The sequence below is a fragment of the Lytechinus variegatus genome, chromosome 1 (genome assembly GCF_018143015.1).
Source record: "Lytechinus variegatus isolate NC3 chromosome 1, Lvar_3.0, whole genome shotgun sequence".
NCBI lineage: Eukaryota > Metazoa > Echinodermata > Echinoidea > Temnopleuroida > Toxopneustidae > Lytechinus > Lytechinus variegatus.
Window position 1 is genome coordinate 70,134,323 of NC_054740.1, and position 72,089 is coordinate 70,206,411.

Below are 72,089 nucleotides of genomic sequence, written 5' to 3' on the forward strand. Positions count from 1 at the left end.
GAGCAAGAAGATTTGAATTATTAATTGTGAAAACTTGTGATTATTCAAATCCTTTTATTATGTGAAACAAATTATGTAACTTTAAAAGACATGAATTTTTTTTCAAGGGGTCATTGATTCCTTGACCAAGTTTTATTGCTTGACAGGACACACAGGAACAGAAGGGATGCATGTCTTTCAAAGACAATGGTGTATTGAGTCAATTTTGAAGGAGCTAGATATGGCAGATCGGGTAAAATGTATTAAAAAGTTGTGAGCGAGCGAAGTGAGCACGCAAATATTCCCACTTTTTTATTACAATATCACATTTTCTGATAGATTTTGACATAATATTCAGAAAATAATGTCATATTTTATTTCCTATCTTTCCTTTTATTTCCTGTCTACTTTTTTTCTTGGTCATGATTTTTTTTTTGGGGGGGGGGCATCCTGAGCACCCGCCCATCTGTGTGGCCCTGTTCAAAAGGCACCATAAACTTTGTAGCACACAATGAAAGGATTTGAAAAAAAAATCCACGCTCTCCCATAATTCGGTTGAAACAAAATTGTTTTAGCTTGAAGAAGGAATATTCAAAGCTCACAGAGAGCATATTAAAAAGAAACAGAATAATTTCAAGCAAATAAATAGATTTAAAAGTGAATTTTTACCGCATGATTTGAAAATTATGGCAAAGATAACGAAAAGGTTGAGAGGAAGTCTGCTAATTAGCAAGAAGTCCGATCATCAATTTATAATTTTATGCCATTTTGGCGCAAGCCTCCTTTTTAACCCCAGACAAAAACATTCCGTGTTCGCTCAAGCATGAACGAAACTAAAAAATTTTAATAGCATTTGAAAGATTACACCTTAGAGCACATACTGTATTAACACCAAAATATAGACATCATAATTTGAAACAAAAATTTTATAGACTTTTCAAATCTGTCCCGTTTTTTTGATACGCACTGTAGTTACATGTATATCAATCTTTATAAAATGGGCCATACATGCTGTAGGACTTGCTCGGGAGGGAACAAAAAAAAAAGATAGAGTAGGGGCAAACTGGTATAGGGAACTAATGGATAAAGGCTCTGGTATTGGTGGGAAGTATGTACATGTATACATGTACATGTAGGAAAGGGGCACTCATATTATAAGAGGGGTACCTACATTTACATTACTATCAAAGGTAAAGGTTGGTGATGGGTGAAGGCATAACCTGGTATCATGTGATGGAGGTTACGTAGAGGACATATTCAGGAAGAATATAATCATTATAAATAAAAATTTAATAATATCAATAATAACAATCCTCTTTACATAGCACTTAAGAAGGACATCTCTAATCTGGATAAACTCTGGTTGTCAGATCCTGGCATGCCCGCACGCAATAAATACCCTTTCCCCACTCCTTGGGGAGCATTCCAACCCAACAAGAGTTCTATGGCTCAATTGCTCAGTACATATAGGCTTTCGCGTATTAGCGGGTACCCATTTAACACTCGGGTGGAGAGTTACAAATTGTGGATTGAATGGGGACATTTAGAACTATTATTGATCTGATGGAAACCAGACTAAACAGGGACAATTATACCCCTTTCATAAACCCAATTATGCGTCTAACAGCAGCATAATTTGGTCGTAAAATCTGAGGAGGACCAGAGTTATCTGCATTATTTTGATGCTGCAATTATCCGCATAATAGCAGCATCGGGACCAGATTTTGACTTTATGAACGCATTTCGAAAGTAATGCGGATAATTGCCATGGTTTGGTCACAAGGTCACCCTTTTCCAACACAACCACATCGGAGGGGGTGTGTGTGGTTGCCATGACGATTATCCGCCTTTTTCAGGACGGGCGCTCCTAAAAATAGTGTGGATCATTTTCGGAGTTTGTGAACGCAATTTTTATTGAATTATCCTCATTACTCTTAGGCGGCTAATTGGAGGATAGGTTTATGAAAGGGGTATTAAATGAATGGATGAATGGTGCATTAATAGAAGACATATGGGAGAGGAACAAAATAAGGAGGCACAAGCATCTCTTTTCGCATCTAGGGACAAACCTCAAACTGTCCCCCCCCCCCCAGCCAGCAGCCCATAAGTTCATTATCTTTGATTCGCTTCATCATAAGCACCAATAAAATGTTAACTTTTATTACCTAGCAGCTCATCAACCATGTCACAGAAGTCTAGATCATTTTGGGTGTGGCAACAACCGACTGACTACAAACTACAACCTCTCTGGAAGAAAACACACACCTAGATATAGAGAGAATGTGGAACCCCCCATCCCCTCCACTGCATTACAATCTCTCTCCTCTTTGACTCACTCAGTCTCAGTCTCAGCAGCATCTGTGATCTGACGTTTATGGGTGACCCAACAGCATCATAATACATTTGATCACCATGATCATTTGTCAATGGTTTCCTATAGATCCTTTTTTTACCAAAACCAGCTTTTGTTGTACAAGTAGGTCTAGATGCATTCTTTTATTAAAGTTTAATTATTATTGTTTTGACTGTAACTTAAAGTTGGTATAGAGTCTATTTTGTTTTAATTGTTATACCTTGAACCAAACAGCAGACTCCAGACCAGTAATGGCAGCTTCAACAACATCTTTAACCTTCCTCCCATTCCTGACAGTTGTACGTTCCATCTCGATTTGAGGCACGCTTCCATCTCTGAGAACAATCTTTCCAAAAACCTTCCATCTTTCGCATCCACCTTGCCCGTCACTTATGCCCGACGAGCTGCGGGAACATGGCAGTTGCAGACCCAGAGCACAGCCGGAGCCTCGGCCACGGATATACATATACATCGTTGGGTGTCACTGTCAGCTCTGCTGATCTCAATGACTTTTCGAACAAAATGTCAAACTTCTAGAAGAGATATTATATCCAGAATACATAGTCACCTCCCTGATGAAGCACATTTGAAGCTCCCATCTTTCAAAGTAAAGTTCACTGCCTGTTTATAGGTAATTCGCTGGGAACTTCGACGTAAGAGATTCATCTTGCAGAGTCATCGGGACAAATGAGAATCGTCGATGAACTAATCGAACCACAATACACGTCTTGCATATGTGCACGTCGCATACACAGTGCAGTGCCAGTGCATATTTCTCTACTTCCTCTTCCGCAAACTTTTTCCCATGCATTAATATTGGTCCTACAGAATTTTTGGCGTGCATGGATTTGAACTCTGGAAGAACCTTAATAGCACATTCCTAAGTTCAGGATGAGCACTTAAAAAACAGGGGCGGCAGGGAGCGACCACCCCTCCTTATGTTTTTTTTATGGAGGGAAACAAAGGGGGGAGGGGAGAGGAAGAAGAAAATGAAGAGATGAGAAACCGAAAAAAAAATGCATAAAAAAAAAATGGATATCCCCTACCCTCTGGCAGCTTCCGTGTATAGACCTTGGAGCTATATTCAGATGTAATGCATAACAAGGCGGTAACAAAGCCATCATCCAAAATTCTTGGTTGACAGTATTTTTTTATAAGAAAGGGGAATCTCATTGGCAGTTGATGTGTGTACACTAAGAAAAAATGGTTCAAATTTGAATCCTAGGGGCCAGTGGTACAGTAGCAGCACCCCAAGTGGTGCAAATGAGTGCAATTATAATAATTTGTGCACGGCTTTAAGGGCAGTATTTAAGCATCATAATGTTAGAGGGTGCAGAGTTTTTTAATATTAAGTATTGTGCACCTTAAAAGGTGAAAAGTTGTATCTTTTAGGGTGCAAATGATAATAACAAAAATGTGCAATTTGACACCTTTTTCAACTTTAGGGTACAATTACTTGAGGCCTCAAAAGGTCACTGTTAATGTTTCATTTATGGTTCCAAATGATTTTTAGTGTCTTAGTTTTTTATCAGTTTTTGCAAGTTATTCAATTAAAGCTTATGTGTTTTTTTTTATAGTTCAAAGAAAATCTCTCTCTTTTAATTTGGGGGGCGACTTAATTATTATTGGTTTTAGGGTGGCAAGTGACAGGTGGAATAATGTTCAATATATTTCGCAATACATGCATCGAGACCATTTTATAAGAATTCGTAATATTATCATTTTATGCATTTATCATGAACATTTTAAATTCATCGTCTGCAAAATGTAAACAATAAAGCACTCCTATAATCATCAGTCTCTTTCGTTACACTTTTCTTTATCTGTTTTAGTGGGAATCTGGTTTTGGTGGTCAATAAAATAATGACAAATAGATTCATATAAGCCTAGAGTAGACTAATGTACTGGTTCAAAAGTTGGTATGATGAAGAAGGTAAAACAAAGCCTATATATTCAAAACCGAAACAACTGAATGTTCTTTATTTTGACAATCATATAGAGACATATGATCGAGTCTTGTAAGTATACAGTGTTGTTCTTGAATGACCTTCCTAGATAATATGCGACTTTCTCCTTCTTTGGATGTATTTAAGAAACATCTCAAAACTGGCCTTTAATCAATAATCTTTACATGTATTAGTTATTATAATTTTCTATTCCATCATTGTGTAAAGCGCTGTGAAACGATGATTGTAAAAGCGCTATGTAAATGAACATATTGTTATCTTTATTATTCCAATTTCTTTTCTTTTTTATTCTCTGAATGACCAGAATAAATACGCACTGGCGTAAATCTAATTGGCGGGGGGGGGGTACAACCTATTTTCTTCACCCCCTCCCCCCACTTGAATAGTAATTAGTATGACGTGGCGGATTTACGCCAATGCATGTCCGTACTACCATGGACCTGACTGAAACTACAACGAACATGACGAAGCGCAGATTTATTCTCACTTTATCCACTTTAAAGAGAAATTCCAGTAGTTGCAGTTAACACTGATTTCATGAGAAAGTCTGTAAAACAAGGCTTAATTGCAAGTATATCATCGAGGATCTAGATCTGGTACAGTTACATTAACTGGACTTTGTGAAATCTTGAAATCTACGCTGAAAAATGTTCACACCGAAAATCCCCAACACAGATAAGCGCACGTGGGACAATGTATAATTATTGCTCAGGGCGTCGGGCCCGACGCCCTACCCGAATCCCGTGCTTATTTGCTGATTTCTCAGCAATTACACAATTTCTTCCAGAATCCTTTGGCACATGCGTTTTATTTATACAAACATACACTTTAGTGGTCATTTCATTGGATTCTGTACGAACTCATTTTGATATCGTCACCAAAACTAGCATTTACCTTTAAAATGTGTCATTATTTGGGGGATATCTGAAGATGATACATGTATTTATTGTGGGGGGGGGGGTCGGGGGGTCTTCGAAGCATCACTGAGATCTAAAGCCGTTATAAAGACTTGCTCTTTAGGCATAAATATTAGGTCGATATCTCTACATCATGGGCAGCGATCGGGGTGGGGGTGAGGGGAGTCCCTCCGTCGAATATTTTTCAACTTTCTATGGGTGAGAGGGTCGTCGTTTCCCCCTCCCCTTTCCCTTGCCATTCCCGGACCCCTCCCCCCAAAAAATGAATGAATAAATAAAATATAATAATAATAATTATTATTATTAATGCTAACATTCAGTATTTTCAACATGTTTTTAGAGGAGTTATCAATTTTTCTTTCAACTGAAGGATTTAACTTTTCAAACGCAATGTCCATTGTTTTCAGCATTTTGTAAATTATAGATTTTACACCTTCCTCGATTCGTTCTCTCCCCAAATAATCCCAAATAATCCAAAGTATAGTGCATCGCGTGCAGCACTGAACATTATGCCTTCTCATACGCCACTCAGTGTTTATGGAGGAATAATGGGTCATTAACGTACAGAACAAGGACATAAATTAAATTGATAACATTTGCCCATTAAGAGTGGAAGAATATCGATACTTTTAAGAGCACACTCAAGTCACTATAAACTCTAAATTTGTTGTGTATATAATTGAGGTTGATATGAGAAGAGCCAAACTTGGTTGAATACTTTTGCAGTTTGACTGCACATGTTATATAGGCACAATGACATTTCCACAATGTTTTACAGAACTATACCTGCACTCTAAAAAAAAGGTTGGATGTGATACTTGTTCAATTTCGTTATCATTTTGAAATGATCGAGACAAATTTATAATTAGGCTTACTATCATTATTGCTATTAAATATGAAAACCACTGGCCGATACAAAAGGGGGCTGGGGCTCCCCCACCCAATCTTTCACGACCATAAAAAGGGAAAGAGAGAAGAGTGAATATTATGTCAAAATCTGTAATGAAATTTGATTTTTATCTGATAAATATGTCAAAATTTTTGCTGCTCGCTACTCGCAGCTTTTTATAAATTATACGCGATACATTATAGCCCACTCAATTTTTTGGTTCATTAAGCCACTGATGAAAACTAGGCTCGTATGGATATTTAGAGAAAATTTTTTCCTTTAGCAGTTAAGGGTCCCATTTGCAAACAAAATATGGACAGGCGTACTATGTATACCTACGTCTATTGCATTGTTAAAAACCGGCGGTTGTTTTAAGTGCATTTCAGGCGCATAATATAGGATCACTTATTAATATCAGGTTTCAATGATATAGAGCTTAAATGGCACTAATAAAAAGTAGAAATGGTATCATAACAAAGTAACCACAATGCAAAATAAGCCACTTATGGAATAACTTATCAAGGTTGAAATGGCTGCTTACCGGAAAGGACATTATTTTGGTCTGGTCTAAATGAGAAGAATGATAGATGAAGCGGAGCCTTTGATATGCCAGATCAAAAAAAAAAAGAATGTCAGAACATCATGAAGACATTTATAAGAAAGGGCAAGTGGTATATATACGACGAAACTGGACATTTATTTTGTCAATAACAGTAAATGTTGAAAGGGACACTAATCAAAAGAGAAAAATAATAAACAATCAAAGCGGGAAATATATACGCCTCTATATACGAAAATCAGGGACTTTTCAATTTTCAAAATGCTTTAAAGATGAATTTCATTGTATCACACATTGTGGGAACACTTCGGATATTATTTTGAAAGATAAACGAAATCATACCAATATATCTGGTAAACGAGGGGCACTTTTCACTCGTGAAAAAACGAGGGTTTCCAATCGTGATGAAAAAGTGATGGGGTAACTCTACACCGCCTCCCTACACTGTAAAAACTGCGGTATTAAAACTGACACCAATTGGTGTTAATAGAGGACCACACCCTGAGGTGTTAAAATTACACCCTAGAGATTAAACGTAAGACCAAAGTGTGTAAATGTAACAACAAAAGGTGTTCTAATAACACCTAATAGGGCGATTCCACACTAGAACGTCAAAAATATCAAAAATTTCAACATGCTTTCAATAATTCATAAGTAGTGTAATATTTTACTATGATACCTAAATTTCATGAAAATTATGAGTTTTAACCAAAAGTGAAGACATATATAGTCTTAATTGGGGGGAACAATGGAATTTTAAATTTTCAATAATGTTGCTCATTGAATAGTCACGTACAAACACCGCCTGAAACAATTATTTGCAAAGTAAGAGAAGATTGAAAATATTGCAGGTCAATAGAATAATATATCATTGATGGTTCCAAATAATATCTACAACGTTTTCATGATCCATAATAGGGGCAGCCCTGATTTTTCCGAACCTATTTTTGGCTATGTCCCGTACGACACATGACAATGCAAAAGTTTTTCCTACAATTTTTTTTGATGATGCAATTTCATAAAATCAGTTTCTCTTTCTTTGACCCATGGGTGATCGATTTATCCCATAAGGATCTTATTACTGCCCTTCATTTTTCAATTATTGTCCTATTAAAGGTTGTCCCGTACGACACACGCTGTGTCATACGGGACATGTCCCGTACGACACACAATATGATAATGCATTTAATTGCAGGATTTGGATTCAGAAACCATTTATAGTAGGCATATTTAAATTCACTTAATTGATTCAACATTAAGTGAACTGAAAAAGAACTTTGTTTATCTCCATAGAACATGAAATTGGTGATTCTAAACATTTTAATTGATTTCGTGTATGCTTATTCCTTTGTGAATCCCTTCAGCTAAACTGGTGATTTTCACTGATCAGAGCAGGTTAATTTCTTTTCATTGAGCATGAAAAGAAAACTTTTATAATTATTTGAACCTAACCTGGAAGATGACTTCCTCTTGCATGCTAATGTGGAATTATTATAAGATAAAAATATATCAATCATCATGATCATATCTATTTGGACTTTCCTTGATGATCACTATTTTTTATATACAGTATTGAAACTCTTTACTTTTTTCAAGTTGTAAAAAAAAATCTGGAAAATAAGACAAACCATATGGTTTCATGAAATGCAGATGGGTTTGAAAAAGTAGAACCGCATTTCTTTAGAAAAAAATAATTGTGAAATTACAAGTGACAGTTGTGACATATATCATGTAGATATACATTTTATATAAAAAAAAATTATAACATTTTAGCCCCATAATTTATGCAAAGTTTCATTCATTCATTGTTTAAATAGTGTTTGGAAATCATCAATTTATCCACTAAAATATAACTTCACACAAAACCTCAAGTTTTTCAGCTCGTAAAAATGCTGTGAACACTTGTACGTTTCCCATCATGAAAAAAATTATAACATATTGCTCCCAATTGTATATTGAGGTTACTTAATTATATTGTCCTGAATGACTGCTTATTAAAGGATTTTTCATAAAGAATGAAAATGTAGGGGCAATGCTCCTTCTGATTGATAAAAAGTTCATTTTTTTATTCAGGCTGCCCAGTACAACACGCAAGTGCCTGTACAACACACAAGTGTCCCATACGACACACAAGTGTCCAGTACGACACAGAAGTGTCCTGTACGACACACAATTGTCCCGTACGACACATTATTTTGTTTATGATACATTGACAGAAATATTCAGCTAATAGCGGTTTCTAACCTAATGAATGTCTTATTTTGATAGGATTATCATTATCATCAGCCAAATAATGTGATTGAAGAAGTCAAAGTGACATAAAGTAAGAAAGTTTGGCTTCAGTTTAGACATGTCCCGTACGACACATTTTGAATGTCCCGTACGCCACAATGTTCTCGAAAATTATAATTTGCTTTATTTATTCTTGAATGTTTATTTTGCTTTCTTTTATGTGTTTGTTCTTGGGTAATTGAGTGTCAATCTGAGTTCAGTTTCTATGAAATTTATCTGCCCAACTCACAGACTTTTGAGTACAAACTTGAGGTTTCTAAAAAAGCCACTTTTTCTGCGTCCGTACGACACATATACTATTATAAATCTGTATTATACAGGATGTGAATTCAAGTCGTGTTCAGTCTTCGTTTTTCTAACACTCTGGTAGTACTTGATGATCACCTATAGTTACTGGAATATTTTTTGTTTTTTCTTGTCAAAAACTGTCAAATGTTCTCTAAATGTCCCGTACGATACGTATGGAATCACCCTCTAGGTGTAAAATTAACATCCGGGCTAACATCACCAATTTAACACCGGTGTAAAATAACTGGTGTGGTCCTCTCAGTGGCACCGGTTATTCGGTTAACACCACAGTTTTTGCTGTGTACTTCTTGCGTGTCTGCTAGTTGTGAGATTGCTTGTTTTGTTTGTTTGGTTGGTTGCAATGGAGAAGGGGTCATCACTGTTAATTCCCTATATCTTCATCATTATTGTCTATCCCTCCATTATTAATCTCTCTTCTTTGATAACAACTAAATCCTTGACACTCCCGACACAACGGACAGCTGTTTCGGTTAGCATCCTTCAAGTAGCAATATAAGCATTTAATAAACTGATCACATGATTACTTTTAGTCCTCCATGATTTGTAATCTCCCACATCCTGTCATATTTTATTCCTGAACACTATCTTACATAATCGTTCCGTATAATTATTATTTATGTCAATGTAAACTGTAAGGGTGGTCTATGCATAATTATGTATGGAACTCTTACTCCTGCTCTTACTATCGAAGCCCCAGTTAGAAATTCAATTCAATTCAATTCTGTATTTAATTTGCATTCAAACAGAATGCAAAGTAATAAAAGGGAAAAATGAAAAAGAAAAACTTTGAATCGATCTGAGTTCCACCGGAAAAAGTGGATTATTATGAAAGTATGAAGTGTAATTAATTTTTAATTAATTTTTGCTTGATATTTATTTCTAACGTTACATGTCACCTCAACAATTCGTGGTGTTTGCGGGGGTGATTATTTTATATAAGAGGTATAAAAGAGAAATTCATTTCTTCCTGAGATTATCTTTTTGTTAAAGTGTGAATTGCACATAAAACTCATTAAGGATAGCAAAAAAATAAAATGAGGAAGAAAATGTATGAAAAAGGAAAGAAAGAAAGCAATGTCAGTCAGAAAGGCCTTAAAGTCGTACTATAACTCTTTATATATGAATAAAAACTCGCTTCAGGTCGTTTCATAGGCCCTATATACCATGATGACGTAACTAGTTTCTAGGCCTGCTGCAAATGTGAAATATTGTACAGAACATTATATAAATATTCTTTTTTGTGTTAATTCCATGTTGAAAATTTTATCCTGTTTGTGAGTTCTCTGATCTTGTGAAGTCTAGAGTGGAAATACTGTACCATCACAAGATTAACGTGTTTTCGCAATTGCAACGAGGACTGATTCTAAGCGTAGCAATCTATTGAAAATGCCTGTCAAATCACAATGGACAGGTTACAGGAGGTCTTTGTCGAAAATTGGTGAACCGAGACAGCAGACCGTCCTAAGATTTGGAGCTGACCAGAAATTGCAAATAAATTGATGCCGTTTGTCCAGAGTCCAGGGCGACATTGCTGTTTTCATTCACCGATTTGCGACAATACACAGCAAAAACTATGGTGTTAACCGGTGTACATAGAGGACCACACCAGTTATTTTACACCGGTGTTAAATTGGTGATGTTAGTTTTACACCTATAGGTGTTATTACAACACCATTTGTTGTTACATTTACACTCTTTGGTGCTATGTTTAATCTCTAGGGTGTAAACTCTAAATTACAGGGATTTAAAATAAGTCCACATGGACTGTAATTAGGGACCAATCGAATTCCGGATTTAGTTTGCATCCTTAAGATTCATTTTTAAATCTCGAAAGATTTAGATTTAAATCATTTGAGATTTAAATTTAAGTCTTTAGGATTAAAACTAAATCCAGAAATCGATTGGTCCCTAATTACAGCCCATCTGGACTTATTTTAAATCCCTGTAATTTAGAGTGTAATTTTAACACCTCAGGGTGTGGTCCTCTATTAACACCAATTGGTGTCAGTTTTAACACCGCAGTTTTACAGTGTAGATTCTCTACGATCTAGAAAGCGTCTGGTATAGAGATGTTGCAAAAACTCTCTATTATTATTACAACACAATGAGAACAATTTCTGTCACCAATGTCATCAAAAGAAGCATTAAGGGCTTCCCTTTGGATCTGATGCAGTCAAATTAGCAGACAACGTTTAATACACAATCCAAGGATATCTCTCAGATAGACCAAGAAGCAGGGATGTGAATCGGAAATGTAATTTATCGTTTTTTTACGCTACTCCCCTTTCACACTCCAACATTTGTTCTTGACAGAACAAAATGTTGTTTGTTTGAAGAGAAATAAAAATCTCATCATTAAAGGTCGAGTCCACCCAAGAAAAAAATGTTGATTTCAATAAATAGAGAAAAATTAAACTAGCATATAACGCTGAAAATTTCATCAAAATCGGATGTAAAATAGGAAAGTTATGACATATTAAGGTTTCGCTTAATTTTCACAAAACAGTGATATGCACAACTCAGTAACATGCAAAGAGACAGTCGAATATGTCCCTCACTAATTATTTCTTTTGTTTTATATTTTTTGAATTATACAATATTTCATTTTTTACAGATATGACAATCATAAGGACCAACTTGACTTAACCATAATCAAACAATGCTAATTCCACATGTTCAGTGAGGAATTAATCGTTGTTTCACTTGACAATGAGGAGAAAATTGTAATATTTCACATTTTAAGATTAAAAAACAAAAGAAATAATGAGTAGATGACGTCATCAGTCTCCTCATTTGCATATCGACCAGGATGTGCATATCTGTTTTGTGAAATTTAGCGAAACTTTAAAATTTCATAACTTTCTTATTTTACATCCGAATTTCATGATTTTGTTTCTTTTTATTCAAATCAAATTTATTATTGTTGGGGTGGACTTATCCTTTAAGCAAACATTTTGAAATGTGTTTAGTCAAACGAATCCAAATGTGCATATGCAGCAAAAGGGGTAATAAATGCAGGGAACTTTAGTAAAATCATAAAATTAAAAACTCTGAGTAGAAGCACAGACCCTACTCCTAGCTTCAGTACATGTATTATCCATGATTTATAACAGTAAAAGAAAACACTTTTATATTAGCCCTACAATGTCATTATATTTTTCTGAATCGAATTTCTGTAAATTAAAGTTTGTAATCGTGAATGACACCGCAGTCACAATATTCTCCCAAATAACAATTACAGGTATTTATAATGAGACTTTGTCCACCTCTTTTGCGGTAACACATGTGACAGTACAACGTTCCGAAATCCTCCATTCGGACTTTAAGTTTAAGAAGAAAAAAAATCAATACATGAAAAAATACAAGTGAAATTACTACTTAATAAGAATTATGGAAAAAATGTCATGTTTATTTACTTTTTATCAATTTTGGTTCACTTTATCCATCTATTTAAATCTATTATTATTTTTCATTTCTATTTTTTGATTGATTTACCTATTTAATAATTCAAAAAATAATTTGTGAAGGTCGGGGGCTTCATACAGAGTTCATTTGTTTCCTATATCATCAAGTTCAAATTCATCAACATTCCCCTGGATACCACACCAACCTCATATATAGTCAGGACTAAATTAGGGTTGGCAAAATTTTGGCTTGACCACATTTGCATTCCAAAAGAGAAGTATCTGCATATCCTTATGACAGATCATAGTTAACCACTTGTCTTTATACTACGGTTTGACTATTTTTGGAGAGTTGAAAACCACGGTGGGTTTGAAGCTTGCCAACTTGTACTACCATGCGGCCCCCAATGACGGGATGATCTCAGCATGACTTGTGATTGATTTTTTTTCTCAGCGACAAGAAGGAGAGATAAAGAGCTACCTTATAGTTTGATTACACTCTAGAGTCTAGAGAATATTGGGTAAAGGAGCCCCATGGGATATGTGTCCAATCAACATTGGGCATTTCTTTGGGGCATTTTTATTTATCCAGTGTGATGAAAATTTTGCCCATTCTGAAGTGATTGCTGCTTACTTTTTAACCTTACTGGACAATATGCTTTCCGCATTGGGTAAAATACTGCCACAAATTGTGGAGAAAATTTTACCAAATATATTTCTACAGTGTATTTTGATTATTGCATTCAGTGGATTAGCAAACTCAGATTCCAAAAGTTTAAAATTATATTTTTTGACAAGGATTAACTACATCCATTAGATAAACTTACAGGTAATGTCTGTACCCTTCTGACCCGAAAGGTGCAAAGTTGCACCTATGAAGGTGCTCCAGGACTTGCACCATTTTATATTTCAGCAAGTTTGAAATAGGGTATACTTTTTAAAGGTACAAAATTGAACCTTTTTTCTTAGAGTCCAGATATGTACAAAGGTGTCATATCTCCCGCTTGAAATGAATGTATCAAAGAAAGGGAAATATCAGAAAATGGGTATACTGATGCGAAAAGGTTGAATAAAGATAACACTGCAATGTCCGGTGAGCACCTGAGAAACAAGCTTTTTTAATGTAATATTTTGTCACCTGACTTCACAGTTACATAATAACATGGCAGAACTTAAACGCTTTTAAAGGACAAGTCGACCCCGACAAAAAGTTGATCTGAATAAAAGAGAAAAATCCAACGAGCATAACACTGAAAGTTTCTTCAAAATTTGATGTAAAATAATAAAGTTATGACATTTTTAAGTTTCGCTTAATTTCACATAACATCTATGCACATCTGGTCGGTATGCAAATGAGGGAACTGATGACATCACTCACTATTTCCTTTGTATTTCATTATATGAAATATGATTTATTCCCATTTTCTCATCATTGTTCTTGAAACAAAGTTCCATTCCTCCCTATAAACACATGTAATTACCATTGCCTTAACATTTTATGGTTCAGTAAAGTTGGTCCTTATTGTCAAATCTGTAAAAATTGAAGTATTTCAAACAATAAATAACAAAAGAAATAGTGAGTGAGGCACATCATCGACTCTCTCATTTGGATGTCAATGAGTTGTGCATATCACTGTTTTGTGAAAAAAATAAGCGTTACTTTAAAGTGTCATAACTTCCTTATTTTACATCCGATTTTGATGAAGTTTTCAGCACTGCTAGTTTGATTTTCTCTATTTATCAAAATCAACATTTTTCTGAGGTGGACTTGACCTTTAAATATTATGTTCATTTAAGTTTGGTGCATGGGGTTCACTAACTTTTTTTTAGCACCACTGTATCTTTAAGCAGGAGTAGATGTCCACAACTGCTTCCGTGACTGTCTTTATGTTCTCATTGAAAAAGAAAAAAAAACATCGTTTGCTCATTTGAGTCGTCAGTCTTTGACGTAAAGTTTTGACGAGAGTTGGAGGATTCGAAGAGGGCAAAACGCATCAGATGTTTTAACCACAACAGCAAGAAGGGGGCTGGGCGGGTTTACTGCAATGTCAGATAAGAATCGAACTTGACTTATACCGATCATGCAAGATAACAAGTGCTTGGATACATCTCTAAGGAGACCTTGTTAGTGCATGGAAACTGATGTTTGCGAAGAGGCACGTGGTTATTGTTTGTTTCATCGGATTTCTAAAGATGGAGTTTGAGTTTGGTTGGTGTATGGAGTAGGGTCCGTGGTATAACCTAAAGGAGGGTTGCTCCTCGGGTTAACGGATGGTGAGTCAGTATGGGAAGCAGACAGAGGAAGAACAATACACCAAACACCCCGCCAAACACCCTCCCATTTACTCTTATCTAGCTCTCATCTCCTTCTTTTAACCTCTCTTTCCTCTCCTTCTTTTAATCTATCTTTTCTCCTTCTTTTAAACTCTCTCCCCTCCCCTCGTCTTCTTTTATTCTCTCTCACTATCTCTCTGTCCAGCAACCCCCCAATACTACTTTCTCTCCTTTTCTCTCTACCCCTCCCCGCATTATCCGTCCCCTCTACCACCTCTCTACCCCCCATTATCCGTCCCCTCCTTTTTTCTTTCTCTCTTTATACTCTCCCCTTTCTCTTCCCCCTCCCAAATGCCTCTGTCATCTGTCTGTCTCTTTCTCGCTCCCTTTCTCTGTCACGTTTTTAACTCCTCATCTCCCCCGGCCATTCCACAGTTTCCCCTTAATTCCACCCCTTTCCATTTCATTTTTCTTTTCATTTACGTCCCGCGTATATTATAACGATCCATCCAGGGACTTGAAGCGGACCTCGTTTGGAATTGGAAAATGTGATGAAAAATTTGCTCTCCGCTAATAAGATAGCTTTATTACATTTATACTGTGATTTTTTTTTATCATTAAAGATTGAAAGAAAAAAAGATAGCTTTATTACATCATCACTTATTTTGCATCAATTATTATTCTGTACTTTGAAATAGATAATGCAAATTTACACATATTTTTTAGATTTCATTATCAAAAAATTAAAATAGATATTACTTTCACCATGTTGTATTGTATTAAGGCGAGAACCCTAAAAAAAAATTTAATTGAACAGTTCATTATTGAGGTCCCCATGGGCACCATGTGGTTTAAATATTGAAAGGAGGGGTATAAAATTATGATACACCTCAACCACTTCGAAATTTCCTGAGAAAATCGACCCGCTCCTCGATCCTCCTAAAAATTCTACGAAAATGCATCTGAACTCATTTTTCTTGAGATAATTACAAGCCGTCTGCACAGGTGTCTGTTGATAACATAGTCTGATGTACGAAACTCACGTACTAAGAGGTGCACCCTGACAGATGACATATCAAAAACCAACTAGAAAGCCCCATATTGGCTTCAGATAAATACCTATATATAGCATCAGTGAAATATCGAAGGTTATTGATGATTTCCTCTTCGCAACATGCATGGTCCCTTTTTCTACCAACTATTTTGCAACTCTCGAGACATAGATTTACTTATATTATAGGCTATCTCTCCTTGTGTTTATCTGGAAAAGGGGTATAGGAACCATGGCTGGGCTTGAGTAGTTTATACTGTAGGGCTTTATATAATTATTGTGATAAATTATCGGAATGAAATCAATGTTTATGTTCATTCTTTTATACTTTGAAGTGTATATTTATTCAGTTATTCACATTTTACTGATCTATCCATCCATTCATAACAATAAACTCAATTTTTCAATTAAAATGCTAATATTATTATTTATATACCGTGATCAAGTGCTCTTGAATTCAAGGATATTTTTCTACCGAATTTGGATACCCTTAAACTTCACCTTGGTGTAGAGTGGCAAACGTATAGAAGCGCCTTCCCGAAGAACCTGAGTGCCACTTTGGGCTTTTTATGAATTAATGGTTCAGATTCCATAGACTTATTCCTTTATCCGCAACACCTCTATCTTTTTGTTTATTAACTTATGAATTCATAATCATATTTCATTCATCTGTAGTTAGCTATATCAAAATCATTGATTCATTCATTTATTCGTTCATTGACTATTAACTTTTTGTTCATTAATGCGTTCCTTCAGTAAAAATGGTTCATTTCCTAATTCATTATCATCAATCAGTTATTCAATATTATTAGCGTTTATTATCATCTATTCATTCGGTATACATTGAATTTCTTTCTTTATGTATTCGTTCATTCATTCATTCATTGAATTTAAAGGGGGGGGGGGGGATGAGGAAGAAAAAAGAACGAACAGCCGGTGAACAGCACATCAAAACAGATATAGGTTATTTGACTCTAGTTACCCCTGTAATTCAATTGAGAAAATAGTGGTCTTACCCCCCCCCCCTCAAATGACACTGGCGCCGCCAATGGCCATGACAACAACAACAACAAAATCCCGGATAACAATCTTCAACCGAAATAGCAACAGGCTGTTTATACGGGGCACACTAAAAATCAGAATCCCATTCACCCACCTGTTAAATCAGTACAACTCAAATCAAACCTCTCAGATTTCCATTTGATTTACTGAGAGGAAATTACAGGGTGGTATCTTAACCCGGTATACGTTGTCCAGCTGAAATAAATGCCAGACCTGACAGAATGGTCAGTTTGCAGCGAGAAAAACGGAAATAAATGGCCGACAACAATAATTATTAAAAATACAATAATATAATAATAAAAAAATACCGCATAGCTTCTCCAAAAGGCCTAAATGACGAAAGAGCATAAACAGACATCACACTGATCATTTACATTTTTATACGAACTTATTGCGCGACTTTCTTTTAAATATTATTTTCAATAAAGTCATGTGGTTCAAATGACCAATTTTATTCTGATTTAGGTTTCGGAAAAAAAATAATTTTAGTCATTCGACTGGAGAAAAAAGACCCTTCTCCAAATTACAGTGACACTGGGCAGGCACAGATCGGCGGATGGGATGGGGGTAGTGCGGAAGGTGCCAGTAGAATTACACAAATGCGTTCATTTGTCTCTTTTTGAGGGTGATTATCCTTATGTAAGAGTGGTAAGAGTGAGCATCCCTTCAATTCATTTATTTTTTTTCAAGTTTTGAATTACATATCATTTTAGTTTTATCTACTTTTATTAAAATCTTTAATTCAATGGATTAATTCATTAATCATAATCATATTGAAAATTACGAGAATAATAAATAGATGGTCATGATGCAATTTGATAGATTTTTACTACCAATATTATCATGATCATGATTTTGTAATCCTTATAATAATTAGCCTTCAGTCGTGTAAAAATGGGGGCTGCCCCCGAAAATTTTTGAAAACCAAGAAAAACGATGAAGAGAAAGGGGAAGAAAGGATAGATGGAAGGGTGAAATGGGATATTTTTTTCTGAATAATAATTATGTCAAAATTTATCACAAAATTTAATTTCTTTTAATGAATAAAAATGTCGAAATTTTTGCTCGCCCCGGCTCGCAAACTTTTATAGAATTTACGCAATACGAAATATATTTAGATAGCCCCGTCAATACTTTTGGCTCGTTACGCCACTGACAGTTAGTCCTCGGCCCTCGGCGCTCCTACCACGCCCATATCCAATTCGAGAAGATTGCAGCTGAGCGAATCCAAGGAAAGGGGATTTCCCTATTTTCCAAGATTGCCACTTATTTCAAAATCTAAATAGTGATGATGCATAGATTTAATTACGTTATCGAATAACATAGCTTAAAAATATAAATATTAGGATTAAAAAATTTAGAAAATTCTTAATTATTCATGATCATTGATTTTGTGAAAACAAAATTTGCTGTGAAAATTTAAAAGAATCGAACAAGTCAAATGGTTAACTGCATGCAATGCAATGGTACCGCTGTAGTGATTTAGTCTTTTAGAACGATCGTAAAGTCTCTAACGTGTATGTTCAGTTCAGAAGTACCGTATTGGCAAAGATGGGTTTGTCAGAAACCATACAAGCTTTGAGAAAAGGAGAAGGATTTGGCGACATTGCATTTGTCAAGGAAATTTTGAGCTACAATGAGTTCTTCCAGTCATATTTGTTGCCGAACAGACCTTGTTTGCTTGACAAGCACGCCACAGAAAATTGGCGAAGTGTCCAAGAATGGGTGCGAGAAGACGGTACACCAAACTTTGAATATATTGAGGCAACATTTGGTAAGCAAAAAAGTCATTCCTGTTTAGTGTTAGTGTGAATGTGGTAGAATGTTGTCATGGCTACTATGGGGGTAGACAGCTGGCAGCCGTCTGTTTCGAGGAGTTTTTTTTTAACATTAAATATTTTTATATAATCTGTAAAGAACTGTATTTGGTGAATGGAGCCATTCATTGATGAACAAGGTTATAATATAACCTTGTTCTCAGTTATATCTGTGGCAAAATAAGGGTGGCAATGTTTGGCTTATTTTCTCTTTTTCTTTGGGGCAAATGCTTGATTTTTTTAAACTGACAGTTTCCATTACACCTATTCTTCATATAACTTGGCTCTTATTTAAATTTGATTCTTTTAATAATTTTTTCTTGATTAAAAATAGAGATAAAAAAATGAAAATTTTCTTGCCATGTTACTTTCCACCAATAGAGGGCGTACCCAAAAATATGCCCAAAATTCAAGTTTTTGAGCGCTCTGGTGAATACAAAAATTATTCCCAAGTTACTACTACACTAGTGAAAAAAAAATTGCAACTGTATGGAAATCAGTAATTTTGGTCACAAAAGTTATATTTTAATGATTTTTTAAAGTGTGTGCCCTGTACAACATTGGCATACCATAGTCCTACCTGTAGGTTCCCCACAGGCAGGGTGGTAGCAGTGAACAAGTGAGTGGAGCCAACACCAACGGAGTTCAGCGGAACAACCGAAATAACAGACGTGGTCAAAGCTTTTGGTCTACTATGGGGGTTGGTTGTCCGGCATGTCCGCCCGAGGTTTTTTCAAGAAAATCCCACATTTTCTTTCATTTTGTTATGAGAAATTTTGTACACTTACTCTTAATAATATAAGGAACACTATTAACCAAAAGATTTTGTGAAATTAGAAGAATTTCATTTTAAATTTTAACTCAAATTGTTAGGTGCGCAGACTTGGGGCCCACCGTCATATCATTCTATGTACATGTATTCCTTGTGTAAAGTTTGTGGTCGTTTTGCATCTTTTTCCAAGAATCATGCATGCAGATACACACGTGTACAGACAAGGGGGACTGCACAGACTTGGGGGAACTTACCATACTAAAAATTGATGAAACTTTGCGTGTTAACTTTTCCAAAATGGCTGTCCGGACAGACAGCAACTGGGTCTACATTGTGTATGCCCAGTAATCCATAATTGGCACGAATCCCATGTAGCATGGTTAGGCCTAGCCTTGGCTAGGGTTTATATCAAGCAGAGGTAAGCCTCGCCCTAGGCTTAGACAAAAACTCAAAAAGGTTCAATATGTGTGCATTGGTTGTTATGCAGAAATTGGATCTAACACTCACCAATACACCAATCAGGGGATGATAGTAAAATGTCAGAAATTGTCAAATAAATCCCCAGAAAGACACAGCATGTACAGCCTAGGCTTTGCCTTTAATAGTTTTCGCTTTAGAACAACTCGGTTATCAAAGGCAATGTACTTGTTGACAGGTGATTGTGTGGCCGTAATAGCATCATAAATCCATCCTCCTCCTCATTTCATCACCAATTCACCCCCATCATCATCACCACCAATTACTACATTTGTCACTCTCCCTTTTCTTTGCTAGGCAATGCCACTGTTCCTGTTGCTAATTGTGGTAAAGAGAAATATTATGCCCAACCCAAGGAAGACTATAAGATGTCAGACTACATCAACTACTGGAAGAAGCATATTGAGATGGACTATAGGTCTTCAGAAGGAAGCCTCTATCTCAAAGACTGGCATTTTACTAAGTACTTCTATTTTTAATTTAATATATACATTGTTCGCAAGATTCTCAAAATCTGTTAGAGATGAGTACAGAGAGAATTAAAGAATTAAGAGAGAAAATAAAATGATCTATCAAAGGTATTTGAAAAAAAAAGAAAAAGAAAGTTTAGAGTTCTGAGTTAAAAGTGTGAAAATGCTTTTAGTACACATCCATTAGGACAAGGTAATAGTATCATCCTGTTCATAGAATGAGGTCATAACAAGTAAAACATTGGTTGGGATACAAACAACACTACACACTTCTATATCTTATTAGAGGTTTGTGATGTTATTTCACTTGACAATAAGCAGGTTCATAAAAAAAACCTTATAAAATAATTGGTTTGGTTGTGATCTATCCACCTCAAATTAATGTCATGTCTTAATGTTTTGACTATTCATTCAGAGCATTTCCAGATTATGGGGCCTATTTCACACCCATTTACTTCAAATCTGACTGGCTGAATGAATTCTGGGATTACAGAGATGACCAACAAGGGGATGACTATCGTTTTGTCTACATGGGACCTAAAGGTTCATGGTAAGAAAACTATACTAGCACTGCAGAAGCTATTTACTTATGCTCTTTAACCCATTGGAGAGTGAATGCTTTCACTACGGTTCATCCCAGAAAAAAAGGAAACCGGGATTCCCATGTCTTTTTTTTTCAAAGGCAAATAAATTATATTTCATTTACATAATCATATAATTCAATTATTTCTCTTTATTTTGATACCTAACATGACACGGACACTTCACCCATTAATGAGCAAGACGAGTTTGAAATTTTTATGTTAAAACCAGGTTGCGCAGAAAAATTGGACAATATTGGCATACGACGACCGTGCTTATTCGACGATGAGCATTTCTTTGTACTCTTTGTTAATTTTCTCTCACTGATCCCTAAAATGTGAGTGGATTCAGATTCCCACATTAGTTTCTGCGCAAATTGATTCTGATATGCTTAAATATTTATTGTTTGTAATCTGTCATGCGTAAACAATTTGCTTAGCTGTTGGCTTAAAAAATCGAGATGAGATTCCACTCTTGCCACGAGTATCAAATTCATAGTAAAAAACATATTTGATAGATGTGAAATCTATCTCTGAAAACGGTTTTCCTTTTTTGTGGGATGCACCGTATAACACATATTTTTTATAGACTCCTTCCCGGCACATTTGCGAGCTTGGTCTCCAACAGGTTGGGGGGGGGGGGAATTGTGAATGAACTTAAACTTGTATTCTGCTGCCCTGCATACAAATATCAGGGGGGGGGGTGTTTCACAAAGATTTAAGTATGACTTACTTACATGCAGATGCATACAACATATGTAACGTGCAATCTTATTGATTGATATGCAGTTTGTACACATCCTCTTGTAGATCTTTTGTGAACCCCCCCCCTCATTGGGTTTACTTCCACAGATTCTTGATTTAGTTATAAGTGAGTCTGGGTGTGGCCTAAATTATCAATTTTCCATTGATTAAAAGAAATGGATTGAATTTTTTTTTAGTTGTTCAGTAACATGATAGAATTAATATACATGTAATATACTTGGCCCTCTTTTGTTCAATACACTTTTATTCTTTCTTCCATTTATTCATCCTTTTCCCCTTTCTTTCTTCATCATTTGAAAATTCATAGCCCACCCGTGCCATCATGTGATGCTTCCCCTGATTTAACTAATGTATTTCCATTTTTTTTGTCTACTGGTATTTGAAAAATTAGAAGAGTGAGGGTGCCTCCCCTGGTTTAAAATGACGTAATCTCTCCTACACAGGACACCATTCCACGCAGACGTGTTCCGCTCTTACAGCTGGTCAGCCAACATCTGTGGCAAGAAAAGATGGCTCTTCTATCCTCCTGGTGCTGAAGACAATCTCAGGGATACCCTGGGCAACCTTGCTTATGACCTCACCTCCCCAGAAATGGACGATCCCAAGAAATACCCCCACCGTCACAAGGTGGGGGAGCCCTTAGAGGTCATCCAGGAGGCGGGGCAGGTCATCTTTGTTCCTAGTGGCTGGCATCACCAAGTTTTTAATCTTGTGAGTACTGAGACACTGCAGAAGGGACCTGACCAAAATCCCACAAGTGTCTTGCTAATCTTCATTTGTTATCATAGGCAAAACAATGAAGCTGCAGGAAAGACATGGCAAAGGCCTTTTTAAGGAGTCCCACAATATAAAAAACATGCGGCTTTTTCGAAGCCCTGTTGGTCTCAACTTTGATAGAAAAGAGGCTTGGAAGATTCCTGCAGGAAATACCTGTTCTGATTTTAGGTTTTGATTGTGTTAAATGGAATCTCATTGGACCATATGCTTAGGGTTGGGGTTGAAAAAGAGTTCACCATGTGAGGATATGGTTCAGGGGTGATAATTGTAAGTTTTAGATGAAAGTCCCTTTTCCTTAAAAAATAATCAGATAGTCAATCCATACATACATCCATTCATCAGTCAATCATTCAGTCATATTTCCCTCTCTCATTCACTTCTTTTCCTAGGAGGATACTATATCCATCAATCACAATTGGCTGAACGGTTGCAATCTAGACATCACGTGGAGGTTCTTGCAGTCTGAACTCCAGGCTGTCAAGAAATCAATTGAAGACTGCAAAGACATGGAGGGATGGGCAGAACAATGTCAGGTATATTCAGTGATTGACACAAGGGGATGCCTAATTAATGGCTTTAATTTTTTTGGAAAATATATACCTCCGTGTCAATATATCGAATGAGTTAGAATAAAACTTTAAACCTAAAAAAATCACCAATTTGATAGAAAAAAGTGTTCTGAAAAAAACCCCTCTCATGTATTATCTCAAAGAATATTTTCTCCAGAATAATTTGATGCAATCTGTATGTGGAAACCCTATATGTTTACGTTCAGATAATAAAGAGGTATTTTTTGTTGTGATGTGAATTTTGATTTGCGCCAAAGTAAGGGTTGAATGCAGTGAATGTATAATTCATTGCAAAATGTTTTTATTAAAAGTTAACATGCTAGTTGTTTAATAAAGACCTTTAAGTATCTATTCCAATGTCAATTTAATTGAAAAAGTTATTTTGCAGTGAAACTTACTGCAACTCATGTAGGCTTATGACTTCATGTACAGCTTAATTCATTAAGTGCATTTATGCCTACTTTGGTGCAAATTTAATCTTTATATTGGAACAATGAATACCTCCAATTATCCAAGCCTATTATTGTTATACCAAGGTTTTTTACCTGACTGCTAAGAAAGCACGAATGCCTGTGAGCAAGCAACCAGGGGACCAACGGCTTAAGGTCCTCTCCGAGGGACCTGGTAATGAGGATAAATGCCTTACCAAAGGGCATTAGCGCACCACTTGGGAATCGAACCCGGGTCACCAGAATCCGAAACCCGCACTCTACCGACTGAGCTATCGCGCTTCCATTATAAAACATTTACCACATAAAAATGGGGAAAAAATTCTGGAGAAGATACTCTTCAGGATATTGATGAGAGTTTGTGTTCCAGACATGTTTTTCATTTAAACTGGTGATTTTTGATGTGTAAGCTTTTTTTCTGGCTCACACAGTATACACTGGTTGAACTAGTACCGACTGCTCCCCATGGGTATTTCAATACATGAATGCACCTTGCAGCTAGAGCTGCATAATCCATTGTTGAAAACATGAAAACAATCATTACCACATGCATTTTTTAATTGGATCAGTATCAGTACAAGTGTAATTTTAAAATGAAGTGTACCTTTGCCACATAATTTGAATAGTCTTATGAAAGTTCACCCTGGCATGCAGCTGATTTTAATGCAGTTAGTTTTAATAAAAACAGAAACCAACAGATTGTTGGTGATATGGAGAAAGCCCATCAAAGTTTAACAGAGTTATCACTTTAATGTTTTATTTTATTTTTGTGACGTCACATGCGAGCAACTGGTAAATTATTCATGTGTTAAAAATTCTTTAAACAGGACATTTTCTCAGAAAATTATAAATGATTTTTTTGCATTCATTATATAACCGCTTCTATAAGAAACATATTTTCAGTCATCATGAACCATTAATAAATAGCAAGTTATAGAATTTATACTCCATGATGGGGCAGCTGCCTTTATGTGACGTCATAAAATTCAAATCTAAGAAAAAAACAAGTTTCTTATTCATTAATGGGTTCTGGTAAAATTTTTTAACAATGTCGTTTGTTTTATTGTCAGGATCAACGTTTCATTTCATAGTTTTAACCAGTTTTGTGAAGTTTACCCTATATCTTTCATAGAATTTTAGTATTTAACTTAACAGATTCAATAAACAAATTCCAATAGGGTTTAATCTTCCCTTTATATTCCTGTTTCTTTGTATATTTATTGTTTACTCTAGCTCATCATGAAAGCCAGTACTGGGATGGACTATGCAGAGTTCTTCAACTATCTTCATATCATATCATCACGGAGGTTGCAATCATGCAGTCAAAGTAAAATCAAGTCTACCAACATTACATCAAACACAGATGGATGTGATATTCCAATTGCAGATTCCCTAAGGACACAGCATCACCATGTTGGTTCATGTGCTCATGAATCAAATGAAAACACTCCAGTGCTAACAAATATTGGTGATGACGCGTCGAGTGTGAACCATTTTGTATTTGATCTGTCGAGGATACAGGAGGTATTAGAGGACATGGTGGAAAATGAGGACTTTAGAGAGATAGACTTTACCAAGCTTCTTTTAAAACCAGATGATCTGTTGCAAGCGATAAGAACTGAATTGAACACTTCGTGAAAAACTTGTAATTGTTTTTTAGGATATTGCTATGCTCATTGCTAGATATACGAAACTGCAATATTCAGAGAGTTTTGATAAATATTAATTAATACAGTATATGAATGATAATTTATTCCAGTCCTTCATTCTGTGTATTGTCTTACAGGCCAGTGGTGTCATAATGAAAGAAATTGCGGGGGAAGGGCATGATGTATGGTGAAAATTATGTAGTTTGCACATCCAAGCACAGATTTCTTCAGAAATCATCTTTGTCAAATCACAGGTTTTATTGGATTTAATCGGCCATTTATGACTGATCCACTAATACTAGGTCTCTATAATAAGGAGATTCCACTCATTCTTGTGAAAGTTTGAACCCAAAACAAATTTGATGATTTTGATATTCCTGGGAATGGGTTTCCTTTTTTGCAGAACACACTGAATGTATCATTGTAAGTTTCTAGTAACATTGAGAGGTAACTTTCTGATGGGTCTACACCCGCTTCGTCTGCTGTTTGGCCTCATCTCACATTGTCTTAGGGGTTAAAATACATGGAATTCAGGGGGAACTGCCTTCCTGACCCTTGCACGAGGCTTTGCCCCTGGAGCCAGCTGTGACCAAGGGCCATTGGCTGTCCAGATTTAGCTTGTTTAAATGTTAGCAGGCGTGGGAGGGGGTAAGGGCGATTGCTGCGAGTGTGGAGTGAAACCGGCCAACCTTGTTTATGGGACAAACCAGATTTGGGACTTTGGGTTTCGTTAATGATTACTATTTGACTATCCAAGAGACTATGCCAAATGCTTGTAAACCAAGTGAATACACTCTTTATGAGACCGATGTATTTAGATAGACCAGTTTATTTACTAATGTGGATGTCATGGACCCATTAGTCATAGATTTGAAAAATATGGTAGAAAACAGGATTTCATTCTCTATTTTCTAAGAACATAAAATGAGGGGGCATATTTTCAAAGATGAAGTACATGTATAATTAGTTTATTGAAAAATGAAAGTACAATTCTTGCAACGTCCCTATAGATGTTTCTGATATAACGGTCATATTCAGGTCTCTTTTTCTTTTGGTTTTTCACTTAAATCAACCGTCGAATTAATATTTAATGAATAAATTGAATTATGCAAAATTATTTCTGCACAATTTTTGGTCAAGGACCTCATTTGTTGAGTTTATACTGCAGGCTTGGATCAAAAAAGGAAGGTGGGGGAGAATGTGCCCCATTTTTATTACTTTTTTGCTTCTAAGAGAATTTCTTGAAAGGAAGGTACTGAAAATGGTGATCTTTGACTTTGTTTCGCTTCTGAGAAAACGTTTGCCCATCTCCCATGGTGAATCCTGGGCTTGCCCAAGATCTGCACCTAATCAAATATGACCGACTTTAAAGGGGTACTCTGGGCTTAAAACGATCATATCAAAATAAAGTAAAATTCACTGAGCAAGTCACTGAAAATTTCATCAAAATCTGACAAAAAAATTATTGAATTTTAAAGATTAATTAGCATCATTTTGTGAAAACAGTTACTGTACATGCACGTCATCATATATGGCAATAAGTGGGCCCACTTTCCTTTTTCTCATGTCATTACATGAAATCATAATTGTTTCACATTTTCAAATGTGTGTATATGTATTATTTGTAACAAAACATGTTGCAGCAATGATTGACTTACACATTTAATCAGTAGTCAATCCAATTGTTTCCAAAACAAGTGGGATATCAGCTTGCTCACTGTTCCATCAAAATAATGCATTCAACTTAAAATGTCAAATCTTATCAAATCATATTTTCAGCCTGGATCACCCATTTCATTCTTAAAGGTGTAGGGTCCACAAATCTAGATGTGGTTGATTCGACACTCACAAACTATCTGGCCCTCATACAGTAAACATATCCAACCGTGATACTGTAAAACTAATGCAAAATACAAGTACATGTTTATGAACATGATCTTTTTTATTAAAAAGATTGTCGCCATCAAGGGTATAGCCGTACAGATACAGTATGTACAAAAAATACAGAACCTTTACCACTTTTCAACAAATACCGTAAGGGCACTAGTATTCAACCCATTTGGAGAGTTTCCTCAAATATATAGAAATATAGTAATCATCTGAATTTCAGACCCGTCTTATTTTCAAGAGCAAATACTCATTCTTTTTCCATTATTTTTTTCTTCAACCAGTCGACTGTGTGCGCGGGCAATCAAATTATACGGCGACTGTTTTTGGCACTAGTATTCAACCTAGCGATGAAAGATGGCCCTGTCTCTCAATCTGCACTTGTCCCATCCGACTATAGACGAGACTATTTGAGATTAGACCGAACAGGGAATCAATCAAAGCCAGAGACTTATATAGATCTGGATCTAATTTAGCAATCTAAACCCTTTTTGAGATTTGCTTTCTATCCTCACTAGGTTGAATACTAGTGCCATTCAGAGCAAAAGACCATCGCCGCATAATTCGATCCTTCCGCGCATATAGTTGACAGATTGATAAAGAAAATAACGACAAAAGATTACCCTGGAAATAACAAAGATTTTAAATTAAGATAGATTCCATATTTTTAAATATTTTGGGGAATATGTCAAAATCTTTGAATTGTGCCGGGTTGAATACTAGTGCCCATACGGTACCTTTTTTTTTCAAAGTAGATACATAATACACAAGTCCTGGTTCCTCAGATGTCTATACTATTGCAGTCACACTAATGATACCGACTCAAAACCCGACCAATGGCATGCCTTTGAAAATAAGGTATTAGTTTAATCGGTCTAGAGTTGGTCTCATTGGTGTGACTGTGCGAGCCACAGAAGCACAGTGTACTTATTACAGTGCAATACTAAGGGATTAAACGAAAAACTTTCAACCATAACGTGTGAATGGGCTCCTGCTTCCTGATAATTTCAGAATAGGTCCTAGCCCTGTAGTGTGTAGTGCTAGGAAAGGAATGTGTACAATTCATGACCGTTTTTACAAACTATCCCTAGAAGATTTCAGCAGTCAGAAACTATTTTGTGTTGAACAAAATAAAACATGTGTAAAGGCCATTTGGGAGGGTAAATTTTGAAATAATCAAAAATTTCAATTACTAATACTATGATATTACCACTCCTAAGTAATGAAGAAAGGGAGAGAGAAGAGAGAGTATTACATCTTGTGAGATTTCAGGTGTTTGACAATTGAGTACTTTGTAAAGATAAGGAATTGTCACAACCAATAGCATTTGCAATGTAGTGTTTGGACTTGAATAGCAATTAAAGGATTAAAATTACAAAAACTTTTTAAAATTTACTTGCAGTTTTAAACTTAACCTAGTTATTACTTCTTTTTTTTCATTAGCTGGTCTGCAGGAAATTGCCCCAGCGACTGGCAGCATTGGTTGGGCACCGGTCAGTTGGACCGGGGCCTGAAAAATACCTGCAAGACTAAAAGAAAATAAAAGCTTGGAGCTACATAAACACTTTAATTTATAAAAAGAATATTTACAGGGTAAGGTTGCAAAATCAAATAATAGATAGCATTATTGATGGTGTTGAGTCCTGAAGTACTGATGATTCATCAGTTTGCTACCCTTGGTATTTCCAAAAGAGATGACACAGTGCACATTAAATGTCTTCTTGGAAAACTTTTTAATCATACAAGTGATCAGCTGTACAATGTCGATTCACTCAAGTAGAGCCTACGTTCAAACATCTGAACCTTCTGGTCCTTCGCTTCCAGGGATAAGCTGCCAATGAACAGAAAAAATTTGAAGATTCTCATGAATGAAATGTAGCCATTTGATATATGATGAATTGGGTGGGCAATTACATAACAAAAACAATTCACTTACATAACACTAAAATTATTGTGTACATGAGAAGCAGATTATAGGTGTTTATCTCTAGGCCAAGCAGACATTTTTTAATAATTTTATTTTTGTTATGGTCATGACCTTCTTTAAAACAGACCATGCCCTAATTTTGTAACATGTATAACCATTAATGACCAGCTGATAAACCTAAAGGATAACTAAGGTTTGGGGTGGATGTGATAAACTAGATGGATTGTGATTTAAAAAAAAAAAGATCCGAGCCTCAGAGGAGCCAGGTAGCTAAGATTCAAGGAATGGTAAGGAAGGTATAGTATTTTGGGCCTCTGGGATGAATAACCTTTGTACATTTCATTCATGTCCTCTCCAATTTGTATACATGTAGGACTTCATTTTCTTTTAAAAAAATATATGCTCACCAATTTGAACCACTTCAGATTTTATTTCAACAAAATTCCAATAACATATGCATTTTGGGGTAAACTAAGTTAGTTTTAAAATGCTGAAGCTTAGAAAGGTGTTAAGGGTATTTGAGAAAGTTTGCATACTCATCATTTTGACCCATTAAATTTATACATATTTCATTTTAGGTAAGGGGGGGGGGTGGTGATGTGAATATCAACTTACCATTGTAATATTATTCCCATTCAAAAGAATCTCATCCAGTTTGGTGACTCTCCTACCTTCTGATGTTGTTTCACTTTATAAAGAAAGAAAAGAACATACATTTCTTAGTTCATAACTAGATTTGTCAAAATTTGTCTTGTCAAAAATTCTCTGATCTAAATCTGAACTCACATTATCCAATATGGTTTCAATACAGCAACATTTTTTTTTTACAAATGTAAAGTATGGCTTATTGGGTATTTTAAAACCTTGGTCCCCCCTGGAAGAGAGTTCCTGGATATTAAGTGACTTGTGACACTAAACTCATAAAAAAGACCACCATACCCCTTGTATCCATCTCTGATACCCATTAAACGTGGTAAGAATGGTTTATTCTACAAAACCACTGTAATTTAAAGTCCTTGTTCTCCTCAAGAGATGTAAGGAATGGGTGAACTGCAACATCATAATAATCATTTACAATACAAGCAGTTTCTTCAAATGGAATGCACTTAAGAAAGATATACTTACAATTCTACAACATCTTCAAGTACCATGTCTGTTGAGGAAGCATGGTGTCAAGGCTTAAACCAAATCATGGGAATCTAAAATCTAAACAACTTTAAAATATCACAATTCGGTGAATTCAGTGAACAAAACAATGGTAGAAATTCAACAGTACCAATAATATGATAATAATAATACGGTATTGAAAATGATGATACTACTACCACCACCACTTTTATGCAATAATAATACTTAGTAGTAGTAGCAACAACAACAAACAAAATTAATAAGTTGAATAAATCGATAGTGACAGCATGAGCCATCATCAAAGTAAGACCTAAACTAAAGCTAACTGGCTGGAGTGTGAAGGCATTTTGAATCATGATACTGAAAATTACATTACCAACAGAAGGTAAATATTGATTCTTTACTCACAAATTTACATGAAAAAGTAATCAAAAGAGACTATCATTGCGGATCGTTACTGCAGACTAGTTTATTATTACAACAAAAAAATTATTTTCCTCATTAGACTTTTTTCACTCCAACACAAGAATTCTATTCCCTTTTTTAATGACATTTTAACCAATGATTTCTTTCACAAGTTGATTTATTAATATTCAACAAGGATACTGACAAAGTCATCAAAGCCAAGCAGAGTTCCAACAATCTCCTTGTCTGTCTTCATAACAATGTGAATCCGGGAGCCAATACATTTGTCAACAAGTTCTGAAAGATAAAATCAAAGAGCAAGAACATATGTTTTAGACCACAGAATCAGTCTCTTTATTGGCAGATATTGGGTTCAAAATTTCAATCAGGCTGCCTCTAAAAAAGAGGAGAAATCTGAATAGTAAATGTTTTAATTAAATAGGTCTCTGAATTAAAGAAGAATTGAAGGAAACCAAAACCCAAGAAGAGAAGTAATCCTATTGGAAAGAGTAAAATGAGAGGAACAATTTAAAAAAAGTTTCATCAAAATCAGTTATAAAATAAGCAAGTTATGGGAGTTTGAAAACTTTTGTTTTACTTTCTATGGGCATCCTCAAATTGGCAAACGTGCTTCAAAATGGCTGATTTTGTGGACAACTCTCCATTTGTTTTGTACACAAATTTTCAGATTTTCCTCATTATCTTTCAAATAGCATCTTGCCTCCTTCTGAGCACAACATATGTCATAGGAAAATATAATCCACACCATATTTGTCAAGGTCAGGAGGAGATAATTTGAAATATGTAAAATAAAGGGGAAAATCTGAAAATATGTGTACAAAACAAATGGAGAGTTGTCCACAAAATTAGCCATTTTGAAGCACGTTTGCCAATTTGAGGATCCACATAGTAAGTACAAGACTTTTTAATCTTCCATAACTTACTTATTTCATAACCGATTTTGATGACACTTCTTTTAAATTGTTCCTCTCATTTTACTCTTTCCAATAAGATTGCTTTTCTTCTTGGGTTTTGGTTTCCTTTAAAGAATGACAAGCTAGAACAGTCTAACCCATGATCCTTTCAATTTACTTGGTCGGAACAAAACAATGTTTTATGACTGACAGGTAGTTTCAGTCACAATTTCTTCAAATGCAACATGCAGAGTCTCTTTCTTTTGGCATCAAATATAGGTTATTTAAACTAGTGACACACATTTGTAAACTAAAGAAACTTATCAATAAGAATGAACATCCTTGAAACCAGTTGAAAATAAACAAAATTATCAAGAAACATGTCAATGAAACTCGAGAAACAAATGTCTAGAACTCTAAATAAGTTACAAGATTGTGACACACTTGATAATGAAAAACTTCCCCATTTATAATTTTCATTTAAATTATATATTTTATCTAAGTCTATCCATATCAGGTGTACTTTTTTCGGAATACAATATTTCGGCAATGAAAAACTATAAGCTCAATCAAATCACTTTTCCTACTCGACCCCTAGGTCTGATATCTGACAAAGTCAGTAGAGGCTGGGTTACCCGCTTGCTATTTTCCAGTTGAATTTTCTTTTGCCAAGAAGAGGGGAAAAAAGGTAGTCAGTCCTCTAAAAATAAACATCGGGTCAGATACCGTCTGGCACGAGGGAGAGCTCGGGCACAGAGTCAGAACAACTAACTTAGTGGAGGTAGCACTTAGAATGGGGGTCAGGTGTCCAGACACTTTATATTTTTGAAGACTTCTTATTCTTAATTTTTTTTTCTTTGAATTAGGGCCTACTAGCTACAGTACACTAAATAGTTGTAATCTTCTATTTTGTTCTCTATAACATTTCCTAACATCTTGTACTACAAAGTGATGAAATTTTGCTCGTAAATTTTTCCAAATGACTTTCTAAAAGTGAAATTGATCGTCCGGGCACAACAATGTGGTAGGCCTAGAGCCAAATACTAGTAAACGTAATGTCGGTATGGCCTCTGCACTGCCAAGCCGTGCCGGCAGGCAACCGGGCCAGAGCGGGGAGTAAGCCGCTGAGCTGAGCAAAGGCAAAGCAGACCACGGGCATCTGAAGTTGCTTTTATTACTTTAATTAGTTAGATAACACCACATTCATAGAAAACAAGGGTCTTACCAAGAGGTAAAAGGTGAGATGGGTTGGAAGTAGTCATACTGTCGTGATTTTAATTTTATTTTGATATCCAAATTAAGAACAACAACCCCGTCAATTCGTTGTTGACCGAATTCCAACTTCTAGTCAATTTCGAGATTTAACTTGTCTTTTAGAAGTCGTTGATGATGTTTTTTAATTTTTTTTCTTCTGAAAGTTGTGTCGAAATGTCTTATAATTTGAAAAAAATATGTAAAACATGCCCTTTCATATTTTTCATCCCTAAATGAAAATAATATTCAATCAATATCTGCTAATATACTTTCAATATTTTCTTATTCTGCTGGCCCGTTTGGAATTCGATTTGCTTGGCCTATAAAGCGCCCTTGAATAAGTCTAAGATAGAAAAAAAATCACATTGCGGATCACATGCGCGCGATTTTGTATGCAGTAAAGGGTACGGTATATATGCAACAAACTCGACCTTAATCAAAACTCAAGAAACTCCTATTCCGTCTCCGCGCGGGATTCGATTGAGAGAAAGAAATCGTCTAGGAAAGATACATTTTGTCGACCAACTTTATTTTGATCTAACGTTAGGCCTACCGTCATATTATCCCAGTTTTTAACAATAACTTTTTGGGTCTTACTCTTATTTTAGCTTAAAGTTAGAACCAAACAAAGGCAAAGACAAGTTATCAGCAGTCAAGGACGTCTGCAGTGCAGAGCTCGACGTGCGCTAGGCATTGCCATGCCATTCGTCTTCTCCGAATGTGATTGTGCTTTGTGAGTATAATGTTTAACCCAGGGAGCTCCGGAGCCCAGGAGTCGACCGTGCAAAACGAGGGAGACATAGGACTGGGGTAGATTTTGGTCTCAATAATTTAATAAAATGTGGAAACAGAAATTATGCACTTAACACGATTTGGATGATGAAGGTCTGTCTTGACACACAATTCACAAATCCTGACATACTAGACTCGATCGAGGCACAGAGACTGGAACCTCAAAAACCCCCCAAAATATGTACTCGGTCTCGATCGGCCATTTTGTTTTGAATTTGAAAGGAGAGGTCTCGCAACAGAACTTCGTTTTTTTGAGGTTTCACTTTCAGTCTGTGCCCCGATGTCAAGATTTGTGTGTCATTGATAAACCTTCATCCATATAATCATGGAATGATGGATAAGATAAAGTACATAATTTCTGTTTCCACATTTTACCCCTGTCTACCCCAGTGACAATGTCTCCCTCGTTTTGTATGGTTGACTCCTGGGCTCCGGCCCGCAAAGCGGGCTGGAGCTCCCTGGGTTGTATAATGTTATGAAAATGCCCCAGCCCCAGGGCCCAGCTGATGGAAGGATTTTAATGATTCAATACTTTTAGTGAATTTTAGCATCCAAGCTGAAGCTTCGCAGACGCTTTCTACCAATCAATGGACATAAGAGGTCATTGTCAAAAGTTGGTGCACAAGTGCTGTATCTGGATCAAACTCTGGATAGCACATGTTCAAATTATTTTGGACCGGACAAAAAATTGTAAATGTGTCGTTTGTCCAGACTTCTGTTTTGATTCATTGATTTTCAACAAAGGCTCCTTTGTTATTAAGGGCATTTGACAAATTATCAGCGTTATAGGCCTGTTAATGTTAGGATAGAAAATTTAAAAAGTGTTTGTGAAGTGAATGCCAAAACGGCATAAGACTTAAGTTCTTAACTAAGATTTTTACCTTTGGAAACAGGAACTAACTTTAGTAAAAAGATGCTTGAAAATGAACAAGTATAGGAAATCTGTTGATGTTTGCTGTGACTGAAAGAGGACTAGTATTGACCGGTGGACCCCCCTTTAACTTTTACTTAAGATAAAATTGTTGGACTTTCTTTGAACATGAATTTCAGACAAAGTTTGAGTTGACATTATTTGTCTTCGGTTGATTGTTTCCAAGTGCGCTAAATCTCTGACCTATTCATTGTTTTGCTGCTGTAGTATTTTTATATTACCAACAACCTTGGACTTGTCAGGCAGGCAAGGCTCATGGGCAATCTCGTTCAGGAAGGTCTCATTCAAGCAAAAAAAAAATTAACATCTTATTTTTTTTTTGGCTACTTATCACTTGTAACCTACTGCCTATTAAAAATCTGCAATATTGGATGAGCTTAAAGAATTTTATGGAAATATTGGGATTTTCAGGGGCTCCTTTATTTTATTTTCCAGGGCTCCTTTGAGCATTTAAAAGAATTCATATCTGCTTTCCAAAGCACTGTATAAAGTGAGGATGATGAGTTGCCAAATAAGAAGTCGGCAGTTCTAATCAATCAGAGTGTTGATGGGGATCAGGCCTGTGAGCAGGAACATTTTTTAGTGCAATTGGTGGCATACCTAAGATTGTTACTCTGAACAGTGTTAACTGTATCATTAATGACAATACACGATCACTGTTGGAGAATTGGATGAGGTAATGCTGAAATATAATCTTCCGTGGAAAAATCTCATGGGGGGGGGTCAAGGGTTACTGCCCCACCTAAGATTTTTCAAGTAGTGAAATTAAAAACAAAAATTTTGTTATACCTGATATGCATATTTTTTTCATGAACCATATTTCTGGGCTTGGATTCTTGGAACAAGTGTGGATGTGCAAGTTGCCTTTATTTCTGCCTAATCCAATGTCAAGATAAGAGTCCACCACCAGGAAGATTGTTTTTATCAGTTTATCATGTTTTACCTTCTGAAGATTTCCATTGTGAAAAAGAAAGACAACAAGAACACACTTGTTGAAACATTGAGTTAGGGTGTTGTTTTTTCAAGACCAACACATGCCCAAAAGAATACATGGTGTACTGTGAAGGCGTGAAACCATTCCATTCTTATCATGATGTATTTTTTTTTCTCGTTTCAGTGCAATTAATTACCCAGAATGTCGACTGTGTTTCTTCATGTTGGCCAGTGTGGCAACCAACTTGGCCAACAGTTCTGGCAGCTTGTCCAACAGGATGATGAAGCAAAGTAAGACAATGCAATGGGTGATCCCAAGTTTGGTGTTGACCTTTGGGTGTTGGTGTTGGGTATTTTACATTGAGGCAGAGTCGGCAGAGTATCGAAATACAAATGAAACTCTCCCGGGGACCAGTGGAATATATTGCTGTACACACGCATGACCAAAATAACGTGTTAAAGGGGTGTTTTTTCAGTTTTGGATGCGGTCCACGCATGGATTTGTTAAGGGTATCAAAAACACAGATTTTCAAAAAATGGGGTTGTTCTGAAAGACTGGTCAATGGTCAATTGTAGGGTCAAACGTATTTAGGGTATGTTTTTTTTCCAAAGCTTTTTTTAAAGACTAACCAAATGTGTGTAGGTTTTTTTTTCCCCAAGCTTTTTCCCCGGGGTCATAATCTGGCGACAACTTGTTTAGGGGCCAAAAGGTGTAAATAAAGCGAGCTAGAAACTTGTTTAGGGGGGTATTTTGCACACAGAGAAAAACTTGTTTAGGGTTGTTTGGAAATAATTTGGCCATGCATACGTGTACAGCAATTCATTTGCCTCCCCCACCCCTGGGGAAACTCGCCTTGGGATAATTCTCTGTATGTTTTGGGCTATATGGTGGTTGTTTTGTAGAGCTTTTTGTAACTTGTGAGCGACTTTAGAATGACTTGGGACCCTCTTTAGGAACTAGACAATGTTGGGTATCACCTACCACAAAAAGAGCCTCACCAGTCGTTCGTAAAGTCACTTGCAACTCACGAACAGCTTTATCAAGCACTTAGCAGTAATGTAATTGGATAAATAATGGAGCTAGTGAAGGCAATCTGGGGCCCATTTCATAAAGATTATCAACTAAGATAACTTAACAATTATGGCAACTACCCTCATAGAAACCTTGATAGTGATTGGCTGCAAAGCCCTGTTACCATGGTAGTTTGCTAGTTGCCATGATGACAAAGTACAAGAGTTGTAAGTCCTTTTAATGGGGAAAAGGGCACCTGAATTGTGTTTCCATAATTAGCACTAAAACTAGCACAAACACTGACCTTGAAATCACCAAATGAAAATTTATTACAATCTTAAGCAGAAGTTAAGTTTTTCTCAAGGCTGATGTTTGCTGTGTATGTTGATTGATTCTTTGGAAAAAAGGTATTTCAGGATGAAGCCTAGTGTAAAACAAAACAACAGTTGGGTGATCTTTAGTTGTAACTTGTATTTTCATTTTACCCCCAAAAAGTAATTCCTAAATTGATTAGATCAAGGAAAGCACAACATGTTGCACGATTTGGCAATAAATATTGTATTTTTTTGCACGCTCAACTACATTTAAACGTCGATGGAAGCTTGCATGCAGACTGAATTGCCATCAATGTATTACAATTCCCATTGGTATAATTTTTTTTTCGATCATCATACTTTATCATAATATATGCTCATCCTTTAAAAAAGCTATGTACATCACCAGTCTGTAATTTTTTTTGGTTGTCAATATTAATTTGCAGATGTACTTTTTACCGGAGAGATCAGAAGCTTCCCTCTCTCCATGTCGATACAGAAAAGAAAGTGATTGCTAAACTTTTGAGAAACAGTAAACAGTAAGTTTCATTTGTAAAAACATCCCAGTGTTGATGCTTTCACCTACTGAAGTTAATCACCAATTAGGAGGCATTTTGCCCATATGTATGTCTATCCCAGCCTCATGTTCGCTTTTTTCATTCATTTTAACTTTTCATTTTTTTTTCTATTCTATGAGTTCTATTTCAATTTCCCATTATCTACTCTTCTTGCAAGGGGGTTGGGATGTATTCATAATAACAAAATTCACAATTTTGCATGAAATAATGCAACTGACATTTTCTTTCATGTCCCTGCTGCTTATCCAGCCCATTCTCTTCTTCTTTCATTTCATTTTTTCTCTCTTTATCATCTTTTCCTTCATTTCCTTCTCTTTGCACCTTGTTTTCTTCTAATTTTGATTATAAAATGCTATTTCTGTCTCTCTCTAGTCATGATATGAGGAATGATTCTACTTTAAAAAATGACTACAGGGATTTCCAAATTTCTTTTGAAACCTGTGGTGTTTTCATTTGATAAAAGAGATGCAAAGGAAATTTAAAAAATATTTCTTTGGAAAAAAAAAAATTTTTTCACAAAGTCACAAACCATATATTAATCACCTTGAAACTTGAATAAGTTTTACATTACCTGACAAGAAAACACATTTTCATCACAGAACAATAGGCTATGGGATGCATTTACATGATTTCCACAGAATATTATGCCAACAGGTGTTTTCCTTTTCCTTATACACAATTTGGTAGCACTTACATGTAGTCTCAAAGAAAATAATTTTTTAACTCTTTTATCCCGATGCCTGATTACTGTACAACATGAACTCAAATGAAAACAAAGATGAGTGTAAATATTCATTTTACTTCCATCAAAATATTATTCTGTCTTGTACACTGTTGAGTATCGCTGTATTCAAAGGAAGAGGTTCTGGATAAAGGATGAGATTCTGATGTGGACAACTTGCTCTGCAATCTGTGCCAACGTGGCCACTCCTCGTGAGACTTAAGTAAGAGATCTTCTTGCCTCTTTTTACAACAGCCTTCCAGGTAGAAAACATTTTTCAAGGATATTCAGAAATAGGTAGTACTGTGGAATGTTTCTGACCTCAGAATGATACATTTAGTTTTGTCTGTCAGATGGGACCATGTGCTTGAGCATTGCCAAACAGCATGCAGGTGTTCTCTGCAGGATTAGGCTCCTGCTCCAAGAAATGATTGAATCTTTCACCATCCTTTCCACCTTGTCTCGAATCATGGTGAGCAGGTCTTCTGTAGCTAATTGCAAAGGCCATTGTGAGACTTGCTCCTCAGCATCCTGTAGCTTCGTAACTGCTTGTTGGACATGCCTTGCATGACCACAGGTATTCTTTGATCAAAGATTGAATCCAGTTTCATTAATGTGTATGAGCTCTAAGTTGATCCGGGTGTTCATCATCCAAACTGAGAACTCCTTCCTGATGATTTGTCGCTTTTCAAATTCAAATTTGCTTTATTTCATCTTCAACAGAAAAAATAAAAAGGTTGTAAATAATTACAATGACATTTACAAGTGAAATTTAGACAAATGATATGAATTGAGGTAGGTACAATGTATGATATTTTTCCATAAGTAAAACAAATTATTATATAAAAGCAAATAATCATTCACATTATAAAGATTTGAGTAAATGGAGGGATCCACTAAAAAGCAATTGCTTGTAGTGTGTGGACCCCCCCTCAAAAAAAAAAAATGCCTAAAAAAACGGACACTTGGTCATGTCTTGCACGACCTCAGGTTCTCTTTGTCTAAAAACTGAATCCAGCTTCATCGATGTATATGAGCTCCATGTTGACTCCAATGTTCATCGTCCACACTGAAAACTCCATCCTGATTCTAGTGATCCTGTCGCTTTATCGCTTGGCCTATGAGTCCTCCAGTTTCGTCGTTGAGACGAAATTTGCAGTCAGGATGTTTGATCGTGTCGAATTTGAAAAGTAAATGTCTGAGCTCTACGTTGATCTGTTCCAGTGTGAATTCTGTATGTTCCCAACCAATAGGCCTATCTTTAGCTCTATCCCTTGTTTCATTAGTCACAAGTCTGTAATGACGACCATCGCATGCCACCGAAATGACATTGTTCCTTGCCTCTTCTCGGTCGGTGGATGATATGGTAGTCTATTATTTTTCTGAAAAACATGTGACTTCCACAGTCTTCCCCCTGCCTAATTAAAGGCATCAAATAAGTGCTCGTTATCTTCATCTGATATCTTAGTGTAAGGCATCTTTTCCATTTGCTTTCAACTGGTGAGTCTAATCTGAATTACCTAAATGACAATTGATTTACTTATTGAAGACTTTATGCTCTAAATGCAGGATTACATGTATATAACAATTCTATTGTGCGGACAATTAAGTTCTTTAAGGGGGGAGAATTTCTCTATTTATTAGGACATTTGTTTTGCAAAATTAACATTTCGTTTCTATTTTGAAAAAATTCTAATGTGTGGATATTTGAATTTTCTGTGTACATTTTATTCACATATTGGGATATATTACTGGATGAAAGAACATTTGATGTCCGTTTGATATTTGAATTACCATACCTAATAGGACACTTGCACTGACATAAACAGATATTTAACCTGGTTATGATTGAAATTGTAAATGTTTTTCTTGTTAGGTGGTCTGTCTATGACAGATCACCTCTTAATTTCGTCAGAATTTTCTTATTATTTATTTATTTATTTATTTATTTTTACGGATTTTCTTGTCGCCAAGTTATCTCAAAATGGACTTGGTCAATTTCATTGAATTTCATGTCATCTATAGGATCTGTCATGGACACGTGCAGAAAAGTTTTTCAAGGTCATCAGGTCATGATGACGTCATCTAGGCGCCATTTTGTAAAATAACATTATCAATCATATCTCCATTATCAATTATCAAAAATCAATCAAATTATTTTCACATCAACTTCAGGTCAAGTGTCTTTAGGTCATGTCATCAAAGGTCATCTGGAGGTCAAGAAGCGCGCGTACGCGCGCGTCAAAATTTCAAAATGCTCAAAATCACTTTTTGACCAAACGAGAGTACGTTTCAGGTCATTTTAAGCATTTCAAAATTTTGCGCGCGCGCGCATTGCGCTTCCGCGCGTAACGCCTTAACGCACTCCAGAAACACCGTTTTTTTTAACATCTTTGCATTGATAATAAAATTTTGAACAATTTGATACCTTGATCAACCTTCTACGACCATTAATGACGAAATTAACACCCCTTGAAGTTTGCAGCACGTGTGCGCGCGAGCTCTCACTATAGGCCATATATGGGCAAAAACATGCCTCTTGAAAATTCACTGTAGCTCTTTAAATAGTCCATTGACCCCCCATTTTTTTTTCATATATCAATAGAGTATGAGTTGTAGATTCGATTTCATGTCATCAATGTCCCTAAATTATATCATGACGTCATCAAAATAGCGCCTAAACTAAAAATTTCATTTAAAAAAAAATGACGTCATCAAATTTATGCAAATTCGGTTGTAACTTCTCGAATATAGATTGTTTTTCGCCCAGATTTCGATATGTTGTAGTTTAGAATGTACTCTTTCTCTTCAGTCATCATGAATTTTCGTTTTGAGAAACGCATCATTGCGTAAAACAGCGATGAAAAGAGGCATGTCATTTTTCCTCATTTTGCGTGTAATCTCTATGGGACATGACTTTTTCTCAAAACTAGATTCGACATTCCGCTATTTCGTGAGACATATCTCCATTGTTTCTTGTCAGTTTTCCCTGAGCTTTAAGTATGTTGTAGCTGAGATTCTTAGCTTTCGGAAATGTGCCCTCCATTTTTTGATCAGATGCCGGGATCATGCCCGTATTTCGCTTGCAAAATTTGAATTGTAATTCTCAAAATTGCTTACGTGTAATCTCTATGGGGAATATCGTGGCTCAATGGATAACGCATTTGACGTGTTGGTCCGTGTTGCTGACGTGTTGGTCCGTGTTGCTGACGTGTTGGTCCGTGTAGCTGACGTGTAGGTCCGTGTTGCTGACGTGTTGGTCCGTGTTGCTGACGTGTTGGTCCGTGTAGCTGACGTGTAGGTCCGTGTTGCTGACGTGTTGGTCCGTGTTGACTACGTGCTCTGCCGGCATGATCCGTGTAGATCCGTGTGAAGCTGCCGTGTTGATGCCGTGTTCAGTCATCTGGGGCAAAACTATCCCGGACCTCCCCGGATCATGCCGGCATTGCCGTGTTGATCCGTGAAGATCTGTGTCTATAAATCATGATGGCGAGAATAAAGACAGACCACCTAATTCGTCCACATGACGAATTAAATTCTAGTTTGATTTTGTTTTGCATATTTAAGTCCTGAAGTATCCATATACATGTAAATACATTTTTGCTTATGTTCGTTTGTGAGACAGTAGGAGTGATAATACTTCGATTAGAAATAAATTTGCTGGAGTATTAAATGGGAATTCTTAGTAATTTGTTCCTGTTTCTTTCCTGTCGGTGTTGGCAAAAATTGTAGCTAGAGGTCATGACATTCACACAATAAGTTCTTCTCACAATAGGTGATGAATTATCTTACTGTTACTGATAAAAATGAAACAAAGCTCATGTTTTTATATGAGAATGATAATGACTTGAATGGATTTGGGGATAACTTAAAGGTCAAATGTTATATAGGCCACATTTTTTGGACTGACTATACTATTCATGAAACACATAAAAGCAAATGTCCGTTTCTTTGTTTTTTTTCAGACTTCCTGTAAGAGAGGAAAATGTCATCTTGAGTAAGCAAGGCAGAGGAACAAACTGGGCCATGGGTAAGTGTCTTAAAGCTACTGTATACCATATGATTGGCATAGGATGTAAGCTTACAAGAAGGGGCTTTTTCATATTTTTGTATGATATTGTAAACAAATGGAATGATCATAATTCTGAATGAGAGTGATTATTAGAATAAAAATATTCAGATGTCAAATTATTGAAAGCATTTATTCCTCAGTCATGTTCTAATTTCTAAAACTCAACATACATCATGTAATTAAGGGCTCCGTCAAAAGCGCATTTAAGCCTTGTTCAAATGACTGTTAAAAAGCATAAACGTTTACCTATTTGTATATTAAACCGTTTAACCTTATATTTATAGACACTAGATCTAGGGAAAAAGAAAACCTTCCCCAAAAGTTACTGGAATTTAACATTTGCATCTTTCTGTCCATGAAATAGTCATCTATTTTCCATATTTCTTTGAAATTATTTTTATTTAGTTGGAAACTATCTAGCAATGTATAAAGAATATTATTCACCTCTTTCTTGACTCTGAAAGATCGTTGTTTGATGTTACACTCTGCCAACACCTTGAAAGTCTACTTATGGCCTGGGGCCCGTTGCAGAAAGAGTTGCAATCAATCGCAACTCTAAAAATCATGCGCAACTTGATTTACAACCAATCAACAGCGCGCATTTTGGACTTGCGATTGTTTTTTTGACTTGCGTTTAAACGCAACTCTTTCTGCAACAGACCCCAGGTCTACGATATGTAGCGGTTTCGCTGTAATATTAATAGTGCACCTCGGAATAGAATATTTCTAGATAGATGGTGCTTTACAATGCCAATTATTATTATTTCTATGATTATGAAGTTATTCTGATGTGGTTCTAGGTTACCATGGGACATCTACCAATCCTAGCGAGAGCATGATTGAAGTGACCCTTGAAGTGTTGAGGAAAGAGGTGGAACGATGTGATTCATTCTGTGGAACAGTTATGATGCACAGTCTCAGTGGAGGAACAGGATCAGGTTTGTATATTGATTTAGCTATAGCTATGGGACATAACGCTGTTTAGTTTAATATCATATTTAGATTTTGAGAGGATTTACAGATAAGCTTTACAGATAAGAGTGAAAATGGCAATCCTTTCTTGTGGTAAATGGTATTCACCATTAAATGTTCATTGATTATTAGCACGTAAGAAAGGTTTACTAGACATTCTTAAAGTCGCTTCTTAACTTTACGAACAGCTCTTTGAAACGCCCAATCGGTCGCAATAAATTTGACTTTGGCAGAGCTACTTGTATTAAATTTTCATACTTGGCTATATTACATTTTAGTTTAAAGTTATAGCAAAACAACAGGTAGTCTCCTATTGTAATGTCCATGGGAAATATTTCAGAATAGTCCAAATCTTTACAGCGAAATATTAGGTGTGCATGTATTATGAAATGCATGAATTGTCTGTATTCTTTATTTGATTGCAGGCCTTGGTTCTCATCTGTGTGAGGCTGTGCGAGACACCTACCCTATGGCATACATCCTAGACGTAGCTGTAGCACCCCATACCCAAGGGGAGAGCCCTCTTCAACATTATAATAATCTGTTCTGTCTTGCATGGCTTCAAAAGTAAGTTCAGAGCATACCTTGGATAATATAGGAGGCTAATAAAATCAACTATAGATGGTTAACTTGATCTTCAAAAAGTGTCTCCGGCTACCTTTAAAACATATCTCTTCTTATCTTATCAGGGAATATTCTATTTGAATGCTTAATAATTTTCTTTTATTTTTTATAAATGCAGATAAAATTTTGATATCATGTTGTTTAAAAGTCTAGTGTACCTGTTATTGAATAAATATAAGATCTTTAAAATTGTAGATGAAAGTGCTTTCATATTGTTATTTAGGAACTCTTAGACTACATTATTTAATGTGAATTAAGCTATGAACTGCTTTATCTTCGCTGTATATCATCATCAGCATCATCATTGTCATTACTCTCATTTATAATCATTACTCATCTTATTTTCTACTAAGAAATACAGACGTATATGTATGTGTTTCTTTTTACAATATGAGATAAATGATGTTGATGATTTCATTCTCATTACCAACTTTGATATTTATCCTTTAAATCCAGATTTGCAGATTGTGTTATCCTTTATCATAATGATGAAGTCTTGCATCATCTCCAAGGCTTGAATATCACCAAGGGCAACCGAGATGCTGCAAACGTCGATATCAAGATGATGAATAAGTACATCACAGACTCCCTGGCAGGTTTGCTCTGCCCCATTTCAAGCAATACAACAAGGAGGTACAGTATTTTATGCATTTCATATAAAATGTGCGCTAGTAGCGGCTGTATTGTGACATCAGTTGTATGTGTTAATCCTGAGAGAGTTATTGACCATAGTGTACACAACATCATGTATTAATTAATAAGTTTTTTGCTTTCAAAGTGATTAAAAACTTTATTTAAACATCGCAGTTCTCTAGGAACTTAATTGTAGTTTTACTGACTTTCTTTTGCTTTTGAAAACAGAAAAATAGTTGACATGCGAGCCTCTCATGATAAAGAACGTTTTGGGGCTTATATACTCTGGAGTGAATGGATTGTGAATAATGATGATGATGATGATACAGATAATGACAATGATGATAATGATAATAGGCATTTTCATAACACCAACTATCAAGAAATGATTCTGAAGTGAAAAGCTATTTTAACCCTGGCTAGATAAATGCATAATTAAAGATTTTTTTTTTGTCTCTGAAGAAATAAAGATGAATGTAGTCCTTTTTGGCATTTTGGTCTTCATATTCATATTCCTTCACATTCTGATGCAGTTGTCTTTTAATTCCCTGCAGTGGTATATCTAGTGGCAATGAACCATGGGAGTTGCTGAGGTCTGTGGCTCCGATGCCTGCACATAAGTTTCTTCATGTCTCCCATGTCATGAAAAGGTGAATAAATCTTATGTGAAGTTTTGATGTAGTTCAGAATGTGATGAATACAGATTCACCTTGAAAGATGACTTTGCAATGTGCTTGCTGTTATTTTGTGTATTGTATTACTTCTGTTTAATGCTATTACACTCTGGGAGTGATGATTATATAATTGCCTATATCATATGTGGCATGACAGGTGTTTGTGGGATGGGGGAGGGGGAGGGGGGTTGAAGCCTGTTTTGCTGTACATCCACATTTTCCATGGGAACAATTGTCTTTAGAGCAAATGTCATGGATCCTACGAGAGCAGATTATGTCAGATTTCAAAAATATTTCATAAATATGTAAAAGGTATATGTTAAATTGCTGATCTCCCCTGCATTGTCTTCTTCCAGAATGGTCTCGTACTACATAGTGTAATCCTCGTTTGTATACAACCAGTTTGTCTACTTCGGTCGAATAATTGTAATTTAGCCCATTTACCATTTTGTGATTGTCCAATTGCCAATTCTGTTTTATCAATTTCGCCTGATATTCTAACACCACTTACGATGTGTTACAAGAAACTTACAACTGATTGCATGCCAATTTTAGGTCCAAAAATCAATTCATGCATTTCATTGCAACTTTGCAATCGATTGCTGGTCTCCTTGCATCGAACTAGTATGAATTGATTTGCATTAGTTAAAATTGATCCATCGCTTGTAAGTTGCATCTGAAATTTGCAATTGATTGCAAATATTTTCTTGCAACAACCCCTTAGTCTATATTGTTAGATGAACTAAATTTTTTACAAGGTGGAACAATGATAAATAGACCAAGTTAAATTAGACCAAGCATGGAGTTAGACTTTATTTTAGAATAAGTTTAGTTCAAACCAAATTGAAAGTAAACCGAATTCTTTTTGCTTCTGTGTTAGTCTATATCAGAAGTGGACCAACTGCTTGTAAACCAATGGTTATCAACCATAATCGTTAATATCACTGATGAGTTATTCAACTATTTTTGAGCGATGATTTTGTCCTATTTTATATTTTTAAATAGTAAATCCACGTGGGAAGCGATGACTACTAATCTTATCCAGAGTGCTGTCAGATACGACACAGATGGACAACATGTATCCTTTTATCTAGTACCTAACTGACAGTCAGAGCCCCTCATGGCATGTTACTACAGCAGGAATTGCTTCCTCCTTTTGATCCAGCCATGGGGCTCTTTTGTAAAGCTGCTTGTAAATAAATAACATAACTTCATGCATGACATTTGAAGCTTTCTTGTGTTCAACAAGATATCTTTGAGTTTTCCGTTTCTTAATACAATAGGAGTGCTAGTCAAATAATAATGATCAAGCATCTACACAGATGCTTGGAATCAGGATTTTAGTCTACAAAAATCAGATATCAACATCAGCTGATGGGAATAAAAATGATTGAGAATCTGACTTAAGCACCCTAGAAAGGGTCACAAGTTGTGCCCGTCCTTCACGTTTATAATTTCGTGGAGCTCAATAAATCGCTCTCCTTATTTTTTTGAGGAGCTCAATTGAGCTCCTCAGAATCGCTCTCCGTGAGGAGCTCAAATCAATTCATTACAATACATGTATGATAAATTGTAGTTTTTTCGTAACATTGTATATATGCAATAGCTGTGTAAGCTATTAATTAATCTGTGGTGAAACTAGGCATGGGTCACGTACGTTTACAAGATGTCGTACGCGCTCCTGCTAAAAAAAAAAAAAAAATTGAAAAAAAAAATGGCTAAAATTTCACATTTTACATCTTTAAATCCATGAAATGGCCTTCTTTTTTCCATAATACCTTGAAATTACTTTGAATTACTTTGATTTAGTTAAAAACTATCAGAAAAATGAAGAATATTCACCTCTTCCTCGACTCTGATTTGAAGTTACCTTGGTAAATATTGTAGTCCCACATGTAGACTTCCATGGTGTTGCCATGAAAATCTACATATGGGACTGCAATATTGAAACCTAGAGCCGGGAAAGAGATGAATATTCTTCATTTTTCCGATAGTTTTCAACTAAATCAAAGTAATTTCAAGGAATTATGGAAAAAAGAAGGCCATTTCATGTTTTCACTTTTTTTCTATAAGGAGCACGATTTTTTGCTCTCCTTATTTTTTTTTAGGAGCGCCGGCGCGATCGCGCTCCTAAAAAATGAAGGTCTGTTGTGTGAAAAATTTTAAGTTATGCATTTAGTTGTGTGTAACTTACAAATAGCTTTGTGAAACGTCCCCGTTTAGTTCTAATGTCTTGAATTCTATGATGATTATTTTTCTCAGTGAAACATATGGCCCATGTTCAGAGGCTTGTAACAGAACTAAACTGACATTCAAAACCCAAATTTGTGTTTCACTGCTATGAGTATACAGTATTCGAGTGGCAATGTTATTCTGTATCAATGCCTGATTCCCTCCAATATCCAAACGCTCCAATATTACTATCCTTGACTGCAAGGCTGTGTTTGATTCAGTATTCTTCGCTTGCTTCACTGGTAGCGGTAAGAGGAGACCCAACATCTACCTTTATGACCAGTCTTCCAGTCATTGAGAGAAAACTCAAAGCAGCTCTTGGCTTCGTGGAGTGGAATCCCTTCCCCATTGACTTCTGGATTGGTAATGTGTGCATGTGGAATCTATGGCTTTGTGTTTTATATTGACAAGAGGTGATCATGAGGGACACCTTTTTTAATGCTGCATGTTGGTGGAAAAGATGGGCTCTGAGTTCAGATTTAAAGGTGTCAGGGCTGTTACAATTAAAAAGTTTGGTCATTTTAGGGATTCAAAGACATACAGTATCTGGTATAATTCTGTTACAATTTTATCATAAATGCTTGCTTAATTTTTGTCTCACCTGCGAAGCAAAGTGAGACTATAGGCGCCGCTTTTCCGACGGCGACGGCGTCAACATCAAATCTTAACCTGAGGTTAAGTTTTTGAAATGACATCATAACTTAGAAAGTATATGGACCTAGTTAATAAAACTTGGCCATAAGGTAAATCAAGTATTACTGAACATCCTATTAGAGTTTCATGTCACATGACCAAGGTCAAAGGTCATTTAGGGTCAATGAACTTAGACCATGTTGGAGTAATCAACATCGAAATCTTAACCTGAGGTTAAGTTTTTGAAATGTCATCATAACTTAGAAAATATATGGACCTAGTTCATGAAACTTGGACATAAGGTTAATCAAGTATCACTGAACATCCTGCATGAGTTTCACGTCACATGACCAAGGTCAAAGGTCATTTAGGGTCAATGAACTTTGGCCGAATTGGGGATATCTGTTGAATTCCCATCATAACTTTGAAAGTTTATGGATCTGATTCATGAAACTTGGACATAATAGTAATCAAGCATCACTGAACATTTTGTGCAGGTTTCAGGTCACATGATCAAGGTCAAAGGTCATTTAGGGTCAATGAACTTTGGCCGAATTGGGGATATCTGTTGAATTCCCATCATAACTTTGAAAGTTTATGGATCTGATTCATGAAACTTGGACACAATAGTAATCAAGCATGGCTGAACATTTTGTGCAAGTTTCAGGTCTCATGATTAAGGTCAAAGGTCATTTAGGGTCAATGAACTTTGGCCGAATCGGGGGTATCTGTTGAATTACCATCATAACTTTGAAAGTTTATTGGTCTAGTTCATTAACTCATTGAGTGCTTCGTGCACGCTACGTATCCTACTATAACATGCCACACTCGTGCTCGCACGCCTACTATTGACTGCTTTGTGCTTGCATTGTTTCCTACCCTCGCCTGCTTCGTGCATGACTGCGCACATTCGGAATTACAATCATTGTTACGCCGTTTTGCATTGTATTGCGCATCGCATGCACGCCGTAATTAGCACTATTGTGTGCCGTGCGAACTCTGCTTTCTGACAGATCAACTTACTCACGCGGTTTACATTCGACTTTTTCGAGTATTTCTACATTTTTTACAAGATATGGCTCCGCCTCTGAGAGGGAAGAGACCTAGGTTTTTTGATCCATACAAAATACTCTACAAAATGGAACTACTTGATACAACTCATATTTTAGCGGTAAAGATAATAACCAATCCATATAATGAGGACACCATTATAAGGGGTATGAAATTTTCTACAACTTTACTACACAATATTTTGTGGATAAACTAATCGTTAGAGAGTTACAAGCAATTGTAATCATGACTATTGAAAGGAGTGAATACGACTCGCTATCCCAAAATCAATGTGGCACAGGGGGTTTTGTGGCTGGCACAGGGGATTAGCATCGGATTAGCACTGTGGCGTTGGGTTATTAGTGTGTGTGGCATGTTAAGAGTTAAACTTGGACATTAGAGTAATTAAGTATCACTGAACATCCTGTGCGTGTTTCAGGTCACATGTCCAAGGTCAAAGGTCAATGAACTTTAGCCGAATTGGGTGTATCTGTTGAATTACCATCATAACTTTGAAAGTTTATGGATCTGATTCATTAAACTTGGACATAAGAGTAATCAAGTATCACTGAACATCCTGTTCCAGTTTCAGGTCACATGATCAAGGTCAAAGGTCATGTAAGGTCAATGAACTTTGGCCATGTTGGGGTTTTTTGTTGAATAACCATCATATCTCTGTAAGTTTATTGGTCTAGTTCATAAAAAGAGGACATAAGAGTAACCATGTATCACTGAACATCTTGTGCGAGTTAGAGTAGTATGCAAAGTCAGCACTGCTGCTATATTGAACCGCGTGATGCAGGTGAGACGGCCAGAGGCATTCCACTTGTTATTTTTTGGTATCCTAACTATTCGCAATCATTATATATTTAATTACCTGTAACATGTTTTATCTTGCATCACTAAAAATAAGTTAGAGTTTATCATCAACAAATGCCTTTGCACATCTTTTGTTGTAATTCTTATTCAGCTTCTGATTTTTTCCCAAACAGCAAGAATATACTTAAAACAGTCTTTGTAGAATCATTAGTTTTATCAGTTGATTATCCAAATCCTTACACTAATTAAGATGTATTCTTGTTATCATTTGTAGTATTTTCTGTCTCATTCCATCTCAGAAGATTAATTTTGAATGTCTTGATTTGTTTCCTGCATGTTGTAGGAAAGCAGCAAGGAGTTTTATTAAAGGACACGTCTTCCATGACGATGTGTGTGAATACTAGTAGGATCGTGAGCATGATGCAGAGGGTACAGTCCAGAGCACGTTCCATGTACGATGCCAAAGCTTTTCTACACTGGTACCAAAGATACAGCTGTGATGAGGCAAGTACACAAGGCTCTTGGATTTAAAGAAAAAAGTCTTCATCTTTAATCGAGTACACCTATATCAATCTATGATAATGCATTACGATAACATGGTAGGGGTGGACTGTACCAGAATGGAGGAAGAATCAAGCGAATAGATTGTATACATCATTTCTGAAAGTTTTTTAGACATCATGTACTGTATACTTCTGTATGCATCATTGTTTTGACCAAGTAAGTTGCTCCTCTCTAAGTTAATGAAAAGAGATATTCTCTATATCAAGATTCATGACATTGATAGATTTTCATAGATGAGATTGATAGTATCTTTGAATACCTGTAATATTTGTATCAAACAATCTCTTCCTTGAAAAATCTTTTAGACGGAATTTGAAGAGGCATTTGCAACAGTGAATCAAGTCATCAGGGACTATGAGAGTGCTGCTGAAGGTTGAGGATTGATGATCAGAGACAGAGATGGTCCAAAGCTAGTCTGGTGGTTTGTTGGTGATTAGAGTGTCATCGGGAGACTATGACAGGGCTGCAGAAGGTTGAAGATTAATGAGCACAGCACTGGATGACAGAGATGGTCCAAAGTAAGTCTGATCATGTCTTGTTAATAAGAGAGAGATCAGATATGAGACAGCTGCTGGAGGTTGAGGATTGATGATCACAGACAGAGATGGTCCAAAACAAGTCTGATGATGTGTTGATGATTACAGAGTTGTCAGAGACTACGAGAGAGCTGCAGAAGGGTGAGGATCGATGCTCAGAGACAGAGATGGTCCAAAGTAAGTCTGATCATGTCTTGTTAATAAGAGAGAGATCAGATATGAGACAGCTGCTGGAGGTTGAGGATTGATGATCACAGACAGAGATGGTCCAAAACAAGTCTGATGATGTGTTGATGATTACAGAGTTGTCAGAGACTACGAGAGAGCTGCAGAAGGGTGAGGATCGACGGGCACAGCACTGTATGACAGAGATTGTCAAGAGCAAGTCTGATGGTGTGTTGTGAGAGATCAAAGACTACGAAAGTGCTGCTGAAGGCTGTACATTGAAGGATTTATCAACACAACACATCACAGCAGAGTACAGGATCAAGTAAGAAGTGTATTAGTGGTAGGATATACAAGTTCAGAAAGAAATCAGAATAATTATTATTTGGAGAGTGTGTAATTGACCTTGCTTACGAGTGCAAAGGGAAAAAACAGGAAAATTATTGCGTAGTTTTGATAAAGTTTGTTTTAACTTTATCACACTGGGCTGATGGTATAACATGTTTTTCATGGATCAGGGATTCCTAACAATTCAGAGTCTATGTCACATTCTTGAAAATCTTCAGAAGGATTTATTTGAGATATGTTTTGATAACGTCAGTCACCACTCTATGTTGCTTGCATTAACCCTACAACACATACATGGTACTTAGGTCAACTTTATAACTCTCAAGTAGTCTCCTTTTTAATGATTTTTTTTTTACAAGCATGGCTAAGAATAAGCATAGCAGTTATGACATGAGATCAGTGAATCTTGGAGATTTGTATTGCTTGAAGTCATAGCAAAAGTCTTTCAAATTTGAAATGATGTTATTACTTGTAAATTTGTAGCAACAAAGTACCCATCTGAACCATCTGAAATTTTACTTGCAATATAAGAAACTGCAAATTGCCAGTGTGATTCTCTCTTTTGAGATACAGCTCTACTCTTAACCTCTAAATACTTGATACAGATTTTACCTCCCATTCAAAGAATTCCAGTCAGGGCTGGTCTTCCTGTTACGTAAAGTATTTAAATCTTAACAAACAATTTAGGCCAAATCTATCGCAACAGAATTGCTCTCAGTTGGCATTCAAGAGACAAGTTTCACTTTTGAATTCATGCATTTTCATTCTCTGCAAGTAAAGAACTTGTTAACTTGTAGTTTCTTACATCGGACATTATTCAACAATGTCATATTTGGGAGATATGCCACTTGCATGAATATGTCAGTTGCTGCTATGCCTGATAAGCACCAGCAAGCTTTTTAGTACATACATGCAGGGAAACATTTATCATCAGATCATGCATTAAAACACTTTGGCATTTGTTCATGAAAATTTGATAACAAATTTACATTGAACACACTCAAACTCAATGTTCATCTTAGTGTGATAAAAATGCACACAGAGCACTTTGCAGCGATTAACAAGCGAAATCACAGATATTTTTTTCTCCTTTTTTGTGTTAGACATACAGACTATACTTTTCTTTATTATTATCAGACAAGTTCTCACACAATGACACGGCAAGAGAGACGTTTACACCTGGATAGGCAGTGTCTGTGTCTTGCGCTTGAATCGGGTTAGCATAAGTATTCTCAAGATCTACTCCTTGAGGTTTTTCAAGGCTGATCAAACTTGGGAAAGTATGCAAAGGTTAAGTTGTGTTTTACCAGATGACACGATATATTGAAGAGCTTGATCATTCTGTTGTGCGATTGGGAATCCATATTAAGAATGCTCTCCACAATTGGTTCCTTTTTCTCTGTTGCATTTTTCCATTCATCTGTTTAACAAAATCAAAATGAATGAAACAAAAAAATCATAAGCTTGACTTTAATACCTCAAGGCTCAAAATTAAATGACATTTCATCACAGTTTGAAAAATTTAAAAATCAAATGGTCCTTCACCGGCATCAATGAAAAAATTCTGAGTCCACCAATATTTTTGGTTTTTTTTCACAGTGACTCATCAAACATGCACTGAAAATTCTACCCGGTATTTATTTTCCTTTGTCTGGTGACTGGTCACAATTGATGAAAAAATAAAAATAAAATTCATTGGCCGAAATTCACAAAGGTGGTTTAATTGATATTAAGGTTTGGGCAAATTTTGTGTTGTAAAAGGGTGCTTAATGCCTTAATTTAACATACATTGTGTACACTAAAAAACGTTCAATTATAAACACGCAAAAGCGGTGGCTAAGACACTGACTTCTTGCAAGTTACAATAATTTAGAATCTTAGACCACATTTTATGTAAAGTTTAAACTGTTGAATAAACCATGGTCATGGTGACCTATACTCTAACACATCTCATGGCAACAGCGGCAACAAGTACAGTATGAATTTATTGCCCTTTGTTAATACAAGCATGTTCATGATTGGACGTTTCTTGGGTTAATGCACCAAAGCATGTACACCACCATGAAATTGACCTAAACCCTGGTCTTGATCTAAGACTAAAGTTAACAACTGCCTTTGTGAATTCCAGCCCTGTTTTAATGCATGATGATGATCATGATATACAGTATATCAAAGACTGGAAGAATTGGGCAATAACAATTTAGTCAAAATTAGGCAAGTTCCCTTGAAATTTGCATTTGCACTTGAAATTTGTATAAAACAATTATGTAAATTCTGGTGGCTAGTACCACCACTGTTTGATCATTATAAACAAAAGCGTAATTATTATCAATTTATTTTTTTCATTCGGAAACATCAATTTTAAAGATGTGCATTCAACTGAGAAAAGCAAATAATTAATTATGCATGTGGGACTGGGTCATTAAAAATCTCATACAAAATTCAAAGGAAACTTACTGTATGCAATCTGGTGTTAAATACTTTTGCCGTGCCTCATAGCCGAATGTTTTTTCACGTGACTGGAGCCTGAAATGAACACCCAAGCTCACAACTACCCCTTTCCGCTGGGGACCGGAGCTAGCATACGCACGACAGACCTGGCAGAACACAACGATGAATCCGTCGGCGAGTAGAGATCTGTCGGCGAGTAGAGATGATGAGTGGTAGAGAGTCTCTCTACCACTCATCATCTCTACTCGCCGACTCAAGCCAGCATCTCCTCATCAGCTCCACTACTCAAGCTGTTCTCACTCAACATTCCTTCTGGTTTACAGTCCTTTTCAGGACTATTTTCAAGAAAGAATACTCTACTCTCAAATCTCCACTTTCTCGCCTATCCACTTCTTCTCTTCTATCCACTGTTCCTATAACACTCCACATGGTGTACCGTAAACCACATCAGCAAAATGATAGTTGTCTAAGAATAGAGAAAGGAATGAAGAAAAACTTAGAAGTTATCTTCTTTTGGGGGGAATTAGATGTCATTTGTGTCAAGCTGCTGTACACGGTTTTGCTTAACTTTCTGTCTCGATGTTTTTTTCTTTTGTTTTTCTCTTGAGTTTAAGGTAATTGTATCTCTTTCCGTCTCAATCTAGAACAATAATTTCTTCCCCCCCCCCTCCTCACTCTCCCACTCTGTCTACTTCAACTTGTACAATTTTCATATTATCCATCGCTTCTCTTCTACGTGATTTCACTCATGACATCAGTATAAAGCTAGTAACAATATGAAATAGAATAAGGACATAACTGGATAACATTTGAGGGTACATTTTTTATTGATCCAAAACAATAAATTTAGCTGCATCAGACCAAGAACAATGTGTCGAAACGTTAGTTTAAACAACAGGCAATACATTTGAACATATTGCAATCATACTAATACAGTCATATACTTTCCAAATTAATGTTGCTCATTTCAATACATGTTAAAGTAGGTTTAGTTCTTGTCAAATCACGAAATATGGAAGTAAGAATACTTCACCAATTTAACTTAGTGAGTTCTATCTTATGCAAAGCTTCATATCGGCTACCCAACTTTAATGACGAGATCTGAATTATTTGTTGTATGTGAATATCATAGTTTTGTATCAGTATTTAAGGCTGAGGCATATTAATCATAAAAAGCAATGTAGTCATTTGCACATACATGTATCAACCTACACTGTACATGTCCTAGTTTCATAAAATATCAGTACAAAAACAAAATTTTATTTTCTTTTGTATCTGAAAATCAAAATCAATTCAACGTTCAGTCATACCTTAGATTGCATAGGATAACAACAATTCGCGTACATAATTTCAACTGTTTTTTCAACTGCTATGAACTTGTAATTGAATATGGTTGCAAGAGTGTATATAGGTTTTTCCTTATGTGATCATAGACGTTTGACTACTATACATGTAAACCAGAATTCACCATTTAAAAAACATTGCATTTAGAATACAAATATGGACATTTTGAGTACACAATATATTTTCTCTAACACGGATTCATACCTTTTATAGTATGATGACAAGAATTGGATTAATGCAAAACTTTCTGTGAAGTGACGTTTTCAAAAGACTTAGTTAATGGGCATATACACTGGTCATAAACATTTTAAAGCATGTTACATAATCTAATCACTTAATTATATAAATCATTTGTAAACATATGCATGAGGGAATGCATCATCTGTCCATTGCATGGGTTTTACGAATCACAATCTCATGTATCACAACGAATGAAATAATAGAGTTCATGTATCATTTTTTTACCCAAAATACAATACACAGCACAAACAATTTAAGAAACTAAACACTGCTGAATACTGATTACACGGTAAAATTGGGGCATGCATCACATGATCTCACCGAATTTGTTTGGTCCGGTGCGTGTGCGCCACATATGTTCGTCTAGGTACGATGGGGACAGGGCTCTGCTAGTTTCAAACTGCCGTCGAAGCTTCCGTTTGGCGTGCATCCACCGACCTTCGATGGTGTTGGTGTGAAGCCATGGGAGAAAGGGGGTCAACGAAGTTTTCTTCGTGCACCACGACATCGTGGAGGTAGATTCCTCCGTTCAGCTGGTCCAAGTTATCGTAGGCTGCCCAGCCATCGCTGATAATGTGGCTGCCGGGCAGTAGCCATCTAGAGATGATGGCCTCCAGAGTTGCTCTATTCCTGTTAGGGACAACCTCCTTTAAACACCTCTCCGTCTCCCTCACGACCTATAAACAATGAATGTTTAGTATAATTAGTCTGAGTTTGCAGAAATGTCATAATTTGTGCCCCAACTTCACAGAAAGATAGTCATAAATAGTCATACCTTCATCTGCATCTACACGGACATCATCCAACGTCTTTCCTGCCATTGCTTTTAGGTCTCCCTTCTCCATGCTGAAGAGTACTTTAGAAATCTTTGCTACTTGCAGTGATGCATCCGGCAGGCGGTAGTAGGCTCTGTGAGTTCTTACGTCATGGCCCATGAAGGTCGCTAAAATATCAAGTTCATTATCTTTCAAGTTCATGATTTGAGAACTGACAGCAATGTACTTCCTGAGTTTTGTCAACCTAAGCTGATCTGGATACTTTGCTCCACACTTTTGGGCTTGATTTCGCCGCGTATCAGTTGCTCTCAAGTGGCCTCTTCCATCTGGGTTTGCAAACAAGAAAGGATTTCCATCATTGACTACTTGTGACCTTTTCTCCATCAAAAAGTCAATGTTGCTTTTCATGTCATCTGTTTTTTTTTTTTTTTTTAATATGTTTTATTGAATCAACAAAATTACAAATTTACAAGTGATTGTTACAATGCTTTAAAGGGGAATCCAACCCAAATAAAAACTTGTTTTTATAAGGAAAAGAAAAATCAGACAAGTTGATTGGTGGAAGTTTGAACAATATTGGACAAACAACAAGAAAATTATGAATTTTTAAAAGTTCTAAATATTGGTAATCACTATAACCATGGAGACTTCAAATTGGCCGCATATGGGATGTGATTGTGATGAAAGGCAAGGACTACTCTTCCATGTACTCCAATACACATTATGGCTAAAATGTCATTTTTCCCAAAAGTTTTATTTCAAATTATATTTTTCTTTCACGAGGGCATAAAACAATATACTCCCTGGGTTATATTTAGATTACTGCCCCAGGGGAATGGGTACTTAGGAGAAAACCACAAATCCCTGATAATAAAGTACATGGCCTATGGGAAAGTTGTCCTTGCCCCTTGTCATAATTTACTTACTCAGTTGCCAATTTGAAATCTACATAGTATTAGTGATCTCAATTTTAAAGCAGCTATAACTTCCTTATTGCTTGTCCGATTTCTTTTAAACTTTCACCATTCTGTTTAATTTATTTTTCTCCTTCCCAACACAACTTTTATGACCAAGGCTGGATTCCCCTTTAAAATAGATGTAAAATATTAACCATGCTTTGTAAAAAAGGATAATAATTATTGAAAAACACAAGCAACAAATTATGGTTGATCTTCATGACATATGGGTATATTTTCTTCTCACAATTAATAAATATAATTAATAAAAAACAAAAGAGATTGAAAACTATTATTAAAAACAAGACAAAGGAAGGCGGGCACATGATAAAAGGACAGGACTTCAAATCAAAACACAGTCCTGTTCATATGTGCACTGATGAAAAGATAGGCAAAAGAAAACCACACACACAAATGCACTAAAAACCGACTTCTGGCAAAAGAAAATAATTAATCTGTTTGGTCTACTTAAAGATAAAATATAACATAAAAATAAAAAGACCCAGCAAAAGGTCAACTGTAAATACCATGATTCAGCTAAACCGACTGGCTGTATACTGTGTAAACAGCTTTCCTATAAAATGAGGTTTCATATTTAACCAACAAAATGAAGTTTCCCTGCAGCATATCTAAAAGCCAACCTTGCCGGGTACATAAAAAATGCTTTCTTGCCCTCGCATTTCAAGTTATTGAGTTGGTCTAGTTTTCCCCTTCACAGCTCAGCCATGCGTTTTGAAAAATCTTCAGAAACAGATTTTTTGCCCCTGGTAGGTGCTCTGCTTAAACTTAGCAATGCATGCTTTGCGCACAAATTCTTTCCCAGCGTATGTTGAGAAAGCTACATGGATGACCCTTGGGGATTTGGCTGCTTGTGAATCTGCTCGTACGACAGTGGATGTGCGATGACAACGCTCAATAGATATCTTGGGAACATCACTGGATGGCTGAACTCCGACAAAATCATGAATGAGATTCTCCACGAGCTTTTGGGTGTTTTTTCCACGGCTTTCTGGGATCCAATGGAATACCAGACTATTTCTCCTGCTGTGATTCTCAAGGTCGTCCAGCTTTGATACCAAAACCTCGTTCTCAGCTTTCAATTTGTTCACTTCCCTGACAACCTCATCCAACTGGATAGTACAAGCTGATATTGTTTCCTCGTTGGCTTTTACTTTCTCATTGATTTTCTCAACCTTTTCCACCACAAGCATCTCCATATAATGTTCTAGATTAGTAAATCTTTGATCTAACATGCTGGTGAACTTACTGAACCATCGTGGAGGTGAATCGGCATCTCCTTCTTGTTCATCAAACGTAAGAGTGAGCCCTCGCCTGACGTTGGCTGCGCTGTTCTTGGCATCAGCTAAATCTTTATCGACTTTCTGCTTCATCGGAGATTCATCAGGTTTCTTTGCCGAAGACGCGGGGGAGTCCATCAGCTCATCCCGTAGCACTTCAAACATATTCGATTTCCCCATTTTCGTATTCGAATTCAGCATTTCTGGAGTATTCAGCTGCCTCTAAAGACTCATCTCATCCCCAAAAAATTCACGAAACACTGTTCAAAAAGACCAATAACTTTTCTTGTCACCAATCGTGTGTCCTCCGCCGGTTTTTAGTGAAAATGTGGGATTAAATTTCACTCACAACTTTCATGACAGATGGTCAAGGGCACCCTCCCTTCATGTCATCTGTTAGCAAAACGGGTACAGTGTTATTGCATTTCCGATTAATCTCCATCCTCAATACCACATTGCACAATGCCTTTTCCCATTTGGTAAGGCCTTCACCAAATATTCCACCTTCTCCTTTTGCGATACACTTGTAATCACTGAGTAGCATCTTCGATACCTCTCCTGGACGCTTTCTGTTGAAAACACACACCTGGGTCAGGGTAACCTCAGCCAACTGTTTCCATCTGTCGCGGGTCTCATCACTACTGCAGCTGTTCAGCTTCTGTTTTCTCTCTTCTGTTTCCTTTCTCACATAATTGGACAGTGCAACAACATCTGTGGCCTGTATCACTAAGCGCTAAGATGCGTCTTAAGCATCCATAAGTCCGGTTATAGGACTTAGTGTAAGATGCATCTTAGCGGGAGTTTCACAAAGACCACTAAGACGCGTACCATACTTAGTACCCATTTAACTAAGTTGCATACATAGCGTAGCCTACGTCTCGTCTAGACGAGACGTAGGAACTGTTCTTAGTGTAATGTCATGTTTCCTAGTGGCCACAAACTGCAGGAGCGCTTCGACTTCGACCCTTTGGAAGTCCTTGCTTCTTTTTCTAGGCGTTTCCTAAATTTTTTGAGTAAAATGCATATTGTTATTATTTATTTTTATGAATTGCCCAACATCATGTAATTGCCTGTCTGTACACTACCAAATATGTTTATAGTAGAGAGAGGGGGGGGGGGTAATGAGCACTATTTTTTGTACTCAACACCCCCCTCCTCCCTTGAGAAAAAACAAAAAGGTAAAATTTTGGATAATCTTTTGTTTTCGTCGAGGTATCAAATACAACTTCCAATGCATACATTTCACTTTCAATATTTTACTTCTATGTTGTCTTAAGAAAAAGGTTAATACCATACCTTCCCCATTATCCTCCTACAGTAGTCAAAATTATGTTAAAGTGACAAAATTCCTCCTCTCACTTTTTAGTCGCAGACGAAAACTTGCGGGAAATTACTACTTTTTATCTTCACACAAGGTCGAAGGTCACAAAATTAGGCTTCGTAGACTCAAAATCGAGACGTTTTATTGTTGAAGACGCGTCGCACACAGGACTTAGTAAAGAACTGTTTAGTGGAACTGACGCACCAACAGGACGTCAGTAAGACCCGTCTTCGTGTATGACGCGTCGCAGCGACACTAAGTCCCGTTACACTAAGTACTGTTTAGTGAAACAGGCCCCTGTTGTCAAAGGAAGCAGCCTTGGTGTATTTCTCTTGTTTACTTTTAATGTACGCAGTGCATGTGTGCTTACTTCTGCTTCCCACTTGAGGGTATATGATTTGATGAACTGTTTGCATTTCTTTTCCAAACCAGCATCTGCTTCCGACAGAGCATTTCCCATAAGGATTTTGGCAGCCGTCACCAGTGTATATCCGACTTTCAGTGCCAAGCTTGGTGTTGTGTACAAATGTGTATCCTTGTTAAATCCTGCAGCCTTCCTAGTTGCAGCTATGACCTCATCGAATTCGATAGGACTAATCAAATCTACCAATGAAGCTGTACCCAAGAACCAGTCGTGCAAGTTCATTTTTGTCGTATGTATGAATACTGATCTTTGTCATGCCCATGCTTCAATGTCAGCTTTTCTGCTACTTGCTGCATCAATCTATCTGATTTCACAACTCTCAATATCTCATCATGGACTCCCATTGATATTATCATGTGCACCTTTGGGCTTACTCTTCCCTATTTCAAGTACTACTGGATCCTCCTGACACATCTTCCCCACTTTATCCTTCCTAAATTTGCCCAGAATCTCATAGGAAAAATTGTTGTCTGAATCTGCGATAACCTTAAGGAGAGATAAAGGAATTTTGTCAGCAGGCTTGCTTGCATCACTGTTCCTCATGCTAAGTCGTTTGTGTTTTCTAATGTAACTGGCAGCGTCGGCTCCAGAACATGTGCCACATATGACAATATCATCTGAAGATGAGCTGCCTGGCCCCCTTTCACGCTCAAAAGAAGACTCCTTTTCTTTCACTCTCTTTTTGTTTACCACAAATGTTCCTTCTTTCTTTATCTTCCCAAATTCAACATCTCTTTCTCTTTTAGGGAGAGAGAGTGCATATTTGACCCATGGTTCGTTACTATGTTTGTTCTTGAGGTGTTCAGAAAGCTTGCTTCTAAAAACCTTGCAAAATATACAGAAACGGTAGGGTTTCTTGTAATGTTTCTTTCTTTCACTTGCAGAGTTATTCTGATGAGAAATGTCAGAAACAATGCTCTTGTTTTCACTGCACTGACGCCTTTCCACACTTGGTTTAGCTGTGCTGAGGGGAAATTCAATACTCCCTTCAGAATCAGACTGAATGGGAGAACAGTCAGTCGGGATATAGTCAGGGTCCTCATCATCTTTAAAACTTTCAGAATGCTGCCTTTTGATAGTGAACATTCCCTCGGAGTCATTGTTGGTCTCTTCATCACTTGATTCAACAATACTAAGGGAGCCCATCCATATTGCATTGGCAGCGTGCACCCCGCGAGCGTACGCTTGCACACTCTAAGATGGGATAATAGCGTCGGCCAGCGGCAGCTAGCTGCGATAATTAAAGCACAATAGAACTCACATCCGCTCTCGCAGCTCCCCCTGTGCCTGCTGCCGCTCGCTGCCATACTTTATGTTACATTTGATTATAGATTTAATCCTCAGCTCCCTGCATCTAGCAGCAGCTAGCGGCCGCTAGCTGCGCTGTCGCTGCCCCCCATTTCTATCAAAATTCGCAAAGGCAATCTCACCCCGCGCCGGCCACGGCTAGCCTTCAATTCCGCGACTCGCTCTGGAATGAAGACCCGGAATGAAGAGTAAACATGTACGTCGTGGTGCCTGTACTAGTTCCACTTGTCGTGCTACTCGACTTCAAATTATTATATTTAAAAGCATGATAATGAAAGGCGTTCCTCTTTTATGTCCGTATCGAAGGATTTCATGCAAGCGCGCTCTATTGGAAATGACTACAGCTAGCTAGCGATAGAATATGCTCGGCCGCATCGTGTCGCATGGCGACCGAGTACTACAGATCAACACGTGCGCATAATTATGAATATGACAAAAATTCTCGATCTCGATAAGTCGATGGTTCTCAATAGTTTCCGTTGTCAACGAACTGAACTGAAAATTAACGCCATCAATAGAAATACTGCCGATTTCGAAAATGTTGCAGCTTTCGAGTTGAGATTGACACGGAAGATTCACACATGAAAAATAAGTTGAATTAATGACCTCTTTTAACGTATGATTTTGGGACCGGATACAGATGGATTACACGCCTATTTTATCCCGTTTTATCCGAACGTCAACGTTGCTTCTTGGCACTGACAAAAATATTAATTCCCGAGCATGAAAATCAAGAAGCGCAAGACAAACCGTTCGTTTAAATAGAATATTAATGATCGAGAAGTTGCACGAATGGTACCCATGCATATTTTTTTTACCTCTATTAAGGCCATAGTTTGAGACATCTTGGTATGAATAGGCCTATATCATCCAACTCGCCGGATAATGTCCGCCAAGAGTGTATAACTAGAGGGGTAGGCCTATTCATCTTTGCCACGGGAAGATTAATATTTTTAGAACATTTATTTTTTCTGACAGAGGCCAGATAAAATGACACAATATGAATATGATGCCCGAATGTAACTAAATTAGTGCGAACATTGATATCAACGGCAAACTAAATTTTGGAGAATGATAATGACGCCATATCATTAAACACGCTAAATCGCAAATCAACAAAATGTCTACTTCTTTTTCTTTTGTTAGACATACTGCCTTACTTTTTATGTTGGTTTGAAATACTTCCTTTATGATATTTTTGTTTTGATTTTTTGACATTTTGATTTTGTTTCTGACATCGTATAAATTGTTTGGGTATATTTATGTTGGGTTTTTTGTTTAACTTATGCCGAATTTTTGATATTGTAGGCACTCTTGATTCTATAGAAAATTATTGGGAACGCAATCTGCTTCTGTTGGACTTTTTTTTGGAAAAATACGCGAATTGTATTTCTTCCAGGAGAATAAAAGTTTACATTGGAAAATATTAATTGATTTCATGATATATAATTTCCACTTCAAAACAATTTCAAAAATACGTCTCGAACGATCGTGCATTAATCTAAGACTAAGATGTTGAGTACTTTTATTCCAACGTATTACCCTTTTATTGGAAAGATAAGCGAATAATATTTATTTCAGGAAAAAGAGCTTATGGTATCTGAAATAAATTCTATATAATTTCCACCTCAAAACAATTTTGAAGTACGTTCCGATCGATCATGAGCTGTGATCTGAGAGTTGAGACCATTTATCTAATGTATTTAGGACTTATATTTCTGACTTAATTGAAAAGATACGTGAATTGTACTTCTTTTTAGGAGAGTGTTTATTCTCAAAGGAAATTAAATTATTTCAATATAATTTCCAAATCAAAACAATTTTGAAATAATTTCTGTCTCGAACGATCTTCAATTAATCTGAGACGTTTAAAATTTTTATTCCAACCCTTTACCTCTTACCGGACCTAATAAACCGGCCAAAGTCAATGATCAGCACCATTAGCGTACCTAAAAGGGGGGGGGGCAGACTGCCCCCCCTGACGAGTCACAATACATGCAAGTGACGTATCCCTGCCCCCCCCCCCCCCCTGACGAGTCCAAAGTGATCCCTGACGAGCCATAAGTGACCCCTCTCCTATGTGAAGACTTTTTTGCTTGTCAATTTTTTTTACCATTTATACCTCGGTCACATTTGCTCTATGGCGGCTGTACGGCGAGTCGGAAACAGCCGTTTTAACATTTTTGAACCAGCTGCATATAGGTGGTTTGTATATAAAACAAATGAATAAACGGCTGTTTTAATTCGCCTTACGGCTGCCGTAGATCAAATGTGACCGAGGTTTAAGTCCCGTATAAGAATCAGTGCTTTTCAGTATCAATAATCTTCAATACTGTCTTTCTAGGCACGGGATTAAATCCGATCAGCCTTTCATCCACCAGTTTTCTATAGTGCGTTAACAATTCCCTAGTGACGCTAAAGACCACACGCAGAGGGGGGGATAGCGGGGGCGTTAAGGGTCGAATGCAAATTACAAACGCCGTCTTTTGATCGCTCTATATCATTTCGAGCAGGAACAATAATAAAAAAAAACCCGGATGTGCGGTTTAGTAGTCCATAGTTTTTTTTCTTATTAAAAAAAAACATTGAATGAAGAAAAAGAAAACGCTTGGGATCCAGATGACATCCCCATACAAAACATCAAACTTTTGAAAAAAAGTGAAACTGTATGATACTCATTGTAATTTCCATACTGCAGTATTTGATAAATCCAATCATTTGAGGCCTATTTTTTTAGTTTAGCAACATTTTGTGAATAAATAGGCTAGGGCCATTACACACATAATGGGAACTGATACATGTGACAATCCTTTTTTTAGTGCCGCATGTTTTTATTCAAATGAGGAAACTCTTCACCCTCTATATTTTATTATGAACATGATGAATGGGTGCTACTGCGTATTTCGCGAACCGATTCCATTGTTGGATGCATGGAATATCTCTGTCGTTCTTTGATTTTCGCCATCATTTCCGATTGATCATGTGTTGATGTAAGAGCGATTGTTTTGAGGTGCAAACAATTTAAGATAAATTTCATATATCTTCAGGACTGAATTCATGTTCTCTGAGAACATAAATGACACTTTCCCGGCAATATCGGAAAGGCAAATGAAATGGAGTTACAAACATCTCAAATTAATGCAGGTTCGATCACGCATGATTTTAAATTCAATGCGAGTGTAAACGATTTAGATAACTGATATTCCCGTATATGGACGAACCCATGTTCTGTCAGAAAAAAATGAAATGACTAATTTTCCCAACAAAGTCGAAAAGGTAATATTTTAATGGAATAAAAGTCGCAAAATTTCTTATTCTTGATCCAATCCGACATGAGATGAAAGCATTTCAGTATGGAATATCGAGTTAAAAGATATCCTCTGTCAATAAAAATATATTTTAAGACTTTCGATGTGGAAATAATTTATTTTTGTTGGGCTATGAATACCTATATCTTTCAACAACATACGATTGTTGTTCTTGGTCCGGCCCGTTATAAAATGATGGTCGACTTTAAGAAATTATAGATATACCTATATACAGAGTTTCGATCTAGCTGATACTTCTAAAAGGTTTCGAATCGGAAAGAGATCCGACCCGACATAAAATGGCGATATAAAATTGACAAATATCGAGTTCATAAAGATCTTGAATTATTAAAAATACACTTCTGAAGAGTTTTGGAACGGAAAGAATATAATTCGCACTACGCTATAATATCTACATCTTCTAACAAGATGCAATTATTGCTTGTTCTTGATCCGACCCGATATGAAATTAAGTATACAAAAAAAGTTACTCCTCCCCGTAATCAAAATTACCCTGCCGCCGCCCATCCTCCTACCCCGGATGGCGGGCAAGGGGATTTAAAAAAAAACAGTAATACATATATAATGATAATATGACAAAATATATTTTGCGTTCAGAATTTTATGTTGCTCTATATACACAGCACATGGCGGTAAATGAACGTGGACTGAAAAAGTGACGACATGTTCTATTTCCACTCCATGCAGAATCATTGAACCTTTCGTGCCATTTCTAGTTAATTGATGCATACGCAATTGTTGATGATTATTTTACATCTCGTCTTTTTCTAACAATTTTGTCCAATAGGCGTCACTTTTCTTCTGTGTCTAATTTGTCAACAAGGTTAGAGCTGCAAAATATGTTGCAAATGTGCTTTTATCCTCTCAACGATAAAATGCGAAGGAACAATAGATTCAATTCCTTATAGAATTAGAGCTATTGTGACAAGTTCGGGCAACTGGCACTTCGTCATTTCACAAAGGAGTGATTAGTGCCCATGATCGAATTCATTGACCCTGAGCTTCATTGAAAACATTTACGTTACCATCTCGTTTTTTTTGTCAGGACGACCTTTGTGCTTTTCTTGGCAAAAATAACAATTACAAGAATTCTTTGAACAGGAGTGAAAGCAGGAAGCCTGACCAGGTTGACGTTATTCCAAATGGTGCAAAAATAACCCCAACAGGAAACTACAATGAGCACGCAATAAACAGACGAACATTATATTTCAAAAGTGGTTCGGGTTATTATAATTTTGTAAATGTAATTTGAAAAATCGCGAGAGCAAAAGAAAGTTTAAAAACAGAGAAAAGAACGCAAATACAATGAATTGAAAGATGTGAAAAAAAAAACAAGTATGAAAAGTAGATCATGAAAATTTAAAGAACGGGATTTTAAAAATAGCGACCAAGCCGACCATTATATGTTTTGGGTAGTTGGACATCAAACATGTCGGGGGGGGGGGAGAGAACACGTCCTTCCAAAAGTCAGTTAAGCGTAGGGGACACAAAATGTCATACACCCCACCCTCTCCCTGGCTCCCCAACAAATGGAAGCTTTAATTCATTTGATTATTTACGAACGTTCTCTAAATGTCAAAACTATCAAAATTGTTGAAGATATGCCTTATAGAAAATTCAAGCACGCTTCGTGTAGTGTTTTCGTGCTTGCACCCTTTACAAAGGCCAAATGAAATCTGATCTTAGTTATATAGCAATATAATGAGGCATATAAAGTAGCTGAAAGGGCAGCTAGGCATTGTGGCCCCGGGTAAATCTATAAGTGCCCTCACTAGTATGGACTTGGTTGTATACCCCCCCCCCCCCCCCCGATTTTTAAGTTTATCTTTCTTTTAATTATGTTAACAATTTGCAAAGATTTTGTATCCCCATGCCGACACAAAAGGTAAGTTATAATCAAAGTTCTAATAATCCCGCCTTCTAACAAGGTATTCTCTTTAGATGCCTATTGACATTACCGCCCTAAAAATATATATGTACATAATTATACCAAAGGGCTATACATACTTTTCAACGTGCCCAGGATTTTATAGGTCTAATAATTTTTGACACCCAGCCCCCCCCCCCCCCCCCCCCCCCCCCCCCCCCCCGTTTACATGAAATCGCTGAACAATTTTTCAAAAGATTCTAGTGTTGGATGACTTTTAAAAGCATTAAAATATTATAAGAGGGCAAAAAAGTAGACTCCACAGGATGTTCTTTCTTATCCTCTTTTAAGATTAACTGATTAAATACCTAACAATGGTGCTGTTTAAGTCATTAAAGATCAAAGCGGTCATTTGCTTTCACAATGTAATGCGCGGCAAGTTCTTTTCAAAGAAAGTATCCAACGTAGATTATATTGATTAATTATCATTGAATGGTCATGGGCGTAGCGGACGTAACTATTCTGCGAAAGATCCTGCTCTTTTCATTGCGCTTGAGCGTTTTTCAGACTACTCGTTACAATGGGCTTCTAAATTGATTGTGTATACATTGCACGAGTATGGAAACATAATGAATTGCGAAGAAGCACCATTACACTCACCTGCTGCGACAAAATAATCCAATGATTATGTAAAATGAAATGAAATTACTTGAATACTTTTGCATCAAATATTATGGCATAAAATCACAAATTTTGTAATTTGAACCATCAAATTAATGGCAAGGTGAATTATATCATTCTAAAACAGGAACAAGCGATTATCGTGCATTGGTGGAAGAAATAGTTAATTTTTAAGCAGGGTTAATTAGATATATATGAATTCTTCCACCTTGAAACGTACTAGAAGTATTTATAAAATCATTTATTAGACAGTTTTTGGCTCAATATTTCGTACATTTATGCCTTTATTTCGTGTCGGAGCAGAAATAAACACACAAGCGATAATCGTACATTGTTTGAAAATACCGTAGATTATTGCGAAAGGCAGTCAGATGCTTTCCGCCTCATAACTATTTAGAAATCTACGGCCTATTTTATCTATTAACATGCCAAATATTTTGCGTCATTTCATGTCGGGTCGGATTCAAGAACAAGCTATCATCGTACATTGTTCGAAGAAAAGAAAAGTTATTTTATTTCCGCCTTAAAACTATTTTCGAATAATCTAGGACACATGTTATCTGTCAATGTTCCATATATTTTGTTTTCTGGTCGAATTCAAGAACAAGCGGTTATCGTACATTGTTCAAAGAAATACGTAATTATTTCGCAAGTTTTATTATATGAACACGAATCTTTCCACCTAGAAACGTATCAGAAATATTTTCAAAACCATTTAAGACACTTTTTAGCCCAATATGTCATTTTTTATACCTTCATTTCTCGGTTCATTTCGTGCCAGAGCGGAAACAAACACGCAAGCGATAATCGTACATTGTTCAAAAATGCCGTTACAACGAAGGTAATTGGATTCTTTCCGCCTTAAAACTATTTAAAAGTATATTTTGAATAATCTACGACCCATATCTATTAATATTCCATATATTTTGTTTTATCAAATGTCTGGTCGAATTCAAGAACAAGCGATCGTCGGACATCGTTCAAAGAAATGCATAATTATTTCGGAAGTTTAATTATATGAACACGAATCTTTCCACCTTGAAACGTACCAGGAATGTTTTTAACACCATTAAAAACACTTTTTAGCTCAATATTTCATTCTTTTATACCTTCATTTCGTGCCAGAGTGGAAACAAACACACAAGCGATAATCGTACATTGTTGGAAAATATCGTAGATTATTACGAAAGGTAATTAGATTCTTTCCGCCTTAAAACCATTTTAAAAGTATATTTCGAATAATCTAGGATCCGTGTAATCTATTAATATTTCATACATTTTGTTTTATTACATATCTGTTCGAATTGCGACGATTATCGTACATTGTTCAAAGAAATACATAATTATTTCGTAAAGTTTAGATACATGAATACAAATCTTTCCACATTGAAACGTACCAGAAATATTTTTAAAACCTCTTAAGACACTTTCTAGCTCAATATTTCATTCTTTTATACTTTCATTTCGTGCCGGAACGGACCTAAAACTATTTAAAAGTAGGCCTATATTTTGAATAATCTACGACCCATTTATATTCCATATATTTGTTTTATTAAATGTCTGGTCGAATTCAAGAACAAGCGATCATCGGACATGGTTCAAAGAAATGCATAATTATTTCGCAAGTTTGATTATATGAATACGAATCTTTCCACCTTGAAACGTACCAGAAATATCTTTATAACCATTAAAAACACTTTTTAGCTCAATATTTCCTTAATTTCCCCGTTCATTTCGTGCCGGAGCGGAAACAAACAGGCAAGCGATAATCATACATTTGGGAAAATACCGTAGATTACTATACGAAGGGTAATTAGATTCATTCCGCCTTCAAACTATTTAAAAGTATTTACGACCCATTTATCTATTAATATTCCATATCTTGTATTATTGATTGTCTGGTCGAATTCAAGAACGAGCGATTATCGTACATTGTTCTAATAAATACATAATTATTTCGTAAAGTTTAGTTACATGAATACAAATCTTTCCACATTGAAACGTACCAGAAATATTTTTAAAACCTCTTAAGACACTTTTTAGCTCAATATTTCATTCTTTTATACTTTCATTTCGTGCCGGAACGGACCTAAACAAACACGCAAGCGATGATCTTACATTGCTAGAAGGTCCTATTTCATGTCGGGGTCGGATTAAGAATAAGTGATGATCGTACTTTGTTGGAAGAAATAGATCATTATTACGCAACGGAAATAATATAAGACTAATATCAATATGAATCTTTCCACCTCGAAATGTATAAGAATTATTTTGCTAAGAATCTAAGACACTTTTCAGCTCAATATTTCATACTTTAATACCTTCATTTCGTGTCGGGCAGACAAGAAAATCGCCGCATCGGTCGCGCACATTTCACCAACGGATTTAGAAAGCACATCATTTTGAGTACGAGTATTCGCCTGCAAGTTGGCCGCGTGCAAGCTGCGAGAAGCGGCGAGAAGCTGCAATGATAAAATCTAGGATTAATGATTCCTGTTAATCTGCTTTAATCTGAGCAGCGCGCCGCCGCTAGCTGCGTCTAGCGGGGAGATACATCCTGTTCACTAATTACCGCAGCGGGGGTGTGCTCGCGGGGTGCACGCTGCCAATACAATATGGATGCGGTCCAACAATACTAATAGCATCTGTTAGAATGCAGTTTGGACTAGATTCATCTGTTGGCTCAAGAGGTGTCTTGTTGGTAACCTGTGTTTGGGAGTCGGTAAGACCAGGCTCACCAGGTACCTGACTGCAGAAACCGTAAAAGCATGTCGCCTGATTCTTCAGCCAGTACCTGAGAGGAATGAATATCAAATACAACTCATCAACGATATGCCTCGTCTATTATACCTGAAAAAGTTGGAAATCCTACTTTCACTGGATATGAGTCTAAACCATAGAATGATGCAGCTATTTGTTACTTATGTTTACATGTTTTGTTCCATCTGCCCTAATCAAACTACAGAATCCTTGTGACACAAAATCAATGGGGCCACACATTTTAGTTAGTGCTACACAATGTATATGGATTTTGTGTTTACAAGATTCCACTGTACATCAAGGCTTGAAACAGTAGGTCCGACTGAACTAATTTACTTCTCCTGATTCTCAAATCCTTACTTCAAGCCCTGCTGTACATGTAAACAAGTTATATTTGACCCGGCATTTATTTGAAATGAAATTATCAATGTACTAACCTTTGCAATGTACATGTGTGTCTTCTTCTTACTAACCAACCGCACAGCAACAAAGTCTTCAGGGTTGACACTGTTAATGACAGAAAAAAAAGAACATTCTTAATTCTAGGGTGTTCTGACTACAGGTGTACCTACATGTAAGAATATAACCATTTCATAGTTAGTCAACATATAAAAGCAGGGAAGCATTGTATTTGGTTAACATCTAACTGTTGTTTCCTCAAGACAGTGATGACACTCAATGAGTAGATGACATGCAACAAAATTCCCATACCTTGTATCCTGCTTGGAACACGTATCCGCTTTAGGGGGGTCTTCTGGGTCACCTGAATTGGTAACTGGTGGTGGTTGCTGGCTCTGTCTGGTTGGCATCAGCTTCTCACTCTGTGTCTCTTCCTCTGAGTTATCTTCTGGGAATACGGTGGTTTTACCTGTTCTAACATCCTTGCATACATAGAGGTCAACATATGCAACATTGACACACTCTCCATCGTTCTGTAAACATGGATCACAGAAGCACGATAGTTTGCGCACAGCAATGATGTTTGGCTCAATGGAGACAACGCTATGAAAAAGTCGCGTATTGTCAACAGTTTTGGTTGTCTGGCGATCCCTGGCTCTGTCTATGTCGGACACCCAAAAAGCCGTACGCTGGAAATGGTAACACTTGTCTTCATTTGCTTCTGTTGGAGCCGGTCGGTGCAGTGCTCTTTTACATACAAGTAAAGATCATGTGCATTGGCTATGATGGCATTTCCAGCCATTACAGCATCTGTGGCCTGGTGTTTGATAACTGCACTTTCCTCGTCACTGGGACCTTTCCCATGGCGCGAGCCAAAAAATTCATGTTGGAACTGCACGCCATAGTCCTGTTTGCCATATGAGAAATCCATGAAAGGGCCTCTTGATTTATACTGGTTGCCACATCCATCTGAGAATCTAACAATTCTTTTGCAATCAGTCTTCAGGTGATTAATGGCTACTTCTGAAAACTTGTGGACGGCGTGGTAGTCATGTGTGTTATCATCGCTTATCATTAATAATGAGTCTATTGTTTTTTCACCACACCTCGGGCACTGATAATAAGTGACAATGGGGTGTAATGTAGCCGACGCATGCCCCCAATGTACACTTTGTATCTCGTCTTGAAAGCGACAAGAGTAATTTTCAGCAAAATCTAGTACCATAATAATGCAGCCTTCAGGTGGATTTTCTGATACTCTGCGGAACTGGTCCCCTTGCCAAGATGCTGTAAACAGGTGCAGTGCTAAATTAAATTTAGTTACAGTCTCTTCCTGCAGCTCCTCCAGCAGTTTCTCCAATGTCCCTTCCTGTTGTTTCAGCACCTTTTTTTACCTTTAGACTGAGTCTGATCACCTTCAGTGGAAATCATAATG

At 36.5% G+C, this 72,089-nt stretch overlaps 4 protein-coding genes and 1 pseudogene across 4 annotated transcripts; 2 read left to right on the forward strand and 3 right to left on the reverse strand.

Moving 5' to 3' along the window:
* Positions 1-18,575: 18,575 nt before the first annotated feature.
* LOC121406526 (2-oxoglutarate and iron-dependent oxygenase JMJD4-like) lies at positions 18,576-25,371 on the forward strand. Its single transcript, XM_041597537.1, has 6 exons — positions 18,576-18,830; positions 20,420-20,585; positions 21,086-21,142; positions 22,382-22,649; positions 23,105-23,248; positions 24,967-25,371. The coding sequence occupies exons 1-6, from the start codon at positions 18,608-18,610 to the stop codon at positions 25,369-25,371; spliced, it is 1,263 nt and encodes a 420-aa protein (XP_041453471.1). The 5' UTR covers positions 18,576-18,607.
* Positions 25,372-28,383: 3,012 nt separating this feature from the next.
* Positions 28,384-33,009, reverse strand: LOC121421499 (U6 snRNA-associated Sm-like protein LSm5). The gene is made up of 5 exons (XM_041616233.1): positions 32,869-33,009; positions 30,931-31,026; positions 30,322-30,349; positions 29,812-29,884; positions 28,384-29,100 (listed from the first exon to the last, which is right to left on the reverse strand). Exons 1-5 carry the CDS (start codon positions 32,903-32,905, stop codon positions 29,059-29,061), a joined length of 276 nt encoding a protein of 91 aa, XP_041472167.1. The 5' UTR covers positions 32,906-33,009; the 3' UTR covers positions 28,384-29,058.
* Positions 33,010-33,570: 561 nt separating this feature from the next.
* Positions 33,571-51,135, forward strand: LOC121421509 (tubulin delta chain-like). The gene is made up of 12 exons (XM_041616244.1): positions 33,571-33,630; positions 35,738-35,844; positions 37,326-37,418; positions 42,144-42,208; positions 43,051-43,188; positions 43,648-43,789; positions 44,303-44,479; positions 45,034-45,129; positions 46,159-46,231; positions 47,607-47,748; positions 50,231-50,391; positions 50,757-51,135. The coding sequence occupies exons 2-12, from the start codon at positions 35,756-35,758 to the stop codon at positions 50,826-50,828; spliced, it is 1,248 nt and encodes a 415-aa protein (XP_041472178.1). The 5' UTR covers positions 33,571-33,630; positions 35,738-35,755; the 3' UTR covers positions 50,829-51,135.
* A 4,059-nt stretch (positions 51,136-55,194) lies between these two features.
* LOC121421512 lies at positions 55,195-56,758 on the reverse strand. The gene is made up of 2 exons (XM_041616258.1): positions 56,311-56,758; positions 55,195-56,212 (listed from the first exon to the last, which is right to left on the reverse strand). Exons 1-2 carry the CDS (start codon positions 56,717-56,719, stop codon positions 56,169-56,171), a joined length of 453 nt encoding a protein of 150 aa, XP_041472192.1. The 5' UTR covers positions 56,720-56,758; the 3' UTR covers positions 55,195-56,168.
* Positions 56,759-70,063: 13,305 nt separating this feature from the next.
* The window catches only part of LOC121431727, a 4,838-nt pseudogene continuing 2,812 nt past the window's right edge, over positions 70,064-72,089 (reverse strand).

What these genes read in the sequence shown, in the direction of transcription:
- LOC121406526 (XM_041597537.1), top strand. Translation starts at nt 18,608, where the DNA reads ATGGGTTTGTCAGAAACCATACAAGCTTTGAGAAAAGGAGAAGGATTT. An exon ending in ATATATTGAGGCAACATTTG is followed by an intron (nt 18,831 to 20,419) that starts GTAAGCAAAAAA and finishes TTTCTTTGCTAG; the next exon opens with GCAATGCCACTGTTCCTGTT. An exon ending in GATGGGCAGAACAATGTCAG is followed by an intron (nt 23,249 to 24,966) that starts GTATATTCAGTG and finishes TGTTTACTCTAG; the next exon opens with CTCATCATGAAAGCCAGTAC.
- LOC121421499 (XM_041616233.1), bottom strand. Translation starts at nt 32,905, where the DNA reads ATGACTACTTCCAACCCATCTCACCTTTTACCTCTTG. An exon ending in ATCTCACCTTTTACCTCTTG is followed by an intron (nt 31,027 to 32,868) that starts GTAAGACCCTTG and finishes TTTATCTTTCAG; the next exon opens with AACTTGTTGACAAATGTATT. An exon ending in CTTGAAGATGTTGTAGAATT is followed by an intron (nt 29,885 to 30,321) that starts GTAAGTATATCT and finishes TTCTTTATAAAG; the next exon opens with TGAAACAACATCAGAAGGTA.
- LOC121421509 (XM_041616244.1), top strand. Translation starts at nt 35,756, where the DNA reads ATGTCGACTGTGTTTCTTCATGTTGGCCAGTGTGGCAACCAACTTGGC. An exon ending in CAGTGGAGGAACAGGATCAG is followed by an intron (nt 43,189 to 43,647) that starts GTTTGTATATTG and finishes ATTTGATTGCAG; the next exon opens with GCCTTGGTTCTCATCTGTGT. An exon ending in CCCCATTGACTTCTGGATTG is followed by an intron (nt 47,749 to 50,230) that starts GTAATGTGTGCA and finishes TGCATGTTGTAG; the next exon opens with GAAAGCAGCAAGGAGTTTTA.
- LOC121421512 (XM_041616258.1), bottom strand. Translation starts at nt 56,719, where the DNA reads ATGAAAAGCAACATTGACTTTTTGATGGAGAAAAGGTCACAAGTAGTC. An exon ending in CCGTGTAGATGCAGATGAAG is followed by an intron (nt 56,213 to 56,310) that starts GTATGACTATTT and finishes CATTGTTTATAG; the next exon opens with GTCGTGAGGGAGACGGAGAG.